Raw genomic sequence first — 62,654 nt, 5'->3', positions numbered from 1 at the left:
AGTTGAGGGTGCAGAATTAGAGCCTTGAAGAGTCCTTCTGGGTTGTGCCACAGACCTGGACTTCACTTCTCCACGCCATTATTCGAAAGCGACCTGTCTAGCCAAAGAATTTCGACAATGATCACAATTCATAAAGTGATGCGCCCAGTCTTTGGAGGGGACCTGCATGTATAACCAACAACCTCAATCGGTCAGAGTCCATTGCGGGGTGTGGAGATCAGATACACCCTTTGCTTTCACTTATCAGGCGACAGGCAAAAATTCAACGGGTGCAGCTTTTTTCCCGTTGCAGCGTGGCAAAAGGTGACGCTTGTCCCCCAAGGAACAGAGCCTCTGGATCAAGATAATGTTTAAAAATAAGATTGCGGATTTAGGGGATGAAAACTTCACCCTGGTGTGGCCTGACTTGGATTAATTCAGATCCTCTCCGACTTCTGCATCGATTCTCAACTGTTCTGCTCCTGTCGTTTTCTTACTGCACATAAAAGAGTATCATAATAACCACAATTCCAGCCTTTCAAGGTACTGTCGTTCCCCCGTAATCGCCTAGGAGTTATGCTTTTGTCACACTCCCTCATATTCAAAACGTCAAAAAATATCTCCCCTTGGTGGTTGCACGGAGAGTCTGCAACTTCAGAATCGTGTGCATTCTGACGTTCAAAGCCACACCGAGATTACTGTGGTCTTTCATCGATCAGCTCACCCAGGAGCTCTTAAAAACGCTGGTATTCTTGCGCTTGCGTGTGTGTGTGTGGTTGTTATTGACAAGACCGAGGGAGACAGGAGAGAAAACTGGAGACTCATTGCTGAGCTTCAGAAAATGAAGTTATTAAAACTTTGCTAGGACTCTACATGTTGTCTTTGTCCAGGGAGTTTTCTGGGCAGGGATACTGGAGTGGCTTGCCGGTTCCTGCTCCAGGTGGATCACGTTTAGTCAAAACTCTCCACTATGACCTGTCCATCTTGGGTGGCCCTGCACCAGTGGCGTAGCGTGGGGGGTGCAGGGGGGGCGGGCCGCACCGGGCGCAACATCTGGGGTTAGGGCAAATCCATGGGTTAGGGGGCGCAAATCCACGGGTTAGGGGGCGCAAATCCACGGGTTAGGGGGCGCAAATTACTTGCCTTGCCCCGGGTGCTGACAACCCACGCTACACCACTGCCCTGCACGGCATAGCTCATAGCTTCTCTGAGTTATTCAAGCCCCTTCGTCACGGCAAGGCAGTGATCCAGCAGAGACATCACCTTGCCAACAAAGGTCCGTATAGTTAAAGCTATGGTTTTACCAGTACAGTAGTGATGTATGGAAGTGAGACCTGGACCATAAAGAAGGCTGATCTCCGAAGAATGGATGCTTTTGAATTCTGGTGCTGGAGGAGACTCTTGAGAGTCCCATGGACTGCAAGAAGATCAAACCTCTCCATTCAGAAGGATATCAGCCCTGAGTGCTCACTGGAAGGACAGATCCTGAAGCTGAGGCTCCAAGACTTTGGCCACCTCATGAGAAGAGAAGACTCCCTGAAAAAGACCCTGATGTGGGGAAAGATGGAGGGCACAAGGAGAAGGGGATGACAGAGGATGAGATGGTTGGATGGTGTTCTCGAAGCTACCAGCATGAGTTTGACCAAACTGCGCGAGGCAGTGGAAGACAGGAGTGCCTGGCATGCTCTGGTCCATGGGGTCATGAAGAGGCGGACAGGACTAAACGACTAAACAACAACAGCAACAGGACTCTACCACTTCGTGCTGCCGATGTGGAGAGAAATCGCCTGTTTTAAGGTCCGTCTGCCATCATAGGACACCCCCCCCCCACAAAAAAAAACCACTCTCAGGGAGAAAGGTAGGATCACTTCTCCTTGATATGCAATATTTTTCTTTGTTCTGCGAGCTGGTTTTGCAGGCAAGCATTTTATTTTTTAATGCGATACCTCTCACCAGTAAGTGGAAGTGGCACGCGTGATTCTGCTGAACGCGTGAATCGGCCAGGTTCCTTTGGGAAATGAAGTCTGAAAAGGGCTTCTGAAATGAGCGAGGAGAGGTGAGATACCGCCCGTGGGTGTATATTATTTGAAATATGGGGCTGGGGGGAAGACACGGGGCAGAGACCTTTTCCAAAGTCTGGCTGGCAGCCCTGCTTCGATGCACATCTGGCCAGCCAGAAGTTTCTCCAATGCATCTTTGCCCAGAAAATAAAAAAGTCTACTCAAAATTTGATAAAATAATTGACTCAATAAGGGTTATGGGGTGGATGAGATGGGTGGAATCCAGCCCTCAAAAGAGCAGAAGGCTCTCTTTTCCCATAATACCCTGTAATTGACCTTAAAGTAGTCATATTTGAGGTTTTGCGCTACCGCTGATGGACTGAATCACTCCAAAGGGTGTGCTAACTGACTTACCAATGCCAGAATGCCTGTGGTATCAACAGCTGTTTTGCGAATCCCCACTGCTCAGTAGGTAATTCTCTCTCTCTCTGCATTTTCCACATTTTTTATTTTTTTGGTCTCTCACCCCTCTTCTTACAGACCCCACCTCGACCAACGTGCATTCTGTGCCTCAGAAAAAAAAAAAACCTTAATGCATCTGGTTATATACTGTGGTCCAGGAAAGTTAATGGTATAATAAATCGGTCCGTCTTGAAGGTGCGCCAATTCTCCTTGTCGCTTTTCCCTCCGAGAAGAAATCTGGTTTTATGGCCGTTCTCAATCAGAACGGCTTGCACGAGTCTTCGCTTCCCCGCATCTTGAGGGTCGTGGGAATGGTATCCAAAATATTACTCCTCTTCAAAGAACGGCGCGTCTTTAGCCAAGAGAGAATTATCGCTAGCCAAGGATGTGATTGTCATGATCACGCATTTCCCCTCTTCAGTCTTAAAAAAAAACCCCGAAAGGCACGCGTCGCTTTGTTAAAATGGTCCCCATCCTAAATCTGCGTCCCCATTTGCGTGTGGTCGTTAGCAAAACCCCCAAGGAGCGTCCAGACCAACTTTTACTGAGCGAAGCTGAATTTGTACCTAAAAGAGACGAGGGAGGAGATCAGCTGGTCTTCTGTGGGAGGCGGGTTGTTGTTGATACAAAAGCTTAAGAAATTGCATCTAGAGACATTTGTTGTTTAGTTGTTTAGTCGTGTCCGACTCTTCGTGACCCCATGGACCAGAGCACGCCAGGCACTCCTGTCTTCCACTGCCTCCCGCAGTTTGTTCAAACTCATGCTGGTAGCTTCGAGAGCACTGTCCAACCATCTCGTCTTCTGTTGTCCCCTTCTCCTTGTGCCCTCCATCTTTCCCTTTTCCAGAGAGTCTTCTCTTCTCATGAGGTGGCCAAAGTCTTGGAGCCTCAGCTTCACGATCTGTCCTTCCAGTGAGCACTCAGGGCTGATTTCCTTAAGAATGGAGAGGTTTGATCTTCTTGCAGTCCATGGGACTCTCAAGAGTCTCCTCCAGCACCATAATTCAAAAGCATCCATTCTTCGGCGATCAGCCTTCTTTATGGTCCAGCTCTCACTTCCATACATCACGACTGGGAAAACCATAGCTTTTACTATACGGACCTTTGTTGGCAAGGGGATGTCTCTGCTTTTTAAGATGCATCTAGAGACATACATTCTCCTATTTTTCCTTTATCTTCCTAGTCCTATCAATAAGCCTCTGGGTTGGCTTTGTGTGAGACAAGAGCTCAGCTTATTCACACAGTACAGTGGTACCTCAGGTTACATACGCTTCAGGTTACATACGATTCAGGTTACAGACTCTGCTAACCCAGAAATAGTGCTTCAGGTTAAGAACTTTGCTTCAGGATGAGAACAGAAATCGTGCTCTGGCGGCGCGGCAGCAGCGGGAGGCCCCATTAGCTAAAGTGGTGCTTCAGGTTAAGAACAGTTTCAGGTTAAGAACAGACCTCCGGAACGAATTACCCGAGGTACCACTGTATAGACAAGCACATAAGTGAGAAGAAGGTTAGTCTGAAGTATGCAGGGAGTTTAGCTGGTTGAACGCTTGTCGAGATCCACACCTCATTTGTGGTTTCCATTGACATATACTGGGTCGCGTGTGTGTGTAAAGACAGAAGACTGCGTTGGGCTGCACTTTCATGCTCCACTTTCTTGGGAGTAAGCCAGTTCAAAGGAACTTACTTCCCAATAGCCTTGTGCCGCGCATTCTGTTGCAAGCGAGCAAGCTTCCAAGTTACACAGCGTTCTTCGCTGTGCGGCGAAAGCGCTGTGCGGTGAGGCGCACCCAGACGCTGACTTCCGAAATCATTTCCTCCCACCCATTCTACTCAGCACAATTTTAATGGCATTCAGGTGCGCAACTGCTCCTCATGCCACGCCCCTCTTCATCATTTGCCCTTTTAAATTTAGCAACATCCCCTGGTGCCCCTGTTTGAGGCTACTCGCCGCTTTCAGTCCTAGAGACTGAGATGGGTGTAAAATGCAAAGGGCTTGTGGGTGCTAGACCGGGAGATCAGCGCCCCTGCAAGGCCACCACCAGCAAGACGCCTACTCTAGAGTAAGTGCCACCAAACCACAGCCAAATTCGGACCCACCGGTTTCAGCACTTTTCTTCCAAGAGTCAGGTTAAGTCAATCGGAGGTGTTTTGGCTTTTTGGGGGGGTGATTTTTAAATCTTCTAGATCTCTTGAATCCCCCCTATCTCCATGAACGGCCTGACCCAGGACAAGGCAGCATCCCGATGCTCCCATTTCCTTAGCTCTTTCCCCCCTCCTTCCTCGCTTTGAAAAGAGCCGAAGAAATTGCCTTTGCAAGGCCAGAGCCCCCTTTTCCAAAGAATTCTACACTGGGGCGTGTGAGTCCTCTGGTGTGGTCCTTCTGGGGCGGTTTGTCCACCTTTGGTCCCCATCCTGCACTCAGCTCTCACCTGTGGCTCCTAGAAGCTGTCAGCATGCGACAGCAGCATCCTGGGGAGATGGCTTCAACTGGCCAGGTAAACCAGGTGAGGGCAGCTGATGGGTCTCAAACCCAGGGTGAGTTAGGGATTTCCCTTGCATGTGAAGACGGGCTCTGGAGGATTGAGTGGACAGACAAATAGTGGGTCCAAAGCTCAAGAAGGAGGTTTCCGCACATGCCGTAGAGCAGGGGTCAGCAAGCTTTTTCAGCAGGGGGCCGGTCCACTGTCCCTCAGACCTTGTGGGGGGCCGGACTATATTTTGGATTAAAAAAAGAGAACGAATTCCTATGCCCCACAAATAACCCAGCGATGCATTTTAAATAAAAGGACACATTCTACTCATGTAAAAACACGCTGATTCCCGGACCATCCGCGGGCCGGAATTAGAAGGCGATTGGGCCGGATCCGGCCCCTGGGTCTTAGTTTGCCTATCTATGCCGTTTAGAGGGAAGTGAGGGGCAGCTGTTGTTGTCCTCTGTCGTCCCCTTCTCATCCTCTGTCGTCCCCTTCTCCTTTCCCCACATCAGGGTCTTTTCCAGGGAGTCTTCTCTTCTCATGAGGTGGCCAAAGTATTGGAGCCTCAGCTTTAGGATCTGTCCTTCCAACTCAGGGCTGATTTCCTTCAGAATGGATCAGTTTGATCTTCTTGCAGTCCATGGGACTCTCAAGAGCACCGTAATTCAAAAGCATCAATTCTTTGGCGATCAGCCTTCTTTATGGTCCAGCTCTCACTTCCATACATCACGACTGGGAAAACCATAGCTTTCACTATATGGACCTTTGTTGGCAAGGTGATGTCTCTGCTTTTTAAGATGCTGCCTAGGTTTGTCATTGCTTTTCTCCCAAGAAGCAGGCGTCCTAGGGGGCGCCAACGTGGGAAGGTCGCCCACCTAGGAGAAGGAAGACCCTGATCCTTAACCTCTGCTGCCTTATGGGGTATCTTGGGAAGAAGAAAAGGCAAACGCTACTCAAATCCGGAGTGGAGTCCCTAAGACGGTTGGATGGCGCCTTGTACGCCTCCTTCTGGCAACTCCTGTAGCCAGGCTGCTGCCAAATATATTGCTATGCTTGCCTTTGGACCACATCAGTGAGGCCGAGGGAGAAGGGCGTCTTTTTGCCTGGGCACCCCAGCACCTCCGTATCCACCGCCCAGACTTGCACCCCAAGGAGATGCTGTTAGTACAAATTGCAGCGACTTCTCTCTCGGAGGCCGCTCCATTGTCTCTCCAGTACCGTGGGAAAGGACTGGTCCCCATCTCCTCCGGATCCTGAACAGGCAAATAGATGTGGTTCTGCAGTTTTCGGGGATGCAGACTGTACCAGAGACCCCCCACCCCAACTGCAAACTAGTGTCTCACCCCTGTCTTGCTACTGGACTCCGGTACTTGCATTAAACCCAGGCGCTTCGCATATTCTTCCCCTCCAAAGACTTCGCTTCTGTTGCGCCCTCCCAATCATTTCACCACCTTCTTTCCCCCCACTGTTGCTGCTGCCCCTGGCACCTGCCCGATGGGCCATCGCACCTCCTCGCAAACACCTCCTCCTTCCTTCCGTCGCCATCCCAAAAAATGCTCTGCGAGGACGCGAGGTCAAGTTGACGCGGCGATTCGTTAATTCGACGCTGGATCCGGATTAGGCGCGCGTTGGTGTCAGTCTGGACTGCCACGAGTTTAGGCTCTCCAAAGGATCCGGCGACGTTGGCGATGACCTTGTGGCTTCGGATTCTCACCTCTGTGGATGGGAAGCTGGAACGCGCCGCTTAATCCGTGGTTCACCGCTTGCTAAAAATCTGGATCAATAAGTTTATTGGTGGCAGCATAGACACGAGAGGGACCCAGAGGGTTCACACGTGACGGCCACCACGCCATCGCGATTCCTAGGGATTCTCATCGTCTGTCCGCACATAAATGCGCTTGCAAGAAAGCTGGGATATATGCGATCGGGCTTTTTAGTTACTAGCGCTTAAGAGCTGCGCGCTGGCCGCGAGGAAGTGGCTTTTGTAGGCAATCTGGAGCGGCCACCTTCACTTTTTATGCCCCTGTCCCCAGCCAGAGAGCTTAAGCTTTCGTGAACACGGTGTGCCACAAAAAAAATCGCTTGGTCTATAACTGGCGGGAGAAAACTCGTGGATGACATTGCTGCATGGTGCAACCTCTCTGGAATGGACCTTGAAGGTCATCTGTCATGGCTATATTAGCTGAGATCCCTGCATTGCAGGGGGTGGACTAGATGACTCGAGGGTTCCCTTCCAATTCAACGATTCTGTGACTTTAAACCGGTGGCGCCACTGAAGAACACGCCCTTCTCCAGCAAAGTCCCACTCCCCACTGGGGGAACCACCTAAGAGGTAAAGTGCATGTGAAAAAGGACATCTCAGAAAGATCTAACATTGCGAAGCAAATCAGGGCTTCGAATCTCCCTCCATAGAAACAGTTAAAGTATTTTAGAAACAATCGACACCCCACCGGCTCATCCCGCCCCCCAAATATTTCCTTGGTGCAAATCCCACCTTGGGCATGGGCGACGTCTCCGAGAGAAGCGTGTTCTCGTGCTTGAAAACACGCGGGGGAAGCAGGCAGCTTCTATATGGAGTCCAGTTTGTCTTGTTTAGTCACGAAACGGTTGGTAGTTAAAGTTTACTAGTTGCAATGCATCCTTCTGCTTTAGGTGTTTTTGTTTTAATCTTGCGTTTTGACGCCCTGCGTTTTAATTCACACGCTCTTTGTAAAAAAGTGGGTCATTCCTCGCTGTAAAACAGAAACAAAAAGCTGTAATCTTTTCTTAAAAACAACAACAAAGCTCCTTTTCCATTATTTTTTTGCACGCGTCTTTAATTGGTTCTTTGGGATTCGTTATACATATTGCAAACTTTTAGCGAACTCTTTATTCCGTGGGGAAGGGAGGACGTTAGCCCTTCCTTGGTGTCCGAAAGAAAGTGCCTGGTGCAAGTCACGGTTATAAAGTAACACATACACACACAAATACTTACACCTGGGAGAAGAAATATAATTCTCGTTTTCAGATTGTCCATAGTCTCTCTCTCTCTCCCCCCCTTTCCCAAGTTCTGAATTTTAAGGGCTGCATCGAACTGCGTCGTGGATTTGAAGCCGACTCCTGTTTAGAATTCGAATTCTTTTATACACGTGACAATTCCTCAAGCCTCCAACCAATGCATGCCTTCTTCTTGGAAGGATCACAGATTTACGCATCTCCCCCCGTAGCTCATGGAATAGCAGAAAATCGGAGAACTGCAGTACGGTCCTTTTGTATATTCCAGAGATTAAAATACCGGGGTTGTTGTTTTTTAATTAAACTTTTTTTTGGGAGGGTCTGCGTGCGTGCCTGTCCTTTTGCCTGCACCGGTTGTCTTTTCCACTTTCCCTTCTGCGCGTCTTTCCTCCCAGCAAAAAAAGACTCCGGGCCGCCCGTGTGTGTTTCTGGGTGTGTGTGTGTTGTGTGTGTGTTTGTGTCAAACGGTCCCCCAAGCCGTCGCTTTTGTTCCCCGCACGATCGCAGGCTTTTCTCTTCCAAATCGTGGGTTTACAGTACTTCGCTCGACGCGTTTTTTTTGTGTGCAGTCTCTGGCTAGAGCTTTCCTTTTTGCTTTTGGACGGGTGGCAAGGTTGTTTTTGTATTGTCTGGATGCGAAGTCTGTCTGTCTGGAGACAGAGGCGGAAGGGAAACCCGCACATTTTTCTTCCCACCCCCCCTCTCTGCCCCCAGATCCCGAGTCTCTCCTCCTCATTTATTTATTTCCAGGGACTTCGCTCTTTTGCAAACACCCCTGAAGGAACGAAATCACGTGAGGCTCCCAAAAGGGGGCGGGGCTTTTTGTCCGGAGGAAAATAGGTGGGGGGGAGGAGGGGGAGGAAGAGGAGGAGGGGGAAGGGCCATTTTGTAGATTTCTCCCTCCCTCCCTCTTTCTGTAGCCCGGCAGAAAGAGAGAGAGAGAGAGAGAGAGAGGAGAGGAGAGAGATACGGCTGGCCAGAGAATCTCTCTGCCTCTGGAGAGAGAGAGATTTATCTATACTGTATATATTTATATGTATATATTTAAACATTCCAGTCTGATCAGTGTAAGTGGGGCGAAAAGGGGGGGCGGCGTCGGTTCCTCCCCCCTTTGCTTCTCCTCTCTCTTCTCTCTCTCCCCATCCGGTCTTTCGCTGCCTCCGTGCGCCCCTCTAGAAAAGGATCCGGGGATCAGGTAGGGCTGCTATACTTTTCCCCTCCGAAATCTATGTGTGTGTGCGTCCCTTTTTAAAAAATTAGCATTATTTGCTCCCGGGAACTCCCCCGCTTGCTTTCCCCTGGCGCCTTTTCCCTCCTTTCCCTTTGTCACTCCTCTCTCTCTCTCTTTCCCTCTCCTCTTTTCCTTCTCTTCCCCCCCCCCTCCTCACCCTGCCTGGCTTTCAAGATGGCCGATCTTTTCTCTCTCTCTCTCTCTCTCTTTCTCTCTCTCTCTCGAAATTTTGCCAGCCCTCTCCGGCTCCGAGGAGTCCGCCTTTGTTGTTGTGGCCGCGGGTCGCTTTTCCCCTTCCCCAAATCGCGAAAGCGGGGTACCTCCGGAGGCTCTCCAAAAAGGTCTCCTCGGAGTTCCCCCTTTGGAAAGCTCAGCTCCGCCCCCCGGGACCCCCTTTCCCTTGTGTGTGAGTGTGTGTTTGCGCGTCTGCGTCCCCCCCATCGCAACTCAGGAAGCCGGCGGCCAGCGTGGCTCCCTTCCCCGGCCCAGGGCTGCCTCTCTTCGGCCGCTGCAGCCACCAGCTCCGGCTTCCCCGGAGAGGCCTTTACCGCTTCGCTTGTGCGTCTGGGGCGTGTGGGTATGGTTTTTGTGTGTGTGTTTTGTGTGTGTGCGCAAACGGCGATCGCGGTTTTGACAGCCAGCATCTTGCAGGCCGCGGTGGAAAAAAGACTCTCCTCTGGTGTGGAGCTCGAGAGATCCACTCCTTTGGATCTCTCGAGAGATCCAAATGTCAGGCGATCCAGGGAGCCCCAAAGAGAAAGGCGCACGCGATGGCTCCTTCGGGCGCGCAGCAGCAGGCCCGGTGTGATTTGGAGAGGACTGGGATTTATATTGTAAAAAAAATAATCTATCATTTAAAAAAAGGGGGCGCAAGAACCACAACATGGCGCGCAGGATGTTGTGGAGAGCGTTGCTGGTCTGGTGTGTGTGTGTGTGTATGTGTGTATAAATGGTAGGGGGAAAGGGACATATTTCTTCTGCCTTGTGTTTCAACCAGCAAGGTGAGGACGGTGATAGTGCTTCCTTTGGCCCCAAACCGGAGGGGGTTTAAAAGTCTGATCTGGGGAACTCTAGAGCCAGAAAAGGGGTGTGTATGTTTCTGTCATTTCCCCAAATCACATGGGAATATGGTTTTGTGTTTTTTTTTTGCGGTGTGTGTGTGTGTGGGGGGGGTGATGTTCGACAACATAGTTGTTTCCAAATGCGGGGAGGGGGTGGGAAGGCTGATCGGGCTGGGGCAGTTTGAGGCTGGAGATGCCGAAGCAACATTTGCTGGTATTATTATTATTATTATTATTATTATTATTATTATTAGCTGTCGCGATGTTTGGCGAATGGACGAAATAAGGGAAGTAGGTGGGGATTGTGTGTGTGTGTAAAATATGAATGAGAGAACAGCTGTAGTGGAAAAGCCATATCACTACATATTTTTCACTGTGTGGCTACATAAATAAGAGCAAAATCCTATGGATGCCTTCTAGGAACACTGCAGGGTTTAATGGGGCGCTACGTGTGTTTAGAACGACACCCTAAACTTCCCCAACCCCCCCCATTACTGCCTTTATTTTCTTTTTTAAAAGACACCTGGTGGTAATTTAATTAGCCAATTGCTCTTGACGCCCTTGCAAAAATAGGATGCAATGTCAGAACAGACATGAGGGTGGACTTTCAGAAAAGTACCTTCTCCTATCTCAGTTTGTGATGGTTCATTCATTTCTGCCCCACTAAGAGTGGGGGGGAAGAACCTCTCCTTGGTCACCGGATCAAAATCGTATTTCCCTCCAAAATTCTGATTTCTTCTTTGTAAGCCCCTTCAAAGCAACTTCTGGTATGTAGCTCCAGAATTCGAGGAAGGAAGGCGTCTCATTGTCTTCTCTAGAGTATAATAAAAGCAGACACCGTGTCGGTATTTTCTAGAGTGCAGGGAAGAAGAACCTTTCTGGACTTTGCATTCCGTATTAGCTTCTAGAATGCAAGGAGGAAAGGATTGCCACCACCTCTATATTTTACTCCAGAGTGGAAAAGACACCGTTTTCAATGTGGGCCTTTAGACGGAAGAAGTGACCTTCCTTCCAAGTATTTGCCTCTTAAATTCTGGGAATCCGGAACGGGAATTTAAAAAACGGGAGGCTCTAGGATGCAAGGAAGGAGAGGGGGTCATCCTACTTGCAGAAATGTCCGGGGAAAATTAAGGGTTGGATTTCCATATGACTATTTTGCTGGAGGTTTCATGGACAGCTTTCTGTTCCAAGCCTTTATATAGAACATTCCCCTCTAGAATTCCAAGATAAGTTTCTGGAGAACTCCAGATAGGGCTAAGATCCAGTTAAAGTTCAGCGCTGCTCATTGTCTGTTAAAAATGCTTAATTTATTGCTCGGAACTTTTTTTAAATAGAGATGCTTCTGCCTCCAGAGTCTAAAGAGACCCGCTTTCAACCTTCCTCGTGCCTTGTCTCATTTTTCTACCTTTAAATGTCGGAAATTATTGTCTTGAAATAATAATTAATAATTCTCCACCTTCAGATTGCTTGAAAGTCATTCACGAAAGTGGTGGCAAGGGGAAAAGGAGGAGAGGCTGTTTTGTTCCTCTTTTATTATCTTCCTTTCCTCTGATCTGGGACAAGGTTATTCTCTCAATGTCTCCTGACACCCGCGCATCGTTCTTAACTCTAACCTTGCAATGTAGGCCACCCAAGCAGAGAGAGAAAGGCTGGTGTTCTTGCGTTTAGGCGGAGAAAAGCTTGTGCGTTTTTCTATGTTTTGCCGTTGTGTCAGCGCCACGAGGATGGAGAGTCAAGTTCAGATCTTAGGTTATAGACTGGGCTTTGTCGTTGAAAAGAAGATTCCTGCATTGCATGGGGTTGGACTAGATGACCCGGGGGTCCCTCCCAAAGCTGCAATTCTATGAGAAGGATGGAGTGAAGGATCAGTTCAAAGCGCTGTCCTGGGAGCGGAGCTGCTTCGTCTCTCTGCCGGTGGGTTTCACCCTCCAAGCGTCCCCTCCCTGCGCATCTCAGCTTCCAGAAGTTGCCCAGTGGTAGGGTTTGGGTAGCCCGGGGTACCCGCCTCGCTTTCTGCGCTTCCCAAGAGGTATCTGTTCGGCTGGGCTGGATGGCGGGCCTTCTTTGGTCGGATTCAGCAGAGGTCTTCTCAAGTTGCCTTCCTTATGAAGGTGCTTTGGATGGGGGGAACGGGACAAGGTGGGCATCTTCTGCCTACACTTAAGATTGCGCACCGTCGGCTGATGGCGAACGGTTCGCCGTTTCCCCTGCGCAAAGGCCGGGTGAATCCTAAGCGCCTTCCTGCCCTGGCCTTGGGCCGCGCAAGAGCGTTTCCCGCAGGATCGCGCGCTCTTATTCCATGTGGTGATTGCTGGAGCGCCCGTGGCAGCGCAATCCTATGCACAGCCTTACGCAGAAGTAAGTACAAATGGGCTTACTCCCAGGCCAGAGTAACATAAAGGATGCCAGCCCAGGGCTCCCCTCCTTCCTCTACCCATTGACCTGGGAGTAAGTCGCGCTGCGCACAGGGAGATTTACTCATGAGGAAACACTTGGCCAGGATCGCGCGGAAAGCAGCCACCCCCTGCCCAGGAGAGAGGCGAGGGTCGGAGCTGATTTTGGCTTGGCATGGTGTATTTAAATCGGCGCCGAGACCCAGTCTTGCTAGCGATGGGTGTGGGTGGGTGGTGGGGGTTTGTTGTGTCTCGCTGGCGGTTTGTTGAGTCTTGCTTGGAGGTTTTGTTGCGTCTTGCTGGCGGTTTGTTGTGTCTGCTTTGGAGAGCGAGTTGCCTTTTGAACCCACGTGGGAGCTGATGGCCGCAGGGAATCCCCTCGGGGGAGATCGCTTCTGAGAGCGCGTGCAATGGGGCTGGGGTTGCGCGCGTCCCCCCTGCAGAAAGGCTAGGATTTTAGGATCTCTTTCTCTTGCCTTCAGAAGGGAAGCATCCGACGCAGGTATTTGCCCTGCTCCCTGGAAGTCAAGGCCATGGATTCAATACAGGCTTAACTCCCAAGTAAATCTCTTTCCGGATTGCAATTTTTTATAGTCTCAAATCCCACCCCATCCTTTGAAAACATTATTCCACTTTGACTTGGGATTTTTTTGGAGGTGTTTCAAAGATGTAGCCAAAGTTAGGCGTTTTAAAACACCCCATTGACTTCAGTGGGAGCATATTCCTTCTTTTTGTTTTGAAGATTTATACGCCGCTTTTCGATGGAGTGATGGCATGCGAAGAAACGCAAGTGGCTGGGGCTGCGCAGGGTGGTGTACATGTTCGTGGCTAAGGCATCAACAGGGAATATCCCAATAGCTGTGATTCAGGGCTAAAGGACATGGGTTTTGCGGATAGGTATTCTGTTCTAGGTTGTCAATTGGCCTTCAGCTTGGACAACAAATCCCAGTGCTCCAGAAAACCGGGAGGGCTTGACTTGAGAGCGCAAGCTTAGCAATGGATCTGGAGATGTAACCAACACCCGGATCTGTTTCCTTCGCCGAATTCTAGAAGCTAATAAAACGAAGGGACTGTCCTTCAGTTTCTATGTGGTGCACAGAAAGCCGGCCTCTTCCCAGCGCCGAAATCAATAAGATCTAGAGAAATAGATGGATGCACAGGGATAGGGGCTGCGTCCAGTAGACTCTGGAATGGACGGGTTCTAGAGTGGATTACTGGATGCTAAAGAAACATTGGGGGGGGGGGCGTGGAGTGTTTGCCACACTTGCCTGGTGAAATATTACATGCACTCTCCCGGGGAACCTCGGAACTTGTTTCAAAGGGCCCTTCTCGGGTCCCTGAGCATATGAAGCAATGAAGAGTGGCTCTGAGCACATGCAGAGTGCCCGTTAACTATTGAGTAATCGCTGTCCTCCTTCATCTTAGAGGAAAATGTCAGGCAGTCTGAAACCCTGGCCAGTTTAAAAAAAAACCAGCAACAACTAGGCAATGATCAGGAGGCATTAAATAAACCATCTAAAAGATCCTTCCGCTCCACCCGTTTGTTTTCTCGTTTATTTAGGGATCTAAGTATTCTATATTTCGCAAACGGCTTGGTGTGCGAGATGGTGATCCTCAAATTTCTGGAGGCTTGCCTTGGAGTTTGGGGGCTGCGGGTGAGAGTGACAGGAGGCGTTGCCCTAAATGTACAGATCTGAATCTACGCTCGGTATAGCTCCTTAGGTTGCCCCCAGACTCACTTTTCCAAGAGTCCCGGCCCCGATGATGGGAACTGTAGTCCAAACCACCTGGAAGAGGCACCAGGTTGGCGCAAAAATAGTAGTAACCTTGACCGGGATTAGGGAGAAGAGTTTCCGGGCTTCGGGGAAGTCGGAGCCCCGGGGGAAATTTTAAAATAAAAGAAGGATTAAAGAAATGTGAATGCTAGCCTTTATACTGGGGAAGAGGCCAGTGTATTTAGGATGCAATTCGGTGCAAGGGGTAGGACATCTTGGAGCCGTTGTTGCGCAGCGCAATCATATGCCTCTCTACTCAGAGGTAAGCCGGAATGCGTTCAGGCACTCTTTGCATAGGATGGGAGCGCAACAACCCGGATTGCAGCCAGGGCTGGTTGCAGTCTCTTGCACACTTACATGCGGGGAAGCCCCATTGCTGGGTCCCCCCCCCTTTTGAAATAGACCTTCGTAGGATCTGCTCCGCCTCCAGCGCTGCGCTGCGCTGTTTTTTCTGAAGATCCCTCCGTTTCCTCACTTCCTGGTTGCTTGCATCGAGCAAAACAGGCTTTCCAAAGTTTGCAGGCTCAGAGAAGGAGGGTGCCTCCCGCCCATTCACCCGGGAGAAACCCTTGCTATTTATTTTATCTGAAGGTTGCCTTTCAGAGCAAAACCCCACTTTCTTTAAACTCAGGGGCACGTGCTTCGGAGCGGGGGTGCCAACCTGAATAAAATATTGCGGGCGCCCAGGTGAGCCCCGCACCGCATAATGGATCACATGATGCAATGCACACACACCGTTTGAATGGGGATGCCCATCAACTTTGTGGGAGCTCGGCCCCCTCAGATATTTTATTGTGGGGGTTGAAGTCGGCTCCTGTGCTTCGGGATCCACAGCTGCTGCGCTGTCTCGCAGCGTTTTCCGACCGATCCTGTCCTTTTTAAAGCAAATAAATAAATGCCCAAATGGAGCCCCTTTTAAGGGTCTTGATCCTTTAACAATTGCAGGAAGGCACGATGCGTCTGCAGCTGCTAGATTCTGCAAATGTATTCGTTGAATGTATAGCTTGACTGTGGAGCTGACCGGACCCAGATCCGTTCAGCTTCTGCAGTGTTACAAGATGACAATCTTCCTAGATGATGATGGACTGCAACCATCATCCTTGCCCATTGGCCGCGCTTGGTTGGGGATGCTGAGATCTGGGGGTCCAATATCTGGCGGGGTGGGGGCAGACGTTTCCAGTCCCTAGCGGTGCAAATGATAAATCTTAAAGTAGTTCCTTTATCAGATGAGTTTTCGATTCATTGGGGGGGGGGGAGGAAGGCAAGGGGATGCAAGGACGCCCCCCCGGAGCACTCCAGTTAGGTTTTGAGTGACCCCAGCATTAAATGGAAATTTAAAATATGAAGCATGGTTTATTTGCATGTAAACGCCGCCATCATAAATAGGACTGCCTTCTCCCAAAAGAGGTGTAGAATGGAAACATTAGTAGCTCGAAGGGGCCTAGAGAAACTCCCTCTGCCCATCTTGGCGCCCCCCCCACCCGACCCCCAGCACCCACTATTTTGTCTGGCGCCACCGCTGGATATTTTCTCGAAGCGCTGAGATTCGTTTTCATAGGGAGTGGTTCTAGTAGAGTAGAGAGTGCGTCTGAGCACGTGCAGAAGGCCTTTCCTTCCAGGGCCCGTGTAACCAGATCTTCCTTGATCGTAGCGCATCAGGGATTAGGATTGGACCCAAGACGGACGATCCAATTTTGGGGAAGCTTGAGCACTCTTTGGGGCTGAAGGGGGTGAGGAGGGAAGCCGTTTTTTAAACGAAAATTGACCACTGGTGACCCCAAAGGGAGGGTTCACCTTATTTCCACACCTCCATTGCTCCTGTCCTCTGGGGAGCATAAAATCTGCGATGGCGGCCTGTTTGCAAACATGTATTGGTTTTCCCCTACACACGCACCGATTTCATTTTTATTTTTTATTTTTTTGCCTGTGTAGGATTTTGGTCTTCATGGTTTCCAATCTTGAGCCGTTTGCCTGTTTCAGGAGCTAAATAATGTAATGCAAAGTAGGTGAAAGGGGCTGCCCAGCGATATTTCACGTTGAAAGCCCCTTTGATTTCAAAGGAAAGAGCTCGATCTTCTTTCTGTAAATCGGAACAAAACCCAGGTCTGTTGAATGGGACGTTAAGCGGAAACCTAAGTATGCTTGCTCAGAAGTAAACCCCACTGAGTTCAATAGGAGTTGCTTTGCAGGCTTCCTTTGGGGGTAACAAATCTGCAGCAAAAGCCCCTGCCTGGGGGTGCGGGGAAGCCAGTGTGGTGGAGCGGTTAGTGTGCTGACCTAGGAGCCAGGAGACCCGGGTTTCGATCCCCGTTCGCCCATGAAGCTCGCTGCGTGACCTTGGAGCTGCCACAATCTTTCAGTTTAACCAGATTTACAAAGTTGCTGTGCGGATAAAATGGGGAGGGGGGGAGAACCAAGCGCCTTGCAAGAAAAGCCGGATATAAATGTAAATAAATGTAATAATAATAATAATGGCAAGCATATACTTTTCGCATTGGAACACGAGGAATTCCTAGAACAGTTGTGTGCATGTCTATTTAAAAGTGAAGTTCAATCGGTTACGTATACCCTGCTAAGTGTGTACAGGATTGCATTTCTTAAAAGTGCATAACTCTGGCTGAGCTGTAAGGGAAGTCCCGGCCCAGGCGAGGTTTGTGAGAAGGCGCGCCAGCTTTCAGGCTCTGCAGAGCTCTTCTTCAGGCAGTCTGTACCTGTTTCTCTCCCTTGCTGATGCTCCTGCGCTTTCAGCAGTACTTGCGCAGGAGACAGGAGCACATCAGGTGGAAGGAAGCTTTCTTCATTTCCTACTCGCCCTGACAAAATTCCTTCCCTCTAAAGCATTTGGGGAGCGGAAGTAAATCAACAACACGCGCTCCCTCAAATCAGGGTGCACAACTAAGGGTTTACCACCATGCAGTGTAACCCCTAAACCAAGGAGACGCAGGGGTGCATCTACCCAAACGTGTACAAGGGACCATTTAAAGGAGCCCGATTTATTAAATAAATATCCTATGCACATAATTACAGTAGAACCTCTGTATTCCGGCGCCCAATTGTGGCCAGTAGGTCATGCTTCCGGGTAAGCGTGCGTAAAATTGCGTTGTTAGGATCCGTTTTGCTGAGCAAGTGAGATCCTGTTGAGACCCACCCTTTGCAGGGGTAGCAGCCGAGATCTCTCTGCCCATTTTATTGGGAAGTAAATCCCATTGCCTCCTCTCCGATGGGACTTTTCTCCCTGCCCGGGAAAGTGGGCGTGAGATGGTTTGCAAACTCGAGTGGGTCGCGTCCGTCAAAGGCTGGCTTGGTGACTTGAGGTCGCCTGATTCTTAGCTAGCCAAAAGTGACAAAGAAAAGGCCATTTTGATCACCGATAAGAGAGAGAGAGAGACAGAGAAAAGTCGATTGATTTTAAGCTGCTCCACAGCCCATTCAACAAAAGAATCTTGCCAGAAAATAAGATGGGAATGCGTTCTCAGGTTTACGCGTAAAAGGATAGTTTAGCCTGAAAAGACGCTTGTTTGTTGCTCGTCTGGCTTTCTAAACGTTAAAGCAAGTTACTGTACAAGTTTCGTAAGAGACCATTCTGCTCAGCTTCCCATCCAACTCCTTTCTCTTGCGCTGCAGCTAAAATCTCTCCACACCCCCTGGGTCCGGGTTGTAAAACAGCCTTGTTACTTGGATTTCCTTTCTCTCCAAAGGGAAAAAAAAATGCTTCTGAGATCCCTTCTCAACAAATTGTCCCCAAGATACTGAAATGCGATTAGGCTGTAAATTTCAAGGTTCCTTTAGATGCAGGTTCTCAGCCTGATGCGCTTCTAGTTAGAAGCAAACCCCTTTAAGTTCAGTGGGGTTTTGCCTCCAGGTAAGTATGCAGATTGGATTTCAGCCTTTAAGCGAAAGCACCGCTGGGAGTTGTGCAAAAGCCTAAGCAATAATTTGGGAGGTTTTGGCTACACATCTGTGCAAATATTTTTCCTGGTTCCTAAGCAAGTTGGGCGAGGGGAGGGGAACCTGGTGCTCTCAGTGACCTAAGAGTAAAACAGCAGGTTGGGGAGAAAAAGAGCAGCAATGGATGGATGCCTCCCAGCCCAGGCATGTTGATTCACGGGTCATTGATATGTCTAGCCAAAGGCTGTTTGATCTATCCATCTCCATGCTGGAAGGTCGGGTGGGCTGAAGCACATCTGAAAACTATACAAAATGGGAAGGCTGAGGGAATGCAGAAGGTGGTTTGTTTTATTTTATTTTATAATTTGCGCATCGCAGGATGGGTGGGGAGGACGCTTTGGGCTTTTGTAAAATATATTCCTATCTCAAATTGTCTGTGCAATCAGTTCTCTGGAATTATCCACTCATTCCTCAATCTGATAAATTTATTTTTTTATGTCTGTCTCTTTTCCACAGTCCCATTTTCCACAGATTTTTTCTGTGTGCAAAGGATCTGTTTGATTACTTTAAGATGGGAGGATCACTTGTAGTTTAGAACCGTGTGTGTGTGTGTGTGTGTGTGTGTGTGTGTGTCTGAAGAAACAAATTAACTCCACATCCCAATAATAGACTGGGTGCGAAATCAGCCAAGCTCCTTGTTTTTCCTCCTCTCTTTTGTCTGGAATGAGATTAGCCCTTCCTTAAATATTGCCTATATATTCTCATCCTTGATCCGGGATATGCGGTTTTCAGCCCTGCAGATGTTGCTGGACTCCAACTCCCATCAGCTCCAGCCAGCATGGGATGATGGGAGTTGTAGTCCAGCAACATTTGTGTGGAATAATAGCGGAGACACATCTTAATTGCATCACAGTAAGCCTGCAATTTATGCAGGGGGTTATGTTCCAGGGATCCAGGGAATGCACCTAAAGCAAACGTTGTTGTTGTTTAGTCGTTTAGTCGTGTCCGACTCTTCGTGACCCCATGGACCAGAGCACGCCAGGCACTCCTGTCTTCCACTGCCTCCCGCAGTTTGGTCAAACTCATGCTGGTAGCTTAGAGAACACTGTCCAACCATCTCGTCCTCTGTCGTCTCCTTCTCCTTGTGCCCTCCATCTTTCCCCACATCAGGGTCTTTTCCAGGGAGTCTTCTCTTCTCATGAGGTGGCCAAAGTATTGGAGCCTCAGCTTCAGGATCTGTCCTTCCAGTGAGCACTCAGGGCTGATTTCCTTCAGAATGGATAGGTTTGATCTTCTTGCAGTCCATGGGATTCTCAAGAGTCTCCTCCAGCACCATAATTCAAAAGCATCAATTCTTACATTAAGCATAACAGAAACACCGCTACCCGACCCCACCCCCATCCATCTCCCCTCCCTCCACCCCCTTTCCTTTTTTTTTTTTCTTTTCTTCTCTCCCTAATGCCTCATCAAATGAAACAGATTTGTAAAATTGTTACATGGAAGAAAAAAAAAATACGAGGCATTACACTTACACTGTAAAACAAGAAAACCCTTAATAAAATATTAAAAAAAAAAAAGCATCAATTCTTCGGTGATCAGCCTTCTTTATGGTCCAGCTCTCACTTCCATACATCACGACTGGGAAAACCATAGCTTTAACTAGACGGACCTTTGTTGGCAAGGTGATGTCTCTGCTCTTTAGGATGCTGTCTATAAGAAAACATTGCGTATAGTCAAAACACATTAGGTTCAGGGTGGGTGGGATTGCCCAAGTCACTTTTTCGAGGAATCCCGCTCCTTTAAAAAAAAATTACTTTGCCACAAGTGCGAGTTAAATGCGCATAAATTGCAGGCTTACTGTAATCGCCTGAATGCAAGAGGAAGTTATCCCTGTAGAGAGGAATGCGGAGGGTGAGAAATGCTCAGTTGTTTTTTTGTGTCAGGTAGGGTCAGGTTGGTTCTATGGTTCCGCTAATAAAGCTATTTCCACTTAGCCTAGAATTGGCTGGTGCAATGCAGGCAGTGGTGGCGGTGCTTGTTCTATACATTTTTGCTAACTTACTAGGCATTCGATAGCACCGGTACATCATTTTCATATAATTTTCTTTCATCGTACAACATGCTGTAAATTTCAAATCTGTTTTCTGTAACTTCTCCCAATCTGCCATAAAATTAATAAATAAATTAAACCGATACCTTAACTGAAAGATCTATAATGCTAGCTGGATTGTAAAAGACTGGGGTGAGGAGATCCCATTGGTGGAAAAGGGCTATTTTGCAGAGCTGCCATCAAATGGGAGATAGCTAATAAAAGGGCATGGTGCCATACAAAGAGAAAACGTTTGTGAAAAGAAAAGACCAGATGGGTGTCACTGGAGTAGAGTTGAAAGACTTCTCTTCCAAAACCCACTAGTATCTGCTAATTAATTATCTTTCAAAGAGGCTTTCACAGAAATTAATTTCTTTTACAGGATTAATCTGTAAAAAGGGCTGTTGATTGATTAAAAGATTTTCAGTTGACTTATCTCCTGGCTTCCCATTAATTCATTTAAAGGAAGAAGCATATTGCAAAAGTCTTGATAGGTTTCTTTTTGAGGAGACCTGCAGTGTTCCTCTGATGTGTGAGAGGGATTGATAATTCTGTAAATAAGCTACTACTTATTGCTAGATGGAAAGACCGTATTTAATATTTTCAAAAGAAGCTAAAGGATTTGAACAATTCCCCCCCTTCAGAATATTTTTACTGGTTTTTCTCATTTATCTAAAACTGAACGATTTAAATCTCTTGTAATTGCTTTGTTTTGCCAGTTAAAGTTTGCAGCGCTACAGAGAGAGGTACAGTGGTACCTCGGGTTAAGTACTTAATTCGTTCCGGAGGTCCGTACTTAACCTGAAACTGTTCTTAACCTGAAGCACCACTTTAGCTAATGGGGCCTCCTGCTGCTGCCGCGCTGCCGGAGCCCAATTTCTGTTGTTATCTTGAAGCAAAGTTCTTAACCTGAAGCACTATTTCTGGGTTAGCAGAGTGTGTAACCTGAAGCGTATGTAACCTGAAGCGTACGTAACCCGAGGTACCACTGTACTGGGACACTAGACTTTGTGGAAATCACATTCCCCTTGCTAAAGAAGTTGTGTTCTTTAATTCTAGATATGTGGGCTGTTACACCAGTGATGAATAGTGTAGGGAATTCATTCTGCTTATGTTAAAAGATCCGTTTGTCTATCAAATTGTATTTGAAATGTTGGCATGGGGAACAAATCTTAGGAGAAACTTCAGCTCAAACTGATTCTGATTCAACATATGGGGGCAATGCTATGGCAAGATCTGGACTCAGCTAGGCTCAACCAGGGTTAAGTCCCCAGCCCTGGAGCACCCAAAGATAGATTTAAATCTCAAAAAGGGCAGTGGTGGAGACAGGGACTAGAGAGGGAGAATTTAGGCTGGATCCTAAACCCATTCATCTTGGTTGCATGATCTGGCCACACACAACCATTTTAAAGTCTTGTTTTCCCTCTGCCAGGGTTCAGCAGAACAGCAGCCCCACTGTTGAAGTTTGGATCTGGCTTAACTTTAGACTGGCTTAACTTCCATGGTCTTTCTTTACACTAGCTCCTTGTACATAGGATTTTACTGTAGATGTACCTAACAAAGGAGGCGTTGGGGCTTCAAACCAAAAGGAAACATTATTTGAAGAGTTTTGTTTTGATTTGATTTTTCTGCGGGGAGCAGAAACTGATGTAATTTTTACTAGGGTGAAAAAGCTGATTGAGGGAGTTAATTAGCGTAGGGAAAGTCTCATAGACTAGAAGTTACGTCATGTACCGTATTTTTCGCTCCATAAGACGCACCAAACCAGAAGACGCACCTAGTTTTTGGAGGAGGAAAACAAGGAAAAAAATATTCTGAATCTCAGAAGCCAGAACAACAAGAGGGATCGCTGCGCAGGGAAAGCAGCGATCCCTCTTGCTGTTCTGGCTTCTGGGATAGCTGCGCAGCCTGCATTCGCTCCATAAGACGCACACACATTTCCCCTTACTTTTTAGGAGGGAAAAAGTGAGTCTTATAGAGCAAAAAATACAGTATGTATCATGTGGGTTTGTAGCATATATGTATGTATATGTGACGCGTAATTAATGTTACTTGTTGGGTGTCCTTAGAGAGAGAAACAGATATTTCCATGTAGCCCGAATGAGGTCTTGATTTCTAGCATGAGGATTTTATTAAAACTAGCTTGCACTGGCAGGCTGGCTGGCTGGCTTCTTTCCAGCGTTTAATTTCCATTTAAGAAATAAAAGAGCGGTGCTCAGGCAACATGCTCTTAAGCCCCGACCCCTAATTCCAGATGTGTGAGGGCTGAGAAAAAATAGTCTTCACACGCAAACCTCCTTCTCCCATGTATTGGGAGAAAGAGGCCCCCCCCAACAATAAAAGGACTCGAGAGACAATGGAGTGCGCCTCAGGGGGTGAAGTCAAACCACTGCAAAGTGACCTCCCCGGGGCACAAGCCTGGGCAGTGTGTATGGAGGTCCTGGGTTGCCCAGAGGACATGTCTTCGCATGCAGGGCAAGTCTAACTCACCAAGGGTTTTTGGACTCATTGGCTACCCTCACCTGGTTTAGCCGGCCAGTCGAAGCCATTCCCTGGGTGCGGCTGCTGTTGCATGCTAAATAATAATAATAATAATAATAATAATAATAATAATAATAATAATTTATTATTTATACCCCGCCCATCTGGCTGGGTTTCCCCAGCCACTCTGGGCGGCTTCCAACAAAATATTAAAATACAATAGTCTATTAAACATTAAAAGCTTCCCTAAACAGGGCTGCCATCAGATGTCTTCTAAAAGTCTGGTAGTTGTTTTTCTCCTTGACATCTGGTGGGAGGGCGTTCCACAGGGCGGGTGCCTCTACTGATAAGGCCCTCTGACTGGTTCCCTGTAACTTGGCTTTTCGCAGCGAGGGAACCGCCAGAAGGCCCTCGGCGCTGGACCTCAGTGTCCGGGCAGAACGATGGGGGTGGAGAAGCTCCTTCAGGTATACCGGACCCAGGCCGTTTAGGGTCAGCACCAACACTTTGAATTGTGCTCGTAAACGTACTGACGGCTCCCAGGAGCCAGAGGTGAGAGCCACAGGTGACCACAGGGTGGGGACCAAAGGTAGACAAACTACCCCCAGAGGAGCACAATGTGTCCTCCACTATACTATCCCTCCCCTAACACCTCATATATCCCCATAGAAGTTCTGAGCCTAGTAAGCTGGATAGCTCAATTGGTTAGAGCAGGGGTCAGCAAACTTTCTCAGCAGGGGGCTGGTCCACTGTCCCTCAGACCTTGTGGGGGGCTGGGCTATATTTTTTTGTGGGGGAATGAACGAATTCCTATGCCCCACAAATAACCCAGAGGTGCATTTTAAATAAAAGGACACATTAAACTCATGTAAAAACATGCTGATTCCTGGATCGCCCACAGGCTGGATTTAGAAGGCGATTGGGCCGGATCCAACCCCCGGGTCTCAGTTTGCCTACTTGTTATAGCATGGTGCTGATAATGCCAAGGTTGCAGGTTTGATCCCCATAAGGGACAGCTGCATTCCCTTCATTGCAGGGGGTGATTCTTCCAACAATGCAATTCAATGTTCAGGGCTCACTTTAAAGCCCATTTCCCCTGAATTTGAGATAATGGGGAGCTAGTTTTGATAATCAAGAGTGGCATTCTGCACATGTTCGGGTACATTTTTTTCTTTTAAGTGCATCGGTTGCAATTGCATGTTCTTTGTCGCAATTCCAGCATGTCAACGGTTCCGAGACCTGATGGGCTTTTGCTAAAACTCTTTGCAGTAAACCGGACCGCCCCCTTCTCAGTTTCCTTTCCTTTGACAGCATTTGCAGATGGAAGGAGCGAATTTCTTGCCGTGAAGGAGGAGAGGAGGGGGGCGGCCAGGAAGAGAATAGATTGCAAAAGCAGACCTCTCCCAGAAAATAAAAATGAGGAGGGAGGGAGGGAAGGGGAAAGACACACAATCTGGAGAATGGGGGGGGGGTTCCCAAGGGTACCAGATAGGGGAATTGCGTTTCAGGACCACAAAGATGCAATGTAATCGGCTGGATTTCTCTCCGGTCCTGGCATCCTGCCATCTGGAGCAGCCATGTAACTATAGAAACTGGCTCGCTGCCTTACACCAATCAGGAAATGTAACATCACCTGAGAATGCAATGGAGAGAGCCACTTTGTTGATGCTGCGAAGGGAGGGAGCCAGCCCGCCATTCCTTCTTTGCTGTTCCTATTAAGTGAAATTAGGGGAAAGCTGGGGGGTAGGGAGAAAATTGTGAAGCGGGGAGGGGAAGAGCTCACGGGCGAGGTGGGGTGTCTCTGTCCCCCAAGGAAATTGCGGAATGGAAAATGTGTGTGTGTGTGTGTGGCAAATACAATTTAGGGGGGTTAGAAACAGGAGAAGCAGTAGAGTTGGAAGGGAACCCGAGGGTCATCTAGTCCTACCCTCTGCAATGCAGGAATCTTCTGCCCCATGTGGGGCTCGAACCCATGACCTTGAGATTAGGAGTCTGCCGACTGAGCTATCGCAGCTTCCGGTCTTTGGGACTTGTATGTTTGTGGCTGATAGGGTCCCATGAAACGATGGGTGGTATTCAACTATGTTTCCATCAGAGTAGACCCATTGAAATTAATGGACAAAATGAATTCGCGTGGAACTGCTCTGAGTAAAACTTAAGTTTGAATACCACCCTCTGAAAGGAAGATGGGTTTGTGATTTATTTATATATTTTTTAAAATCATTGGCTGTGTGTCTCTTTCTTTGTTTTCCCTCCAACCCTTCATGTTAAGCTATTTTTTGTGCTTGTTAATTAAAAAAAAAATTATTATTTTTTAAAGCTAGACATTGGAGGGAAAAGAGGGATGAAAGCATGTGTGCTTGTAGCATAGGGCAGAGGGCCTTCTTGGTAGTGGCACCCACCTTGTGGAATGCCCTCCCATCAGATGTCAAGGAGATAAACAACTATATGACTTTTCAAAGATATCTGAAGGCAGCCCTGATTAGGGAAGTTTTTAATGTTTGATGTTTTATCGTGTTTTTTAATATTCTGTGGGGAGCCGCCCAGAGTGGCTGGGGAAACCCAGCCAGATAGGCAGGTTAAAATAATAAATTATTATTATTATTACTCCTTTTAAACCTGGGAATGCACGTGGCGGAGGTGGAAATAAGTGTGCCTATGCTGTGTTTTGCAGACTTGTCACAAAACCCCTCACTCCCTGCTTTTGGGCAGTGCTTATATTATAGGGAGGGCACAGAGGGGATCTCTACCCTTTACAGCCCCTGTATTTTAATTTTTTAAAGTTACATGGGAACTGCAGTTTAGAAAACTGTGGGGTGGGAGTCAGAAAGTGGGGTCTGTGGGTTTCTGTAAGGGACCCCTACCTCTCCCCTTACAATTCAAGCACCAGGTTTACTTTTGCCCATGGCTTGCTGCTTATTTTTGGAAATAGTTTTTATGTTTTGGACCATCCACAAGAGCCCAGTATGGGGATTTAACTTCAGTTGATCTGAAATTTGTTACTAAGAACACTTCTTTTTTTAAAGAAAAACAACATGCACACACACACACACACACACACAGAGAGAGAGAGTTCCTTTTCCCTCTCTTTGTCTCTTTATAAACTCTTAATGTCTCTTTATAAACTCTATTTCCAATGGTTGTGGGATTCTGGTAATTCCTATCCACCCCAACCTACGGTTTACTCTGAAGGAGACAACGGCAGCTTTCTTAACATGGCTCTTATTTTCCCAAGGCAGGCATGTCCAAAGTTCATTTTGGGGGCCTAATCCGGCCCGCCAGTCGGTTTAATCCGGCCCTTGTGGCAGTTTATTTCCTGGGGTAAAATCCTTAAAAAACCTCAACAACTTTGATTCTAAAAAAAGGTTAACAACTTTGGTTGGCCCTTAGGTCGGCCCTCACAGCCCTTCACTTCATCAAATCTGGCCCTCTTTGTAAAAAGTTTAGGGAAAAGGATAAATAAGGGTGCAGGAAACCCTTATTGTACTTGTAATGTTTTAATGTACTTTTAATTTTTTTGCTGGAAGCCGCCCAGAGTGCCTGGGGAAACCTAGCCAGATAGGCAGGGTATAAACAAGAAACAATAATAATAATTATTATTATTTAGAATAATAATAATAATTATTTATAATTATTTAGAAATTTACAATTTCTTCCTCCATTTTGTGGCGGACTTTGAGCACAGGCCCATGCAGGACCAGCCCTAACAGGCAACACCCTGGGCACATGCCATGCATGGAATGTGTGGGTGCCATCTTGGAATGTGTGGGTGCCATCTTGTTCCTCACCTCAGGTAGCAAAATGTCTCAGGCTGACTTTGGGCCCATGGCGCAAATGTACATTAAATGTACATATACTAATTTATGTGTACGGAAACAAATTTAGACCAGGTTTTGGAAGGAAAGCTGTCCTGTGAGAAAAGTTTTTTTTTTTTTAAATGTAAAGGGGAAAAAACCCAAAAAAGGTGGAAAGGCAAGAGATCCAGTTGGAAAAGACCCTTCAAGGAACTTCTTTAAGAAGTGGAAGGGACTGCCATGGAACCAGTGACGATATCTCCTAGTTTTAGGCTCCGGGAGGGGGAAAGGATGGCAAATTCTCTTGGACTTTTTCTTAGGTTCTCCACACAAAGTGAAAATGCGGCAAATACAAAGTTTCCCCACCCTCTGGAAGCTGCAAGGGGCAATTTAATAGCTAAGTGAATGACAATAGCAAGTGAATGGCAAGTAAAAGGCACATAAAGAGATTCTCCCAGTGGTGTCCTCTGTGTGCCCCTAGAAAATTGCGGGGGGCAAATGAGGTTGGGGGCGATGAGTAAATAAAAATGGAAGCGATATGTGTATCATAATGAATCAAAGCAAAACGCGTGTATGAGAGAGAGAGACTCAAAACATCCTTTCCTCACCTCTCTCCCCTAAATTAGCATGTGCGCCTATGTTTGTGGCAATGCTGGCTTGTTGGCGGTTTAAAGAATCCCAAAACTTGGCCTAGCAGGAGTGGTGTGGAGAGGAAGCTTTTTTTTAACAAGCTGGTTTCCTTGATGAAACCTGAGACGGTCGCCTCCATCGAATTTCATATCCAGACCTTTTGCTGTTGAAACCGACAGAGCGAGCAAAATAATTGCTCCCCCATCTGTTAGGGCTGCTTATCCCTTATTCAGCTTTCCTTTCTCTTATGCCTCTCAGGTATAGGGAGAAAAGGTTGACTTCTGTCCTGAGCAGTTTTTGCTTTTCATCAGCAGACCTGAAAATATTTTTTTAAAGCAGTATGAGAATGGTGCGCCCCTTTTGCAAAGAGCTGGGCTCTGAGGAATCTGTGACCCTCCAGATATTTCTGGATTATGCCTGGGCCTGACGATTGTTAGAGACTAGCAAACATCTGGAAGCCCAAAAGCCTTGAAATGAAATAGGGCTTCACTTCTGCCACCATTGCTATGTAAAATTCAACTAGTTATCTGGATGATTTCCATAACATGCATCTGAGGGGGCATTTTATCCTTTGTTTTGGGTGGTGGTAGGGATCGCCTAGGCCCAGAAACGATGTGGGTCTCAAACCAATTTGCAAACGCCACACCAGTATGGCATTTCTTTCTTATTCTTTTTTTCATTCCCTGCTTTCCCCATCTTCCTCCTCCTTCCTTCCCCTCTTTTTTCTCCCACCTCCACCTTGGGTAGTTGCAATAATAATCTGGCTTCTTGCCAAGTATAGGCGTTACTATGGAAACAGAAAAGCTGCCTCGGTGAGCCAGGAGGGGTTGTGGCTTCTAATGTCTCCTATTGTATATATTCAGCCCTATATAGTAGAGAGGAAAAGAGGGAGAACTATAATCACAGGATTCCCCCCTTCCTTTAAACCCTTCCTACACTTCATTGTATAAAACGAGGCTGAATTTCCTAGAAGAAATAGAGAATGCGGGGGGCGGGGGGAGAAAAGGCCTATTTCCCTTTTCCCCATCCTTGAAAACACCCGACATGCCACTAAATTTCTTCATCAGCCACAAAGGAGAAAACAACTTATTTTCTTCTTTGCATTTTAATATCGAGAGGGAGGATACTTTTGAAAATGTTTCTGTGGCTCCCCCTTGATGTTTTGTTGTTGTTTTGCAGAAATAGCACCTAATTGTGGCGCATGAAGGGGTCCCGATTGTGGGGGGTCACCCGTGAAGTTGTTATTAAGGCACCTGCCATGGCAAGGTGCCATAGAAAGGTTATGACAGAAGGGGAGGCAGACCCTACCCGGAGGCTTAAATGTTAATCTGGTAAGGCTACATAAGCCTTATGGGGCCCTTCCCTCCTTGCCCCACCCCCAGCAGCCTCTGTTCAGGGGATCTGCAAGCCTTATTTGTTTCTGTACAATTATTTCGTTATGTTGTGTTGACTGGGCCCAGGGATGGCCCAAAACAGTTGGCTGCCTGAGGCAAAGGACAATATGATGCCCTCCCCTACCCATTTCATATAGAGAAGCCAGTTGAATATTTCCTCAACACGGATGAGGGGGCAGGAGGCTTGTTTAGGGTGGGCAATATCCTCCAGCAGAGGGGAACAGCTTAGGGTAGGGGCTGAGAAGAACAGCCACAGTGCTGTTGCCGCCCCCCAGGACTTGATGCCTGAGGCAGTTGCCTTACTCTGACTAATGAGAGGACTGGCTCTAGGGTTCTGTATAATTACTTTCAGGCTTGCCATAGGGTTTTGTTTTAGTCACTATGGGGGGGGGAACCAACTCTCCTTTTCAAATACATTTTTTAAAAAGATAGGAAGAATATGAAGAGAAGTACGGCAGAAGAACAAACAAAATGGCAGACCTGGGGTGGGATATAAACTGCGTTTATGGAAGGCAATCTTACTCGGCTACGAGTGATCGCCAAAGGAGAATGTATCGGTCTGAATCCGGGGAACAATGGAAGGCTATGTGATTGTTACTGTGATTGTTACAGCCAAATTTACCAAATGGCCCAACTTTAAGCCATCCTCTGTTCAATATGGGATGTGTGTGGTGTTATGGTCTAAACCATTGAGCCTCTTGGGCTTGCCAATTGGAAGGTCGGCGGTTCGAATCCCCGCAACGGGGTGAGCTCCCATTGCTCTGTCCCAGCTCCTGTCAACCTAGCAGTTCGAAAGCACGCCAGTGCAAGTAGATAAACAGGCACCACTGAGGTGGGAAGGTAAACGGTGTTTCCTTGCGCTCTGGTTTCCGTCACAGTGTTCTGTTGCACCAGAAGTGGTTTAGTCATGCTGGCCACTTGACCCGGAAAGCTGTCTGTGGACAAATGCCAGCTCCCTCGGCCTGAAAGCAAGATGAGCGCCGCAACCCCATAGTCACCTTAGACTGGACTTAACCGTTCAGGGTTCTTTTACTGTTACCATATGCGGATGTGGGAAAGAAACACAGCACACAATCTGAAGTTGCAGCCACAGCATCTGGCAATGTTGCAGGGTCTTCTGGGGGTGGGGTGCACTTTTTTGCCCTTACGGATGCAGAGGTGGTCTTTGAAAAGGTGTGGCACAAGAGCTGGTTGCATATCAGCAGTGAGCTAGTGCCCTTGGGTTAATGTTAATGGAGCACCAAAAATCCATCAAGGATGGATTTTTCATCCCTATTCAGTTTAGTTAGTGATCAACGCTCTAGAAAAAGCATCTCCTTGTTTTCAAAATTGTGCCAGATCAGCTTTAGAATAAGTATTTTATGATACTCTTCATCTGGTACCTCAATGATGCATTGGAGTCAGGGAGAGAGGCTCCCCTAGTCTCGCAAATGCTTACAAAAGTTAATTTAACTTGGTGTCACCTAGACTACCCCTTCCCCATGCCAGTGGATCTGGCAAACTACTTTCCTAGCAGGAGATATTACTTAGCCTGAACACGTGTGGGGCTTGCAATTGGTGTATGCTTGCAGTCTGCTACAGAATAATGTGCAAAAAGTCAAAATTCTGTCAGATTATATACTCTGTGCATTGCATTTTTTATTTTATGGATTTATTTAGATTCCTTGGGTTTCCTTTTTTGGAAGAAAATGTAGGGTTTTAAAAATAATTTTCTATGACACCATTATACACACCGACTTTTTGTATTGGTCCTCTGGGAATTGAAAAACCTCAGTGAGTAATGTGGTTTGCATGCCCCCCAGCTCTGGGGACTGCAAGGACTACTATATCCCATCCCTATTGTATCTGATGGCACTACTCAGGATACAATATGGAAAGAGCTTGTTCGTTCCCCAGATGGTTTGCAGTCTGCATTTGATAGGCAAGTATACCAAGATTCATGTACAGACTGTGACAACACTATGCATACAGGTGTACAGAAGATAGCATCCCAAGTCAAGATTGAAAAAAACACCCTCTTTTCACTTCAGGGCGTGGTATTGCTCTGAAAGTGTATGAGCAATATCGGGTGAGGTCTCCAAAAACCAGAGAGTGAGGAACTGCGCAAGCTTTTTCTGTGGTCTGGGTTTCAGTGACTCGTGTCTTTTATGTGCAGAATTCTTTATTGTTCTTCAGAGACAGCTTAATAAATGATGCAACCTGAATAACCTGTATAGGGTACAAAATTCATTATATATATGTGCATTAAGAAAAGCACAGATGATACCCATCACTGCCCCTAGGAGAACTTCAAAGCACACAGTTTCTTGCAGCCTGCTCTGATACCCCTGTTTGAAATATTTGGCCATTGCCACAAATTTTCAGCATGACTGAGGCTGTCTTATTTACCCCAGGTCTTTTTTCCCCTTCTTCTTCTTCCAGAGAGGATCTGCTGAGCTTCTCAGGATCCAAAATGCACAGGACCACCAGGATAAAAATCACAGAGCTGAACCCTCACTTGATGTGCGCTTTGTGCGGAGGCTACTTCATCGATGCCACAACCATTGTGGAATGCTTACACTCTTGTAAGTTTAAAAACCATATCTGGAAACTCCTGAGGATTAATGGAATACGTGCCTCATCCCTGGGCTCTCTTTTCAGAGCTGGGGCCAGCTGTCGAAAGACGCAGAGCAATAATCACCCCCCTTTGAGCATATGAAAAGGGCATTTCCCTCACTATCGACTGGGTGGCATCCCATGCTTCCCCCCTTGGCCGCCAGGGCCTCCCCCCCCCAAAAAAAAAGTCCAGGCAGTGGCAAGACACAGGCATTATCTGAGACTATCAAGTGCTGGAATTTTGGCACTCCATGTGACTTCCTAAATTCAGTTCTGTCAGTCTTATGAGGCTTTGCCTCATGGTAGAGCCGGCCATGGCTGTTGTCCACTGTGTCGTAAATCTTCCCCTGTGGTGACTTTGTCCTCCCACCCCTGTTGCCTTCTTTCCTTTACAGTCTGCAAAACCTGCATCGTCCGTTACCTGGAGACAAACAAATACTGCCCGATGTGCGATGTCCAAGTGCATAAAACAAGGCCACTGCTCAGCATCAGGTATGTCATATTCATTTATATGTCACCTGGGGCGGTTATCTGTGTCAGGCAAGTAGCTGAGCGACGTGCTGATGTCACCTAGAAAATTTCAGAGTGGGGAGGGGCAAGGTCCCTTGGCTCGCCCTAGCTGGCACCCCTGCAGCCAAGGATGGGTTCATATGGATGACAGCAGCATGTAGCGGCTAGAGCAGGGGTCAGCAACCTTTTTCAGCCATGGGCCGGTCCACCGCCCCTCAGACCGTGTGGTGGGCTGGACTATATTTTGAGAAAAATTCATGAACGAATTCCTGTGCCCCACAAATAACCCAGATGCATTTTAAATAAAAGCACACATTCTACTCATGTAAAAACACCAGGCAGGCCCCACAAATAACCCAGCGATGCATTTTAAATAAAAGGGCACATTCTACTCATGTAAAAACACGCTGATTCCCGGACCGTCCGCAGGCCGGACTGAGAAGGCGATTGGGCTGCATCTGGCCCCCAGGCCTTAGGTTGCCTACCCCTGGGCTAGAGCTTGCCCTGTAATGTCTGTAACTCTGTGGAGAGGTTGTCCTTTGGAATCAAAGAGACTTGCACAGAGCTAGGCAAAACCTGATGGTTAGCTTGAACCGCCAGTGAGGACAAAAGCAGGTCACCTGCTGTTATTGGCACATGTGATTGACAGGTGGGCAGCCCAACCTACCTATCAAATTTGGCATGCAGGAAGCTGTTGGACTGTGCTGAAATGGCAAAACTGACCGGAAAGCTCAGGAACCAAGTAGATCAAAACTTTAATAAGAAATGGGAAAAATTTATAACTTATTTAGGAGACCACTGTAAGCAGATGAAAACATTAGCCGGATTCTAATAACACTTGTAATGTAGCAATACTATGGACAATATGGAGAGATATAAAATATAGATTATGAAATAATATGCAGTTGAGAAGGTGTACAATAGGACCCGTGGAGGGGAAGGTGGGAAGTCCAGAGATTCGGAGAAATCTTTAGATATGGTTCTACAGTTTGGATTGTTATAATTCTACATTTGTAAAATCAAATAAAAATTATTATTATTATTATTTAAATTGGCATGCAGGATGTAAGGGAGTTAAGAGTCCAGCCTGCTGGCAAGATCCAGTTCCTCCACAGCACACCCTGTCTTATTAGGATTCAGCCTCAGTTTTTTGGCCCCCACCTAGCCTGTCACTGCTTTTAGGCACTGATCCAATACATGCACAGCCTAACGTGACTGTGTTTCTCTATCGGGCGACGAATGGCTGCATTTCTGTATGGCAAAGCTGCACTGCTAATTAATGGGCTCTGATAATGTCTTTGGACCACAGTCTTTGGACCACAGATGAGCAACCTATTGAAGAAGCTCTAAGAACTATTAAATCCGAGTATGATTGTGGTTTATGATGTATCGATCCATTTGTCTTGGAGCTCTTGCATTAACCTCCTGCCCGAGGCATGCACGCGTCACGCTTTTCCCAATTCTGCGTCAATTTAAACCCGCTGTGCGTCGCAGAGAGCCTGCCTCTAATGCAAGATTAAAATGCAGAATATTTGCACACGTTCATGGATTTTGCACAATTTATTCAGCTTTAGCAAGTTGGAAAGAGAGTCAATGGGCTAAGCAGAGCACTGAGACCCACCCCCATCGCCAACTCTCCTGTCTTTGTGGCTTTGCATTTTTTTTGATGAAACGTTTCTTTTCCAAATGTAAGCCTGCCCAGCAATGCTTGGCTTTGAAGTGGTTATCCGGCTGCTTCCTTGTTAGTCTGGATTTTGGGGGAAGCCAGACGCACCTTACTGAACTCTACAGATGGTTGGCATAGAAACCAAGAAGGCGACTTCTCACAGATGCATCTCTCCGGTTGTATTTTTAGCTCCTGCGCTGTGCAAATTAATTTCTCTAGTAACACTTCAGGCTTTCTGCAAAATATTTACAAGCCGAGCTCCCACCAGCCTCTCCTCTTAGGCCCACAAACACCCGCGCTCCCAGACGCATGCATGCGCCCACCCATCCACCCGGCAGATGCGAGCTCCCAGTGCAAAGAGGCATGCGAGAGGGGAGAAAACGCGCCAGGTTAAAAGTGCAGCGAAATGTCACTGGGGTTTAGCGACCCCATGGCGAGACCGCAGCCTCTGATTGATTTCAAATGTGCCACTGAGAGCAGGTGTACTGGGTATATTAGTTGTGATTTCATCTCCAGCTTCCCTGAATGTCCGCAATCTCCAAGCAGTTTTATGATTTTTAGGGAGGATGTTTAAAAAGCCATGCGTATGCCTCAGTGCTGGAGTACACGGCAGTATTTTACTTTATTTCACAAGGAAACTGATAAGGCACTGATCTGTGAAGCAGGTATGCTTTGATGGGTTGCTTTGATGTTCTGCTAGGAGCAGAGCAGCCTCGGCCCAGTATACCTGAAGGAGTGTCTCCACCCCCATCGCTCAGCCCAGACACTGAGGTCCAGCTCCGAGGGCCTTCTGGCGGTTCCCTCCCTGTGAGAAGTAAGGTTACAGGGAACCAGGCAGAGGGCCTTCTCGGTAGTGGCACTCATCCTGTGGAACGCCCTCCCATCAGATGTCAAGGAAATAAACAACTATATGACTTTTAGAAGACATCTGAAGGCAGCCCTCTTTAGGGAAGCTTTTAATATTTGATGAATTATTGTATTTTAATATTTTGCTGGAAGCCACCCAGAGTGGCTGGGGAAACCCAGCCAGATGGGCAGGGTATAATAATAATAATAATAATAATAATAATAATAATAATAATGGATTGGAAGAATGGGGTGGGTTTGCAGGAGCTGTATAGGCAGCAGTATGGCAAAGTGCATTGGCTCAGTGGTTCGTGGTTGCTCTTCCCTTCCCACCAATGATTTCTTAGAATGATTGCATTTTTTTTGGGGGGGAAGGCTTTTTATATTTTATTTTACCAGGCCCCTTGGTTGCAACAGGTGGCTTCAGGGCTCTGTTGCGCAAACATGACTCGTCACACTTTATAGCAGCTCAGGAATAATAGGGTGTCCTGGATGTCTTAAGTGTCTTATTGACTCGAGCAAATATAATGGCTTTCCTTGTAACCTAGCTGCCAGTCACGCAGCCCCTGGACAAAGCTTGTTTTCATTAGCTTGCCATAAATCACAAAACAAAGTCAATATGCATGTGTAATAAATAACATTACCAAATTGGATTGGGGGGGGCGCTCAGGACAGCCCAACGGTGTGAAGATTGTGACGCTGTAAATTAAAACAAACACTGCCTGGTGTGTGTGTGTGTGTGTTTATACACACACACACACACACACACACACACACACACACCCTTATAAATCAAACTCTGCATGCTGTTCAACACAGAAATAATTGTGTGTTGCCTCCCTTACCCCCAGTAAATCCAAATTCAGAGGGGTTTTGAGACGTTTATACGTTTCATCAATAGATCAAAGCAGCAGTTAATAGTATTGCAACACTGGAACTGTGCTTTAAATGAAATCAAAACTTGGTGCCAAGAACACCTGAACTCTGGCACCCCATTATGTGACTTACAACAAGTTTTCATTATGTGCTTGTTTTGCATAATTGTTTTCTCACGGCAGGAAAGGGTGAACTATGAATCTTCCTGACTGGCTGGTACGGGGTGTGGGCTGGGCTGTAAGTTCCATTACCACGAAGAAAAAAACTTTGGCTAAAGTGTAGGTCAGGACTGGGAAACCTGTAGCTTAAAATAGCTTTTATTGATAGCCACTCTCTTAACCAACTGAACTGATCCTCTGAAATATTCAGTTCTGAATTTGGTCCTGAATTGGCTGCATGAGAGATGCTGGGGCTCAAGGCTTATCTTCTAAAGTTAGGCACACTTCTGTTGTCTTGGCACTAAGAGGAAAAAAAAAAGGTTTTGTAGCAAGTGTTGGAACACCCTAAGTCCGATTAAGCAACAGAGATAGTGAGCGCTCTGTTTTGAAATGTTAAGCCTCTTCTTCCTGCCTTTGCTGCAATGCCTCCTGTTCAGTTTGCAGAGGGGATTGCACTAGAGTAGCTATTTGTTTTAATAAGCCCGTACAGTGGGGCTGGGGCAAGAGAGGCTTGCTCTATGTTTCTGTTATTATCAACAGCAAAAATGAATTTGAATTGGGATTTTAATATTCTCCCCCACTTTCCCCCTTGCAATTGACCTTTGCTAACCCATCTTTTTCTCCTCATGTTTCAGATCAGATAAAACCCTACAGGACATAGTCTACAAGCTGGTACCAGGACTTTTCAAAGGTGTGAACATGTTCAGATTTTGTGGCTGTTTTTCTGTTTTGTTTTTAAGAAGTTGCTTCCGTTGACTTTGATGCAGTTAGAAAAAGAAGCCATCTGATTATTATATAGGGCTGATAAACAGTATATAAATAACTGAGCAGAATAGGGCCAAATATTCAACTATAGTATTACCTCATTAAGTAATACAAATAGTCTTTGAAACTATGGCTGTTGTGCTTTTGGTCCTAATGCAAATTTAATTCTAGTTCTTTTATTTGTTTTCCGTTCAGTCAGTGATTTAAAATGTACGAATAATCATATGGTAGCGTGTTGCTAAACATGAATGCATTTATTTATTCACTGTGATGTGTAGCCCCACCTGCAGAATAAGTGAAAGATAGAATTGCTAATAAATGAATTAACTGTTTGCTTTTGCCTGCAGATGAAATGAAGAGGCGACGTGATTTCTACGCAGCATACCCTCTGGCAGATGGTATGGCGTCTCTCATGAATTTCCCTCCTACATGTCAACAGTGATGCATTAAAAAAAACACCCCACAAAAAAGGTGTGATCTTTATTTTTTCTCTGTCTCCTCCTTTCCTCTCAATTGCTTGCTTGTCTAGTTCCTAATGGATCCAATGAAGACCGGGGAGAAGTTTCAGAACAAGAGAAAGGGAACCTGACAGACGATGAAATTGTCAGCTTATCCATAGAGTTCTATGAAGGAATCAGGTAATACAGAAAAAAATATGAGGGGAATAATTTCACTTAATTTTCTTAATTTGCCCTGGGGTTGTTGTGTTTTACTACACACATATTTTAACAAATTTTATATATTTATGCTTGGTTAATGTTTTGAAAGAATGTATGTATTACACTCACACACTTACGTACAGTCGTACCTTGGTTGTCAAACGAATTCTGTTCCGGAAGTCCGTTCGACTTCCAAAAACATTCAGAAACCAAGGCGCGGCTTCTGATTGGCTGCAGGAGCTTCCTGTACTCAATCGGAAGCCGCAGAAGCCACGTTGGACGTTTGGCTTCCAAAAGAAGTTCGCAAACTGGAACACTCACTTCTGGGATTGCAGCGTTCAGGAGCCAAAACGTTCGAGTTGCAAGGCGTTCAGCAACCAAGGTACGACTGTATATTAATTGTATTTGTGGTGTATGTTTTGGCATTGTATATGTCACCATGAGCATTTTTACTGAAAATGCGATGGATGCATATGATTTAATAATAAACAAGTCTAGGCCTGTGCAGGGAACAATCAAAGTTTTCATAATGCGATATTGCTTTTCATTTGCTTGCTTGTTTGTTTCTTACATCATACAATAAGAAGGATGTGGCCAGGACTAAGAGGAGGAAACTTTGTTATTGAAAGACAGTATAGGAATCATGTGTGTGTGCATATGCGTATTATAATCTCCCAGGGTAGATGCAGTCTATCTGCACTATACTACTGTTGAATGATATTGCTGATGAAAACATGATTTTAATAGGCTGTGCAATGGAGATCGAGTGCAAATGCACATCGCAGTAGAGGTGTGCATCTGATTTGCCCCGCACCCACCAGGAGATGGAATCGCCCTTGTGGCTTAAAGCTCTTGTTGGGTGAGGTTAGGCTTAGGGAACATGTGCTGCAAATTAATTATTTTATTCCCTTACATCCTACACTTCTGTATTGCTCAGTCAGCGTTGTTCTTTGGACAGTTTACAATGAAGGCTAAAACCACAATACAGTGGTACCTTGGTTTTTGAACAGAATGCATTCCGGGAGTCCCTTTGACTCCCGGAACCGTTTGAAAACCAAAGTGCGGCTTCCGATTGGCTGCAGGAGACGTTTGGCTTCTAAAAATTGTTCGAAAACCTGAAAACTCACTTCTGGGTTTCGATTGCTTGGTAGCTGATTTGTTCGGGAGCCAAGGTGTTCGGCTTCCAAGGTACGACTGTACAGAACAATACCTATCACAGAATAATAATAAAAAGAGCACTATGAAAACAAAAGAAAAACGGCAACAGAGAATAAACAGTACAGAAGACCTAAGGAGCTCAAACACTTTCTAAAGGCTCAGTGGTACAGAATGTTGGTTGAATGGGGATAGCAGAGCAGGAAAGGGGACAGAGGGAGGAAGATAGACACAGAGATAAAACAGAAGGAACCATCTTGTTGTGTGGAGAGGTCCTTTTCTGTTTCGTTCTGAGAAGTTATTGTAAAATATTCCTGGAGAAAGAAGTCAAATGTATCCCTAGAAATCACTGGAGAACTCCCAAGATTTTTAAAAACGTGGCTGGTACTAGTGTGTCTATTCTCCCTCCCCACAACCTGCCCTCTTCAAATATTAGCAGAAAGAGAAGAAGTCCTGCTCTTTCTGAGTTCTAGTTTAGTGTGAAACAACATTTTAAAAAGAACATCCTACCAGTGCAAATTCCAAAGCAGGTTGGAAGTGATTGTTGCTGGGAAAGAATCCTAATCCAACCATATCTGGAGCGGTGCTACACAGGTGTGCTCAAGTTGTGCTGCCAAGCTGCTCACCTGACCACAGCACTGCAGAAGCAGTGGGTGACGCTGGGGCTGTGTGGGTGCAACAGCAAAGCCAGTCTGGAGCCCAGGTAAGTTGCAGCAAGACTGCTGCCAGGAGGAGGGCTCTGCCTCAATGTACTGGCTGCTCCTGGGACCTTGCTTTTGATTGTGATCTTCCACATATGGCTGAAGTGTGCAGAAATAACCAAAGTTCTGGACCCACAGAGGCCTGGATAAACTGGTCCGTCCTCTTGTGCGTGTGTGTTTCATTAATTCCCCCTATTTCTCTCTCTCAGAGAAGAAAACAAAGGGACTGTTGAGAATGGGAACACAGAGAAAGACAAGGTGAGCTATGTAGCTTCTGCCCTTGAATAATGCTTTAGAAATGTGGGAGAATCCCATGTCCCCTGCATGCCTTCAAATTATTGAATTCATAAAATAAGAGGTTCAGGGGCTGCCTGGAAGCCGTGTCCTCTGAGCTGGGATCCCAGAGTTGTTCCTTAGGTGGTGATCTCTAAAGTGAGAGGTGCAGGGGCTCAAGGTGGTTGTCCTCCAACCGGGAGGCCCTTTCCATTAATATTTCATATTTAGGAACCAATCGCAAGGCACCCCAATCTTAATTAGGATTTTTATGTGCTCTGGGCGTAAATCATGATGAATCAAGTTAGCGCTCAATACTTCAAAAGCCCCCTACACTGCCTCCTCTTGCTTCCCACCTCCAACCTTTCCCCTCAATTTGGCTTTCAATTTTTCTTTTCTATTTAGTCCATTTTTCTTTCCTTTCTGCTTTCACCTTTGCTGTGTCCCTTTCCCTGTTTCTGTGGCTGTGCTAGGATATACTCCAACTTTCTCCTTTCCTCTTTTTAAATTTCGGATTCTGTCTCCCTCCCCCCACAGATGTTGTGCTTTCCCTCCCCCCTCCAACGGGATATAGATTGCAAGGGTGTCCTTTGCCTGTGACCTCTGACCCTTCCTGGACTCCTCCCCCTGCCCCCTTCCCCGGTATCCTTGCCTTTTGGCAGATTTACAGCTGCTTCAATACATATTTCAACGACTCTGCCTGCTTCAGCTGCCCAGCCCTCTCCTAATAAAACCTTTTCTCTCACTTTCTCTCTCTCTCTCTCTCTCTCTCCCCCTCCCCTCCCTCCCTCGCTTTCTCTCTCATATTCCTCCCTAGAAGAACAGCATGAGATTCCTCCGTTGCCCTGCCGCTATGACGATCATGCACCTGGCTAAGTTCCTCCGCAACAAGATGGATGTTCCCAGCAAATACAAAGTGAGTTGCTATCAAATGCTATCACACTTCCCCCGGGTCAAGGTTGATGCTGCATGTTCAAAACTATTTGCACATCAAGGAAGCTCCAGTTCCACACTCATTATAAAATAAGCAAACAGCAAAATGTGCAAACAGCGTTTAAGTGTGCATGCTTTCTCCCTGCCGAAGAACTGGCTTCGCTCTGAAGGTTTATATAGGTTTTTTTTAGCAACAGAGGTTTGCCAAATTCTGTACCAAACGAACTGTGCAGATTGAGAAAACATGTCTCTGTTTGCTTGCTCTGCGTAAATTATTTTACTTCCAGTTAGGAGAAGGGACATATGCTTTCAAACCTTTCTTTACAGCTTAAGGGCTAGAAAATTACTTCTTTAAAAAACAACAACAAAGATGAAGATGTTCAGGAGACTTTGGACCTGTAAAAGGGTAAAAGAGTATATAAAAGAGTATATAATCTATAATGAAATAAAAAAAATGTTTGAAAGTACTTTTCCAAAAACAAACAAAAAAACAGAGTCCTTTTTGTTGGGGATAATTCAGACAGAAATTCCCAGGTGTCAAAAAAAGGTTACTTATGTATGCCACTACTGCGGCCCGTGTTTTGTTAGCCCCCAAATGGAAAACGAGCGAGGTCCCAACCAAAGAAGAATGGCAACTTAAACTAATGAAATATGTGCAGCTTGCAGACCTAATACATAGAATAAGAGAACAAGAAGAACATATGTTTAAAGAAGAATGGCAGCATTAAGATAAATTCAACAGTGTAAATAAGTTTTGATTGATGTAAGAATGGAATACCGATTGGCGTAGTTTTTGTAAAATATGCAGGGATTTATGATATGCAGAATGAACCATGGAAAGAGAAGGGAAGCCACTGATATTTTAAGATTGTTTAAAATCTTACTGTACTAAAAGAGTACAGTATTCTAAATTGCAAAACAGAAAATCTAATAGAGGCGTGTGTGTGTGTGTCTGTGTGTGTGTTAATGATGCTCAGGAGACTTAAATCTGTGCCTGCCATGTAATTCAGAATTTCTTTAACTGTGTTATTAAATCTGTTAGGTGGAAGTTCTCTATGAAGATGAGCCTCTGAAGGAATACTATACCCTAATGGACATAACTTATATCTATCCTTGGCGACGGGTGAGTGCGTAGAGAAAAGCGACCCCTAAGGGTGATCTAGCCCAACTTCCTGCAATGCAGGAATCTCAACTAGATCATAAATGACAGATGGCCATAGGAAGCTGCCTTGTCCTGAGTCAGACCGTTGGTTCATTTAGTTCAGTGTTGCCAGCACTGACATAGCAGCCTCTCCAGTGAAAGACTCTTGTCCGAAACCCCAGAGAGCCGCTGTACCTTCGTATAGACCAGTGCTACCCAAATGTGGGTCTCCAGCTGTTTTTGGACTACAACTCCCATCATCCTTAGCTAGCAGGACCAGTGGTCAGAGATGATGGGCATTGTAGTCCAGCTGGGGAAAACCCTGGTAGAGACTGAGCAAGATGGACCAACGGCTTCATTCATGGTAAGGCAGTGTTCTGTAGATTCATAAGAGACAAATAAAAGAAGAGGAAATTTGAGTTGTGACCCAAGTTGGCTCAAGGTCTGAGACAGAACTCATTTGAGAATGAGGAGCAAGTGTACCTATCTTCCATTCAGAACCCACCAAGTAGGATGGTAGGGTACGTCTTGTTTGTTACATCTGAAAACAACAATGAAAAAAAATGACAAATTAGCATTCGGGATTTAGGATGCGGGTGGCGCTGTGGGTTAAACCACAGAGCCTAGGACTTGCCAATCAGAAGGTCAGCGGTTCGAATCCCCATGACGGGGTGAGCTCCCATTGCTCAGTCCCTGCTCCTGCCAACCTAGCAGTCCAAAAGCACGTCAAAGTGCACGTAGATAAATAGGTACCGCTCCGGCGGGAAGGTAAACAGTGTTTCTGTGCACTGCTCTGGTTCGCCAGAAGCGGCTTAGTCATGCTGGCCACATGACCCGGAAGCTGTACGCCGGCTCCCTTGGCCAATAAAGCAAGATGAGCGCCGCAACCCCAGAATCGGCCACGACTGGACTTAACGGTCGGGGTCCCTTTACCTTTTAAAATGGTTGCAGCTAAGCTGTGAAGAAGATGAAATGTTACGTCTATGCTCTCCCTCTGCAGAATGGCCCTCTCCCTCTGAAATACCGTGTCCAGCCAGCCTGCAAGAGGCTAAAACTCTCCTCCCAGCTCCCCAACTCCGAATGCACCAACACCAGCGGCGCGTCAGAGTGCGAGTCCGTCAGCGACAAGGCCAACAGCCCGGCCACCTTGCCGGCCACCACTTCCTCTTCGTTGCCAAGCCCTGCCACCCCTTCCCACGGCTCGCCCAGCTCCAACACCACCACGGTGAGCATCCCCGCCAACCCTGCGCCTGGGACCATGCTCAACGGCACTTCGAACTGCCACCAGATGCAACCCTTGGCCAGCAGGGGGCGCAAGGCAATGGTAAATGGCGGCCCCACCATGTCGGCTTTGACTTAAAGGGACCGGACACCTTTTTCTTTTTCTTCCTTCTCCTTCTTGGCTGGATCTCGAGTTTTATAAATAAGTATATTATGTGTAGATAAGGGCAGTGGAGGGGTGGGGTGGGTGGTGGGTGGGGAAATTATACATACTTATTTTCTATCAATCGACCTGATTTAATTTAAGAAGAAAAAAGGCAAAAAGAGACAAAAAAAATCCAACGTGTCCTCCCCCCTTTTTTAATTTTAAAAAAGAAAAAAAAGTGCTCCTGTAACTGCATGATGTCATCTGTGTTAAAGCGGCAGCCCCTTCCTGTTAAAAACTCTTTTTTATTTGTGCCCTCTGTTTGTAGTCAGATTTAATGCACAGTCCCCGAGAGAGAAAAACGCACAGTTCTGAATCAAGCAGGCTTCCTGTCTTAGAAGCACACGTGGCTTTCTCATGCTTTCTTCGTCCTTTGACTTATGCGCCGTCACGGAATCTGGTTCCCTCCCAGTGTTTCTGGACTTCAACTCCCATGAGCCCTAACCAGCACGGTCTGAGGGAAAGGGACGATGGGAGTTGTAGTCCAACACTATTTAGAGGGCGCCAAGTTGAGGAAGGCAGGACGCCTTCCACCTTCGGCACCCTTGCCGTCTCCACCTACGCTTCCTTTCAGCGCCTCCCCGGCTACACAAGCGCAATGCCTTTAAAGATGTGCAGAACCTTTGGCGCTCCGGGTGCCGATGAACCATAACTCCCATCTGCTGCAGCAAGCATGGCCAATTGCCAGAGGCGACAGGAGTTCATCTGGAGGGCCAAAGATTCCTCTCACCTGCTTGAAAGCACATCCGAAGCACATTCCCCCACCCTCTCAAAGAATTCTGTAGTTTGTTAAGGGTTGCTGGGAGCTAACTCTGAGTGGCTAACTACAGTGCCCAGAATTCCTTGAGGGAAATAATGTGCTTCGAGCGTGCTTTAGAAGTGTAGGGTGTACACAGCTTTAGCCCCATATTCCCTCATCTATACCTCTTGTGGTCTCCTGCAGAGCCGAGATGCAGCTATAAAGCCTGAAGGAGAGGTCTGGACAGCTGCACACATCGGAAGGGTTGAAGCTGCCGGTCTCCTTCCTTTAATGATGCGAAAGGCCAACAGCCACTGCTGGTTTGCAAGCAGCCATGTGACAAAACATGGCAGCTAGGAACAGAGGGGCAGCTGAGATAGGGCTGAGGACCAGAAGCTTAGCCCCACAAGGTTCAGGGTGTGAAGGTGGGCCGTGGGCCATTGGTGGAGGGACAGGTTCCGTGAAATGCAATGTGAATTGCCTCACACACAGGGACCCAGGCTAGCGTGGCACCCAGAGCATCACTGGCAAGGCCACAAGCAAGGACTGCTAAGTTGTCTTGCTGTTTTGTTAGTCGCTGGGGCCGCTTCTTCTGTCTGCGTTTCAAACCCAACACGTGGGCTGGGATGTCCTCAGAGCAGCGAGTTCCGCACATTCCCCTCTCCTGCCTGTTTCTATGCCCACAGTAGTGCAATGTTGCAGGTGGCAACTGTCGTGGGTGGCGCTGTGGTCTAAACCACTGAGCCGCTTGGGCTTGCCGATCTGAAGGTTGGCGGTTCGAATCCCTGCGACGGAGTGAGCTCCCGTTGCTCTGTCCCATCTCCTGCCAACCTAGCAGTTTGAAAGCATGCCAGTGCGAGTAAATAAATAGGTACCACTGCAGCAGGAAGCTAGACAGCGTTTCTGTGCGCTCTGGTTTCCGTCACGGTGTCCCGTTGCGCCAGAAGCGGTTTAGTCCTGCTGGCCACATGATCCGAAAAGCTGTCTGTGGACAAACACCGGCTCCCTTGGCCTGAAAGCAAGATGAGCGCCACAACCCCATAGTCACCTTTGACTGGACTTAACCGTCCAGGGGTCCTTTACCTTTTTACCTTTAATGTTGCATCTGGTGAGGCCAACCACTACTGGCGTCACACCCCCAAAACCCATATAGGTGTGGCATCGCCAGTGACACTGTTACAGTGGACATAGTGCCTTGTGCTTAACCTGGCTTCCTCCTGGTCAGTCCTCCAGACATTTTGAACCATGACTCCTTCCACCCCGCCCCAGCCGACATCAATTCTGTTCCTTTGTGCCAGACATCTCTGCCTGTCTTTCAGGAGGACTGATCTTCACTTCTGTTTCCAACCACTTCAGCCGTCCCGCCAATAGACCTGGGATTTTTTTTGGGGGGGGGGGTTACGGAGAGTGCATTTTCTTAGGACACATTCACACCACCTATTTCATGCACGTTTAAAGCACACAGCTCCCCTCCCACCCCAAGAATCCTGGAAACTGCAGTTTTCTTGAGTGTGCTGGGAATCGTAGCACCTGTCAGGTAAAAAAAGGTAAAGGAGCCCTGGACGGTTAAGTCCAGTCAAAGGCAACTATGGCGTCGCGGAGCCTCTTGGGCTTGCTGATCAGAAGGTTGGTGCTTAGGATCCCTGCAACGGGGTGAGCTCCCGTTTCTCTGTCGCAGCTCCTGCCAACCTAGCAGTTCAAAAGCATGCCAGTGCAAGTAGATAAATAGGTATGGCTGCAGCGGGAAGGTAAACTATGTTTCTGTGTGCTCTGGTTTCTGTCACGGTGTCCCGTTGCACTGGAAGCGGTTTAGCCATGCTGGCCACATGACCCGAAAAGCGTCCGTGGACAAACGCCGGCTCCCTCGGCCTGAAAGCAAGGTGAGCGCCACAACCCCATAGTCACCTTTGACTGGACTTAACCGTCCAGGGGTCCTTTACCTTTGACTCTTACACCTATCATTTGTAGGGTTTTTGAGGGGATGTCATGCGCTTTAACGGCATGAGGTTGTATCTGACACTAGCCCTGCTCAGAGCAGACACATTGAATGAAGTTACTGGACAGGACTTGATTTCATTGGGTTTTCTCTGAGCAAGACTTAGTTGAATACACCCCTCTGTGTGGATGTGTCACTAGAGATAGCTATTGGCCATTTACTGGCCTACAATTCTCAGGGCTTGAAGTCGTAGAAGACAGAAGCGGAGCCCTCCATATTCAGAGGTAGTATACTGGGGAAGAACGAGCAGAGCCTTTTCACACCCAGGATGTGAACCGCCCAGGGACATTGGCTAGCCATGGTCAAGAGCAGGGGTGGCGAACAACCTGCAGTGACCTGTTGTATGACTCCCAACTCCCATGAACCCCAGTCAGCATGGCCTGCAGTGAAGGATGATGGGAGTTACAGACCAGCAGGTTCACCTCCACTGGTCGAAAGACAGATGGTTATGTGCGGCAGGTTTTTCAGTCTTCTCCAGAAAACCAGCTTGCACACACTTAATGATTTATTGGCTGGGAGCAATGACAGTTGGAAACAGTTTAGATTTGCGGTGTTGATCTGGCTCACGTGTGTGCTTTCAGGGAGTAGCAGTAACTTTGAAACCAGGAGTCCATAAAACTTGGTCACGGAAACTTCTACCCATCTTGGAGGCTGGGAGCATGCATACCTTGAGTTTGTGAGATCTGGGGCAGCCAAGACCCACACGCTTGCAGCTGTTTGCGTTATAGTTACGCAAGCAGATGCGCTTGGGGGGGTGGCCTGATTTGGCTCATGCCAAGTTTTTGTTTGAACTGGCTCTTGAGATGAGAAACAACTTGTAGACTTTGAGGGATCTTGTTCTGCATCTCTCTCCTCCCCCCAAAGCCTCCCTTTTCTCATTCACCCTGCTTGTAAAATGAGTTTCAAAGAAATAAATACAGTGCCTTTGAAAAGGAAACCTACTGCTTGACCCGCTGGGGTGACAGAAGAGGGTTTTGTGGTTTTAACCGGGTGGGGTGGGGTTGGGGGAAGACAATGTCTTTTCATTTGCTGACTTGTGTTTTCAAGGCTGCCAGGTGGAAACGCACAACTTCCAGTGGGAAGAGTTCTATTCTTCCGTCAGCTTGAATCCTCTCCCCTTTTTTCTGAATGGAAGAAAAGCGATCCCAGAGGGCAGCCTTCGCCACGCCTGTTCGCATCCAGATGCTTTGGACTACAACTCCCATCAGCCCCTGCCAGTACGGCTGATGGGAGTTGTAGTCCGGAGGGGGCAACAAGTTGGCAAAAGCTGCCAGGGTGATCATCTTCCTTTTTTTAATGTAAGTTAGGAAGGGCTAACTTGACACAAGCACATTTTGTATTCCTGAATGTCAAAGGAACTTTTGATAGGCTTCCCCCCCCCCCACCGGCTGGCTCACAAGAGCGGCCGACCTCACAAAGGCAATCCAACCTCGGAGGTTTTTGCAGGTGGATCTGTTGTGCTCGACGTGCACTGAGACCAAGATGTGCAGCGGAGAACACATGTTTTGGCAACCTGGCAACGCACCTGGACTCCCAAGTCTTACCCCATGTCATATAAACTTATAAACTTATAAACAAGAGGTCATACCCTATTGTGTACCTGTGCTGATGGAAGGGTTTTTTGATCCAGCTTGAGCAGAGGGGGAGAGGTGGTGTTTTTTATTTTTTTTATTTTTTATTTAATTCACCCTTTCTCTGACATCCCCTTGCACTACCTCCCACGCTGTTCTAAGGGGATCCTCAACCATCTTCAGCAGATTGGGAGGCATAGGGAGGCAAGGTCTGTGGAGGGAAGGGGGAATAACACAAAAAATATATCCCTCTTTCACTTCTGGATCAGAGTGTCTTCCATCAAGGGGAGGGACACACCTGGGATACAGGTCATCTGCCGGTGCAATAGGATGGGTCCAAGTCTGCTGTTGTTACCCTGCTGCTCTGCATCAGGACCACTGTGCAGCAGAAGCCACTGCTAAGAATAGGAAGCTGATCTAGGGATATGTGGGGCCTTGCACAACGTGACATTTGGAGGATGACTATAATAATAATACATTTCCCCTTGCTCTTGCCATTGACATACTGCATTTGAAGTGAGGAGGAAGAATCATAGTCCTGGGAAGGACCCCCAAAACCCTCCTTTCCAGTCCCACTTCACAGAGGACCAGCACATCTGAATTGTCTTGCTGGGTCGGACTCAAGGTTTACTTGTCCCGGCACTCTGACCAAAGAGCTGCTTAGGTTTGTGTGGCAGCCCAGTGAGATATTTTTGGTTAACTTTTCTCTCTGTAAACAGCTGGCACCTCTGATTGCCCTCTTCCTGCACCGTGTCACAGATCACATCACTAGTTTCCCTTGCTTTCCAAGGCGGTTTGCCGCCTAGCGAGGAAGGCAACTGCCAGACAGAGAGAAACAAAACCTTGCTGCTCGGGTTTTTGGCATAGCTGTGGTCAACAGAATCTGGTAGTGAAAGGGATGTTGCCTCCTGGAGGTTCCAGTTTTGTAATTGTGGCTAATAACCATTGGAAGGCACATCCACTTCCTCTGAAACCGAAGACATGTCCAAAAGTTTAGCATCCCAAAAGCAACTTGTTCTACAGCTGAGCTCCTCTTAGAGTGAGGAAGGCTCTTTTTCCTAATCTGCTCCTCATAATTTTCTTGCTGCTTGTCCTGGCCGCAGGCTGAGCATTCGTTTTCTTGAGATTCTTTATATTAAACAAAAATAGAACCTTGCAGTTTTGTCACACTGTGTTCTAAGCAGCATTTGCAGCAATGCCATAATGTCAAGGGTGTCTGTGTATGGAGGGGCAAGCCTCATAACAACTACACACACACACACACACACACACCCTGATTTGACAAGCTCTATTGTGAAGGTGACGGTTCCTGCATTTGGGGGAACTGAAGTCATGGGGGAGAGGCATGCCTTATGCCACCACCTCGCAGGGAACATAACAACCGTGGTCCTCCTTTAAAAATGGCTCCATGGTAGAGCATCCCCTTGCAGACAGAAGGTCCAGATTCAATCCGCAGCAGTTCCAGGTTAAGGCCGGGAGATGCTTCTGTCTGAAATTCTGGAGAGCCACTGCTGGTGTAGACAATACACCGAACAAGGTGTGGTCCCACGGTCAGTATAACAAGGCAGTTTCCTCTAACAGCCTGCTGGCAAAACGCCACTTGATCTGCATCTCTTGCCTCTAAGTTGGCAACTGGTGTGGGTGAAGGTGGCACATCCCAGTGGGCTGGATTTGGTTCTGGCGCCTCCAACCGCTAATCCAGAAGATAACCAGTTTTTTTACCCCCTTACAAGGAAGTATAGGAGGCCCAGAGGGGCCAACAGGAAGAATTTACAGAAACACATGCACATTTTATTGACCAGTCCTATTGCTCCTCTCTTTCTCGTTGGCCGAGACCGAACTTTGGCCTTGCTACTGGCCTTGCGCCATGTTTTAAGATTTTCTGGACTTCAAACACCCAAAAGGTGTTTCCCACCTGCGCATTAACTTTGTACATACCGAATGAAATGACCAAGGCGATGGAAGGCCTCACGTTTTTCTCTTCTGAGCTCCCAACCCCCACCCCAACAACCTTTTTTGTACATTTTTTTAATATGGTACAAGCCAAATCGCTCTGTATGTTTGCAAACCTGTATGATGTTTTAATGTGCTGTAATATATTCTGATATTCATATATTGTTATTGGTTAAAACATTTGTATCAATAAGACAGTTTGTAAATGGTAATAAATGCTACAACTTTGTCCTTCAGCTCCGGTGTCTGGCATTGTTGTGCTTTGCAAGTTTTTTCTCCCCCATCGCTAGCCCACAAAATCCTAAACTTTGCAAAAGGGGCCCCAAATTGCTTCACCCCAATGAAGAGCTGAAGCCTCTTACCAGTTTCAAGACAATAGGGTGATGGATGTTGTTCCGGACTTGGTGGTGGAGTATGAAATATCTATCGCAGCAACTAGATAAAGGGATTTCTCTGATTATTATGCTACTTGCTTATTGCATCATGATTGCATTATCCTCCTTCCTAATGGTTTTGACACCTTAGGATTTGCCGTTGTATTTGGTACCACCGAACTGCTACTGTGTATATATGTTTTCACTGAGGCCGAAACTAGAAGTGACATTGAATACGTCTTTGCATTTAACAGGCACCTTTTTAAAAAACCCGCAAATAGTAGCTGGGTGAGTGTGTGAGCAGCTTAACCCTTTCAATGAGGGAAGTTCCTTTGAGCACCGATAGTAGCTTTCCAATCCCAATACTGTAGTCATTTCAAAGGAGGAATTTTCCTTGTGACTGAAACAGGGGAGACGTCCTTCCAATCTGCTGTGATCCTGATAACAATCAGCCTCCTCCTCCTCCTTGCATTTTAAAAAGCTGCTTGTTGTATTTAACTTCCTATCTAGTTTGTTCCTTGTGTGCTCTCTAAGCGTTCCCCATCCCCCAAACAATCTCTCAATTTCTTTCAAGTGCAGCCCTACCAGTAACTCTGCAAAAACATTTAACGCAATTTTAAAACTGCCAAGAAAAGATGGTTTGCGATCAAACAGAGCCCATCTGCATAACCCCTCCTTTTGCAGAACATTCTGATTCTGTTCAGATGCATTGGAATTTTGTTCTGTCTGGGCATTCCAAGGACGTTAAAGCCCCACCCACAACCACCAAAAATCTTATTTAGTAACCTGTCTGGTGTCTGAGATTTTATCAGGCGTTGTCTACACAGTTTCAAGTGTTCAAAGCCAATGAGGACTAGAAATTTGCCTTTTATTTATTTATATTTTAAAAAGGTAAGATTAGCAGGAAGCTGGATTTTGTACCTTCTGCAGTTTTTGTTGTTTTGTACATCAGTTGCAGCACGAACACAATTCTACACAGACACACAAACAATAACAAGGCATGCAGTTTTAAAATCCCAATGTACCTGCCAGGTGGTGGTGTTTCAAAAACATCCCAAAGTACAACATGCTGCATTTGCATCAAACCCCTGTCTCTTATTTTGCTGTTCCCTATTTGAAGAACTCTTCATAATCTTGGGATTTCACTTTTGGCTGATTTCGACAGCAGTGTACTCTCAGCACTGGCAAGTACATGCAGAACTGCTGGCATTATTCAGAATCCACAAATGGTCCTGTACGATCTGCAATTGCTCGATAAGTGTGTATGCAGACATAGAGCCACATAATATAGCCAGTGCACAGTGAGCACCACACAACCACTTAGCCGTGTAATAGCAACGGGTGCAATCTGGGACAGGAATTCCAATTTCTCCATTGCATGCTGAACTCCAGAGCCAGTGTGGTGTAGTGGTTAAGAGCAGTAGACTTGTAATCTGGTGAACCGGGTTCGATTCCCCGCTCCTCCACTTGCAGCTGCTGGGTGACCTTGGGCTAGTCACACTTCTTTAGAGTCTCTCAGCCCCACTCACCTCACAGGGTGTTGGTTGTGGGGGAAGAAGGGAAGGGAGATTGTGAGCCGCTTTGAGACTCCTTAGGGTAGTGATAAAAGCGGGATATCAAATCCAAACTCCTCCTCCTCCTCCTCCTCTTCTTCTTCTTCTTCCAGCAGGTCAGGTAAACCTGTGTTATCCCTGTGCTAACAGAGCAATTTAAAGATTTCTGGGCTGTGTACTACAGATAGAACACAAAAATGCAGAAATACACAGGATCCTTATTTGGGTTAGGTGCAGCCATGGCAGAAACCTGTACCTCCACCAGCTGGCATTCTGCGCCTCCTTTTTAGTTGTTTTCTTGCTGCATCATTCATCTGTCTTGACATCCAGGTAATGCAAACATCAAGAGCTAAAAGCCAAGTCAGGAGAGTAGGGAGGGAAAGAGAGATCAAGAAATTGGAAGGAAGAGGGACCTCAAGCAGTTGTGGAAGTTGTGCTGGGACCCATTGGGTTACCTCCCGAGTCTGGATAATGCATTATTTTTGAAGAGAATACCTCAATTATAAATATGCCAATTGAACACTCATCACCTGACGTGTTATTATCAAGCTGTGTTCTTGCTGGACACAGAGCTGCTTTCAAAACACCACTGAGGTGAGTAGCATAGCATTTTGGATCAGGGAGCTTCAGAAGTGTCAATTCAGAAAGCTGAATTTGAGGGACGCGATAACCGAAACCTGCTCTGGCCACGTGGTGGCAGCAAAATGCATTTTTTGAAAGGATCTGCATTACATCCTATGGTGTGTTGTCACTAAATAAATGAATACTTGTCTTTTGAAAGGCTATAGAAGGGCAAGAAGCGGGGTTGAATTTGCGTTGGGGATCTGTCAATACCAGCCTTGGATAAGTGGACTCCCTTATTTCACTCCCAGACACTTTTCAAAAGTTGTTCCACTAACTCTTTGAATTCTCTCTCCTTATTTGGATTTAATTTGGGGATTTTTGTGGCTCGGGTGAGAGTCTTAGAGGCTGTGTGCTGATGAGCGGATCTCTCCTTCTAGTGCCATGGCTCATTACCCAAATTCTCCAGAGCTTGTGTTGCCTCAGCGGGGAGCTCGGTTTTTTTCTTTTTTGTTTGTGTTTATAGAAAATTTTATTCATTGTTTTTAAAAGATGGCATGTCAAGTCATCAAGCATAAGGAAAGAAAGATTAAACAGCAAATCCCTGGGTTATGTATGGCAAAGAACAAGAAGATTCAATATAAAATGTCATTTTTCTATTATCATATTTTCCCGTCTATAAGACGCCCCCATATGTAAGACGCCTGCTATTTTTGGGGACTCTAAATTTAGAAAACATCACTCAGTACTACACATGTATAAGACAGGGCCCAATTTTAAACCTATTTTTTTGGTAAAAAAACCCTAGTCTTATACATGGAAAAATATGGGAGGCCTCACATAAAAAGATCACAGTATATAAAATAAAGATAAACGCAATAAACCAATAATACCCCCCCAAAGATCCACAATTTAAAAAGGCATGGGATGTTGATCAGGTCAACCAAAGGCCTGGTTAAAAAGGAACATTTTTGCCTGGCTCCTAAAGGTGTATAGTGAAGGCGCCAGGCGAACTTCCAAGGGGAGAGCATTCCACAGACGGGGAGCCAATGCAGAGGACTGGATGGAGGAGTTCCAGATAAATATATAGCTAATTATATGAATCTATTTTATTCTAAGGTGCATTAGGGTAACTGAGACCAACGGCTGGAATCTCAGGAATCTCAGGAAGGACATTTTTATAGGATGCAGAAATCAGTCAGATTTTTGCTGAAATTAGGGATATTTTCCAAAAAAATCTTTTACCGCCGGTTAAGTTGTCGAGGGCTGATTTCTTGTCCTGTGATAATCAGCCTTCTATTTCGACTGCCAAACCTTTCAGGGGAGCATTTGCAAGCGTTTGGCACCATTTTTGAGTGAATTGCCAAAAGTCAGAATTTTACTGAAATTGTGACCCCGGGGATTAGGGATTTTTTCAAAAAAATCTTTTCCCGCCGGTTAAGTTGTGGAGGGCTGATTTCTTCTCCTGTGATAAAAAACGTTCTGTTTCGTCTGCCAAAGCTTTCAGGGGAGCATTTGCAAGCGGTTGGCACCATTTTTGAGTGAATTGCCAAAAGTCAGATTTTTGCTGAAATTGTGACCCCGGGGCTTAGGGATTTTTTCAAAAAACAAATTTCTGCCGTTTAAGGTGTGGAGGGCTGATTTCTTGTCCTGTGATAAAAAGTCTTCTGTCTCGACTGCCAAAGCTTTCAGGGGAGCATTTGCAAGCCATTGGAACCATTTTTGAGTGAATTGCCAAAAGTCAGATTTTTGCTGAAATTGTGACCCCGGGGCTTAGGGATTTTTTGAAAAAAAACTTTTTCCGCCGGTTAAGTTGCTGAGGGCTGATTTCTTCTCCTGTGATAAAAAACGTTCTGTTTCGTCTGCCAAAGCTTTCAGGGGAGCATTTGCAAGCGGTTGGCGCCATTTTTGAGTGAATTGCCAAAAGTCAGATTTTTGCTGAAATTGTGACCCCGGGGCTTAGGGATTTTTTCAAAAAACAAATTTCTGCCGTTTAAGGTGTGGAGGGCTGATTTCTTGTCCTGTGATAAAAAGTCTTCTGTTTCGACTGCCAAAGCTTTCAGGGGAGCATTTGCAAGCCATTGGAACCATTTTTGAGTGAATTGCCAAAAGTCAGATTTTTGCTGAAATTGTGACCCCGGGGTTTAGGGATTTTTTCAAAAAAATCTTTTTCCGCCGGTTAAGTTGTCGAGGGCTGATTTCTTGTCCTGTGATAAAAAGCCCTCTGTTTCCATCGCCATAGCTTTCAGGGGAGCATTTGCAAGCGGTTGGCACCATTTTTGAGTGAATTGCCAAAAGTCAGATTTTTGCTGAAATTGTGACCCCGGGGCTTAGGGATTTTTTCAAAAAAATCTTTCTCCGCCGGTTAAGTTGTCGAGGGCTGATTTCTTGTCCTGTGATAAAAAGGCCTCTGTTTCCATCGCCATAGCTTTCAGGGGAGCATTTGCAAGCGGTTGGCACCATTTTTGAGTGAATTGCAAAAAGTCAGATTTTTGCTGAAATTGTGACCCCGGGGCTTAGGGATTTTTTCAAGAAACAAATTTCCGCCGGTTAAGTTGCTGAGGGCTGATTTCTTGTCCTGTGATAAAAAGCCTTCTGTTTCGACTGCCAAAGTTTCAGGGGAGCATTTGCAAGCGATTGGCACCATTTTTGAGTGAATTGCCAAAAGTCAGATTTTTGCTGAAATTGTGACCCCGGGGCTTAGGGATTTTTTCAAAAAAATCTTTTTCCGCCGGTTAAGTTGCTGAGGGCTGATTTCTTCTCCTGTGATAAAAAACCTTCTGTTTCGTCTGCCAAAGCTTTCAGGGGAGCATTTGCAAGCGGTTGGCACCATTTTTGAGTGAATTGCAAAAAGTCAGATTTTTGCTGAAATTGTGACCCCGGGGCTTAGGGATTTTTTCAAAAAAATCTTTTTCCGCCGGTTAAGTTGCTGAGGGCTGATTTCTTCTCCTGTGATAAAAAACCTTCTGTTTCGACTGCCAAAGCTTTCAGGGGAGCATTTGCAAGCGATTGGCACCATTTTTGAGTGAATTGCCAAAAGTCAGATTTTTGCTGAAATTGTGACCCCCGGGGCTTAGGGATTTTTTCAAAAAAATCTTTTTCCGCCGGTTAAGTTGTCGAGGGCTGATTTCTTGTCCTGTGATAAAAAGCCTTCGGTTTCCATCGCCACAGCTTTCAGGGGAGCATTTGCAAGCGATTGGCACCATTTTTGAGTGAATTGCCAAAAGTCAGATTTTTGCTGAAATTGTGACCCCGGGGCTTAGGGATTTTTTCAAAAAAATCTTTCTCCGCCGGTTAAGTTGTCGAGGGCTGATTTCTTGTCCTGTGATAAAAAGGCCTCTGTTTCCATCGCCATAGCTTTCAGGGGAGCATTTGCAAGCGGTTGGCACCATTTTTGAGTGAATTGCAAAAAGTCAGATTTTTGCTGAAATTGTGACCCCGGGGCTTAGGGATTTTTTCAAGAAACAAATTTCCGCCGGTTAAGTTGCTGAGGGCTGATTTCTTCTCCTGTGATAAAAAACCTTCTGTTTCGACTGCCAAAGCTTTCAGGGGAGAATTTGCAAGCGGTTCGCACCATTTTTGAGTGAATTGCCAAAAGTCAGATTTTTGCTGAAATTGTGACCCCGGAGCTTAGGGATTTTTTCAAAAAACTAATTTCCGCCGTTTAAGGTGTGGAGGGCTGATTTCTTGTCCTGTGATAAAAAGCCTTCTGTTTCGTCTGCCAAAGCTTTCAGGGGAGCATTTGCAAGCGGTTGGCACCATTTTTGAGTGAATTGCCAAAAGTCAGATTTTTGCTGAAATTGTGACCCCGGGGCTTAGGGATTTTTTCAAAAAAATCTTTTTCCGCCGGTTAAGTTGTCGAGGGCTGATTTCTTGTCCTGTGATAAAAAGGCCTCTGTTTCCATCGCCATAGCTTTCAGGGGAGCATTTGCAAGCGGTTGGCACCATTTTTGAGTGAATTGCCAAAAGTCAGATTTTTGCTGAAATTGTGACCCAGGGGCATAGGGATTTTTTCAAAAAAATCTTTTTCCGCCGGTTAAGTTGCTGAGGGCTGATTTCTTCTCCTGTGATAAAAAACCTTCTGTTTCGACTGCCAAAGCTTTCAGGGGAGCATTTGCAAGCGATTGGCACCATTTTTGAGTGAATTGCCAAAAGTCAGATTTTTGCTGAAATTGTGACCCCGGGGCTTAGGGATTTTTTCAAAAAAATCTTTTTCCGCCGGTTAAGTTGCTGAGGGCTGATTTCTTCTCCTGTGTTAAAAAACCTTCTGTTTCCATCGCCATAGCTTTCAGGGGAGCATTTGCAAGCGGTTGGCACCATTTTTGAGTGAATTGCAAAAAGTCAGATTTTTGCTGAAATTGTGACCCCGGGGCTTAGGGATTTTTTCAAGAAACAAATTTCCGCCGGTTAAGTTGCTGAGGGCTGATTTCTTGTCCTGTGATAAAAAGCCTTCTGTTTCGACTGCCAAAGTTTCAGGGGAGCATTTGCAAGCGATTGGCACCATTTTTGAGTGAATTGCCAAAAGTCAGATTTTTGCTGAAATTGTGACCCCGGGGCTTAGGGATTTTTTCAAAAAAATCTTTTTCCGCCGGTTAAGTTGCTGAGGGCTGATTTCTTCTCCTGTGATAAAAAACCTTCTGTTTCGTCTGCCAAAGCTTTCAGGGGAGCATTTGCAAGCGGTTGGCACCATTTTTGAGTGAATTGCAAAAAGTCAGATTTTTGCTGAAATTGTGACCCCGGGGCTTAGGGATTTTTTCAAAAAAATCTTTTTCCGCCGGTTAAGTTGCTGAGGGCTGATTTCTTCTCCTGTGATAAAAAACCTTCTGTTTCGACTGCCAAAGCTTTCAGGGGAGCATTTGCAAGCGATTGGCACCATTTTTGAGTGAATTGCCAAAAGTCAGATTTTTGCTGAAATTGTGACCCCCGGGGCTTAGGGATTTTTTCAAAAAAATCTTTTTCCGCCGGTTAAGTTGTCGAGGGCTGATTTCTTGTCCTGTGATAAAAAGCCTTCGGTTTCCATCGCCACAGCTTTCAGGGGAGCATTTGCAAGCGATTGGCACCATTTTTGAGTGAATTGCCAAAAGTCAGATTTTTGCTGAAATTGTGACCCCGGGGCTTAGGGATTTTTTCAAAAAAATCTTTCTCCGCCGGTTAAGTTGTCGAGGGCTGATTTCTTGTCCTGTGATAAAAAGGCCTCTGTTTCCATCGCCATAGCTTTCAGGGGAGCATTTGCAAGCGGTTGGCACCATTTTTGAGTGAATTGCAAAAAGTCAGATTTTTGCTGAAATTGTGACCCCGGGGCTTAGGGATTTTTTCAAGAAACAAATTTCCGCCGGTTAAGTTGCTGAGGGCTGATTTCTTCTCCTGTGATAAAAAACCTTCTGTTTCGACTGCCAAAGCTTTCAGGGGAGAATTTGCAAGCGGTTCGCACCATTTTTGAGTGAATTGCCAAAAGTCAGATTTTTGCTGAAATTGTGACCCCGGGGCTTAGGGATTTTTTCAAAAAACTAATTTCCGCCGTTTAAGGTGTGGAGGGCTGATTTCTTGTCCTGTGATAAAAAGCCTTCTGTTTCGACTGCCAAAGTTTCAGGGGAGCATTTGCAAGCGATTGGCACCATTTTTGAGTGAATTGCCAAAAGTCAGATTTTTGCTGAAATTGTGACCCCGGGGCTTAGGGATTTTTTCAAAAAAATCTTTTTCCGCCGGTTAAGTTGCTGAGGGCTGATTTCTTCTCCTGTGATAAAAAGCCCTCTGTTTCGACTGCCAAAGCTTTGAGGGGAGCATTTGCAAGCGATTGGCACCATTTTTGAGTGAATTGCCAAAAGTCAGATTTTTGCTGAAATTGTGACCCCGGGGCTTAGGGATTTTTTCAAAAAAATCTTTTTCCGCCGGTTAAGTTGTCGAGGGCTGATTTCTTGTCCTGTGATAAAAAACCTTCTGTTTCAACTGCCAAAGCTTTCAGGGGAGCATTTGCAAGCGGTTGGCACCATTTTTGAGTGAATTGCCAAAAGTCAGATTTTTGCTGAAATTGTGACCCCGGGGCTTAGGGATTTTTTCAAAAAAATCTTTTTCCGCCGGTTAAGTTGATGAGGGCTGATTTCTTGTCCTGTGATAAAAAGCCTTCTGTTTCGACTGCCAAAGCTTTCAGGGGAGCATTTGCAAGCGGTTGGCACCATTTTTGAGTGAATCGCCAAAAGTCAGATTTTTACTGAAATTGTGACCCCGGGGCTTAGGGATTTTTTCAAAAAACAAATTTCCGCCGTTTAAGTTGTGGAGGGCTGATTTCTTGTCCTGTGATAAAAAGCCTTCTGTTTCGACTGCCAAAGCTTTCAGGGGAGCATTTGCAAGCGGTTGGCACCATTTTTGAGTGAATTGCCAAAAGTCAGATTTTTGCTGAAATTGTGACCCCGGGGCTTAGGGATTTTTTCAAAAAAATCTTTTTCCGCCGTTTAAGTTGTCGAGGGCTTATTTCTTCTCCTGTGATAAAAAACCTTCTGTTTCGTCTGCCAAAGCTTTCAGGGGAGCATTTGCAAGCGGTTGGCACCATTTTTGAGTGAATTGCAAAAAGTCAGATTTTTGCTGAAATTGTGACCCCGGGGCTTAGGGATTTTTTCAAAACAATCTTTTTCCGCCGGTTAAGTTGCTGAGGGCTGATTTCTTCTCCTGTGTTAAAAAACCTTCTGTTTCGACTGCCAAAGCTTTCAGGGGAGCATTTGCAAGCGAGTGGCACCATTTTTGAGTGAATTGCCAAAAGTCAGATTTTTGCTGAAATTGTGACCCCGGAGCTTAGGGATTTTTTCAAGAAACAAATTTCCGCCGTTTAAGTTGTGGAGGGCTGATTTCTTGTCCTGTGATAAAAAGCCTTCTGTTTCGTCTGCCAAAGCTTTCAGGGGAGCATTTGCAAGCGGTTGGCACCATTTTTGAGTGAATTGCAAAAAGTCAGATTTTTGCTGAAATTGTGACCCCGGGGCTTAGGGATTTTTTCAAAAAAATCTTTTTCCGCCGGTTAAGTTGTCGAGGGCTGATTTCTTGTCCTGTGATAAAAAGGCCTCTGTTTCCATCGCCATAGCTTTCAGGGGAGCATTTGCAAGCGGTTGGCACCATTTTTGAGTGAATTGCCAAAAGTCAGATTTTTGCTGAAATTGTGACCCAGGGGCATAGGGATTTTTTCAAAAAAATCTTTTTCCGCCGGTTAAGTTGCTGAGGGCTGATTTCTTCTCCTGTGATAAAAAACCTTCTGTTTCGACTGCCAAAGCTTTCAGGGGAGCATTTGCAAGCGATTGGCACCATTTTTGAGTGAATTGCCAAAAGTCAGATTTTTGCTGAAATTGTGACCCCGGGGCTTAGGGATTTTTTCAAAAAAATCTTTTTCCGCCGGTTAAGTTGCTGAGGGCTGATTTCTTCTCCTGTGTTAAAAAACCTTCTGTTTCGACTGCCAAAGCTTTCAGGGGAGCATTTGCAAGCGAGTGGCACCATTTTTGAGTGAATTGCCAAAAGTCAGATTTTTGCTGAAATTGTGACCCCGGGGCTTAGGGATTTTTTCAAAAAACAAATTTCCGCCGTTTAAGTTGTCGAGGGCTTATTTCTTCTCCTGTGATAAAAAGCCTTCTGTTTCGACTGCCAAAGCTTTCAGGGGAGCATTTGCAAGCCATTGGCACCATTTTTGAGTGAATTGCCAAAAGTCAGATTTTTGCTGAAATTGTGACCCCGGGGATTAGGGATTTTTTCCAAAAAAAGAAATTTCCGCCGGTTAAGTTGCTGAGGGCTGATTACTTCTCCTGTGATAAAAAACCTTATGTTTCGTTTGCCAAAGCTTTCAGGGGAGCATTTTCAAGCGGTTGGCACCATTTTTGAGTGAATTGCAAAAAGTCAGATTTTTGCTGAAATTGTGACCCCGGGGCTTAGGGATTTTTTCAAAAAAATCTTTTTCCGCCGGTTAAGTTGCTGAGGGCTGATTTCTTCTCCTGTGTTAAAAAACCTTCTGTTTCGACTGCCAAAGCTTTCAGGGGAGCATTTGCAAGCGAGTGGCACCATTTTTGAGTGAATTGCCAAAAGTCAGATTTTTGCTGAAATTGTGACCCCGGGGCTTAGGGATTTTTTCAAAAAACAAATTTCCGCCGTTTAAGTTGTGGAGGGCTGATTTCTTGTCCTGTGATAAAAAGACTTCTGTTTCGACTGCCAAAGCTTTCAGGGGAGTATTTGCAAGCCATTGGCACCATTTTTGAGTGAATTGCCAAAAGTCAGATTTTTGCTGAAATTTTTTCAAAAAAATCTTTTTCCGCCGGTTAAGTTGCTGAGGGCTGATTTCTTCTCCTGTGATAAAAAACCTTCTGTTTCGACTGCCAAAGCTTTCAGGGGAGCATTTGCAAGCGAGTGGCACCATTTTTGAGTGAATTGCCAAAAGTCAGATTTTTGCTGAAATTGTGACTCCGGGGCTTAGGGATTTTTTGAAAAAACCAATTTCCGCCGTTTAAGTTGTGGAGGGCTGATTTCTTGTCCTGTGATAAAAAGCCCTCTGTTTCCATCGCCATAGCTTTCAGGGGAGCATTTGCAAGCGGTTCGCACCATTTTTGAGTGAATTGCCAAAAGTTAGATTTTTGCTGAAATTGTGACGCCGGGGCTTAGGGATTTTTTCAAAAAAATCTTTTTCCGCCGTTTAAGTTGTGGAGGGCTGATTTCTTGTCCTGTGATAAAAAGCCCTCTGTTTCCATCGCCATAGCTTTCAGGGGAGCATTTGCAAGCGGTTGGCACCATTTTTGAGTGAATTGCCAAAAGTCAGATTTTTGCTGAAATTGTGACCCCGGGGCTTAGGGATTTTTTCAAAAAAAACTTTTTCCGCCGGTTAAGTTGCTGAGGGCTGATTTCTTCTCCTGTGATAAAAAACCTTCTGTTTCGACTGCCAAAGCTTTCAGGGGAGCATTTGCAAGCGAGTGGCACCATTTTTGAGTGAATTGCCAAAAGTCAGATTTTTGCTGAAATTGTGACTCCGGGGTTTAGGGATTTTTTCAAAAAACAAATTTCCGCTGTTTAAGTTGTGGAGGGCTGATTTCTTGTCGTGTGATAAAAAGCCTTCGGTTTCCATCGCCAAAGCTTTCAGGGGAGCATTTGCAAGCGTTTGGCACCATTTTTGATTGAATTGCCAAAAGTCAGATTTTTGCTGAAATTGTGACCCCCGGGGCTTAGGGATTTTTTCAAAAAAATCTTTTTCCGCCGGTTAAGTTGCTGAGGGCTGATTTCTTCTCCTGTGATAAAAAACCTTCTGTTTCGACTGCCAAAGCTTTCAGGGGAGCATTTGCAAGCGAGTGGCACCATTTTTGAGTGAATTGCCAAAAGTCAGATTTTTGCTGAAATTGTGACTCCGGGGCTTAGGGATTTTTTCAAAAAACAAATTTCCGCCGTTTAAGTTGTGGAGGGCTGATTTCTTGTCCTGTGATAAAAATCCCTCTGTTTCCATCGCCATAGCTTTCAGGGGAGCATTTGCAAGCGGTTGGCACCATTTTTGAGTGAATTGCCAAAAGTCAGATTTTTGCTGAAATTGTGACCCCGGGGCTTAGGGATTTTTTCAAAAAAATCTTTTTCCGCCGGTTAAGTTGCTGAGGGCTGATTTCTTCTCCTGTGATAAAAAACCTTCTGTTTCGACTGCCAAAGCTTTGAGGGGAGCATTTGCAAGCGGTTGGCACCATTTTTGAGTGAATTGCCAAAAGTCCCATTTTTGCTGAAATTGTGACCCCGGGGCTTAGGGATTTTTTCAAAAAACAAATTTCCGCCGTTTAAGTTGTGGAGGGCTGATTTCTTGTCATGTGATAAAAAGCCTTCTTTTTCGACTGCCAAAGCTTTCAGGGGAGCATTTGCAAGCGATCGGCACCATTTTTGAGTGAATTGCCAAAAGTCAGATTTTTGCTGAAATTGTGACCCCGGGGCTTAGGGATTTTTTCAAAAAAAGAAATTTCCGCCGGTTAAGTTGCTGAGGGCTGATTTCTTCTCCTGTGATAAAAAGCCTTCTGTTTTGACTGCCAAAGCTTTCAGGGGAGCATTTGCAAGCGGTTGGCACCATTTTTGAGTGAATCGCCAAAAGTCAGATTTTTGCTGAAATTGTGACCCCGGGGCTTAGGGATTTTTTCAAAAAACAAATTTCCGCCGTTTAAGTTGTGGAGGGCTGATTTCTTGTCCTGTGATAAAAAGCCTTCTGTTTCGACTGCCAAAGCTTTCAGGGGAGCATTTGCAAGCGGTTGGCACCATTTTTGAGTGAATTGCCAAAAGTCAGATTTTTGCTGAAATTGTGACCCCGGGGCTTAGGGATTTTTTCAAAAAAATCTTTTTCCGCCGGTTAAGTTGTCGAGGGCTGATTTCTTCTCCTGTGATAAAAAACCTTCTGTTTCGTCTGCCAAAGCTTTCAGGGGAGCATTTGCAAGCGGTTGGCACCATTTTTGAGTGAATTGCAAAAAGTCAGATTTTTGCTGAAATTGTGACCCCGGGGCTTAGGGATTTTTTCAAAAAAATCTTTTTCCGCCGGTTAAGTTGCTGAGGGCTGATTTCTTCTCCCGTGATAAAAAACCTTCTGTTTCGACTGCCAAAGCTTTCAGGGGAGCATTTGCTAGCGATTGGCACCATTTTTGAGTGAATTGCCAAAAGTCAGATTTTGGCTGAAATTGTGACCCCGGGGATTAGGGATTTTTCCAAAAAAATCTTTTTCCACCGGTTAAGTTGCTGAGGGCTGATTTCTTGTCCTGTGATAAAAAGCCTTCTGTTTCGACTGCCAAAGCTTTCAGGGGAGCATTTGCAAGCGATTGGCACCATTTTTGAGTGAATTGCCAAAAGTCAGATTTTTGCTGAAATTGTGACCCCGGGGCTTAGGGATTTTTTCAAAAAAATCTTTTTCCGCCGGTTAAGTTGCTGAGGGCTGATTTCTTCTCCTGTGTTAAAAAACCTTCTGTTTCGACTGCCAAAGCTTTCAGGGGAGCATTTGCAAGCGAGTGGCACCATTTTTGAGTGAATTGCCAAAAGTCAGATTTTTGCTGAAATTGTGACCCCGGGGCTTAGGGATTTTTTCAAAAAACAAATTTCCGCCGTTTAAGTTGTGGAGGGCTGATTTCTTGTCCTGTGATAAAAAGCCTTCTGTTTCGACTGCCAAAGCTTTCAGGGGAGCATTTGCAAGCCATTGGCACCATTTTTGAGTGAATTGCCAAAAGTCAGATTTTTGCTGAAATTGTGACCCCGGGGCTTAGGGATTTTTTCAAAAAAATCTTTTCCCGCCGGTTAAGTTGTGGAGGGCTGATTTCTTGTCCTGTGATTAAAAGCCCTCTGTTTCCATCGCCATAGCTTTCAGGGGAGCATTTGCAAGCGGTTGGCACCATTTTTGAGTGAATTGCCAAAAGTCAGATTTTTGCTGAAATTGTGACCCCGGGGCTTAGGGATTTTTTCAAAACAATCTTTTTCCGCCGGTTAAGTTGCTGAGGGCTGCTTACTTCTCCTGTGATAAAAAACCTTATGTTTCGTCTGCCAAAGCTTTCAGGGGAGCATTTGCAAGCGGTTGGCACCATTTTTGAGTGAATTGCAAA

At 46.1% G+C, this 62,654-nt stretch overlaps 1 protein-coding gene across 8 annotated transcripts; it reads left to right on the top strand.

Moving 5' to 3' along the window:
* Positions 1 to 8,814: 8,814 nt before the first annotated feature.
* Positions 8,815 to 48,844, top strand: PCGF2 (polycomb group ring finger 2). 8 transcript variants are annotated; one of them, XM_083583367.1, is made up of 10 exons: positions 8,815 to 9,104; positions 31,067 to 31,209; positions 31,636 to 31,732; positions 35,932 to 35,987; positions 36,409 to 36,459; positions 36,591 to 36,699; positions 38,786 to 38,834; positions 39,667 to 39,765; positions 40,825 to 40,905; positions 41,924 to 48,844. In XM_083583367.1, the coding sequence occupies exons 1-10, from the start codon at positions 8,944 to 8,946 to the stop codon at positions 42,281 to 42,283; spliced, it is 1,206 nt and encodes a 401-aa protein (XP_083439493.1). In that variant the 5' UTR covers positions 8,815 to 8,943; the 3' UTR covers positions 42,284 to 48,844. The 8 variants fall into 8 exon arrangements, with proteins under 8 accessions (XP_083439493.1, XP_083439494.1, XP_083439497.1 ...); XM_083583368.1 differs by having other exon boundaries at positions 8,816 to 9,104; positions 39,670 to 39,765; XM_083583371.1 differs by having other exon boundaries at positions 8,817 to 8,976.
* Positions 48,845 to 62,654: the final 13,810 nt, after the last annotated feature.

Source organism: Podarcis filfolensis (assembly GCF_964270895.1).
Source record: "Podarcis filfolensis genome assembly, chromosome: 13".
NCBI classification, from domain to species: Eukaryota; Metazoa; Chordata; class Lepidosauria; order Squamata; family Lacertidae; genus Podarcis; species Podarcis filfolensis.
This window is presented reverse-complemented; position numbering and strand designations above follow the sequence as displayed.

Bases quoted from the DNA above. Each gene is read 5' to 3' on its own strand.
- PCGF2 (XM_083583367.1), top strand. From the start codon at position 8,944: ATGTATATATTTAAACATTCCAGTCTGATCAGTGTAAGTGGGGCGAAA. The intron at 9,105-31,066 runs GTAGGGCTGCTA...TTCTTCTTCCAG, and splicing joins GAAAAGGATCCGGGGATCAG to AGAGGATCTGCTGAGCTTCT. The intron at 39,766-40,824 runs GTGAGTTGCTAT...TAAATCTGTTAG, and splicing joins ATGTTCCCAGCAAATACAAA to GTGGAAGTTCTCTATGAAGA.